This window comes from Gigantopelta aegis, chromosome 3 (assembly GCF_016097555.1).
Source record: "Gigantopelta aegis isolate Gae_Host chromosome 3, Gae_host_genome, whole genome shotgun sequence".
Taxonomy (NCBI): Eukaryota; Metazoa; Mollusca; class Gastropoda; order Neomphalida; family Peltospiridae; genus Gigantopelta; species Gigantopelta aegis.
This window is the reverse complement of record NC_054701.1, coordinates 12,812,269-12,873,216: the sequence shown is the minus strand read 5'-3', so window position 1 is coordinate 12,873,216 and position 60,948 is coordinate 12,812,269. Positions and strand designations below refer to the sequence as shown.

The 60,948-nt window shown below is 38.0% G+C and overlaps 1 protein-coding gene across 1 annotated transcript; it reads left to right on the top strand.

Annotated features, from left to right (window-relative positions):
* Positions 1–5,479: 5,479 nt before the first annotated feature.
* Positions 5,480–27,188, top strand: LOC121367536 (coadhesin-like). The gene is made up of 9 exons (XM_041491768.1): positions 5,480–5,615; positions 6,900–7,058; positions 17,183–17,275; positions 18,793–18,839; positions 23,259–23,414; positions 23,846–24,034; positions 25,098–25,289; positions 25,953–26,132; positions 26,886–27,188. The coding sequence occupies exons 2-9, from the start codon at positions 6,997–6,999 to the stop codon at positions 27,038–27,040; spliced, it is 1,074 nt and encodes a 357-aa protein (XP_041347702.1). The 5' UTR covers positions 5,480–5,615; positions 6,900–6,996; the 3' UTR covers positions 27,041–27,188.
* The last annotated feature ends 33,760 nt before the right edge of the window (positions 27,189–60,948 follow it).

Below are 60,948 nucleotides of genomic sequence, written 5' to 3'. Positions count from 1 at the left end.
GTCGAGTCTAGCAAGACTTGAGTCCACTCAGAGGACTCGAGTACCCGTACAAGGTGGAATACAATAATCAGCTATAATACAATGGACAATGTAGGACAATAATTTCAGCAGTAGTTTGTAATCAACGATATAAGTTACACAATAATTATATGATCATGCGCTAGTTTCTCGTTTTAAACCGTCCGTCCGTCCGTCCGTCCGTCACAACATTGAACGTATCAACCGGTTTCTAAATGCAATACAATGGCATGATTTGGCATGCATGTTCATCGCTGGAATTTAGATGCATAATGCTATTTTACTTTATTCCTTAATGTCATCATCATCTAGTTCAAGTGTCGTGTACTCGGATTCGGGTTGAGTTTGACCCTCGAGTACTCGACAGGCCCGTAATCTCCCCCGTGAAAATCGGAGTTCCACTGATTTTATGTTTCAATTTTTTTCTAACAAAGTCTTTACCAATTCATATCTGCCACCTACTTGGGATACATAGCCCGATAAAATCAAACCTCATACATTCGAAGAAAAAAAAAGGTCAAATATTACTTTTCGGCTTCAGCGCATTGCCATTCGAGTAAATATTTACTCGGTGGTTTTGAAGCACTTCGTAATAACGGAATCGCCCGAATTGTGACAGATTCCGCATTCCGGACCACTTGGACAGACGTCGGTAATTTTCTGGAAGTGACGTGGCAGCACGTTTATAAAACCCGTGAACATGGGCAGACTAGTCTGGTTGTATAACTTCAAAATGAACATATTATGGTAAAAAAATACAGGAAAATTAATTCAACATTTTTGTGAATTAGTACACCCCATCGTGTTCCAGAAAAAAAGATCCCCATGTCTGGGGCTTGGGGAATTCTTTTTTACAGCACTTTGAAATTAGGGCTTCAAAACCTATCTTAGATTCACCGAATTACTGGATAGGGATAACAAATTAGGTTTGCAGTCACTTGTATTCTCTTTATGGTTAATATCAAATTTAAAATCACTGTAGGGGACACCAACATGGACACTGGGCAAGTTCAAAGCAGAGTTGACAGCAACATCTGCCTTATCGTTACCCATAAGTTAATGCCAACATGGCTGGGTACCCAACAAAATATAACATCCTTATTGGCAATTGATAAAAAGACACACTTTCGTATCAGCATCCCTACCAAGGGATGCTCCAATTTCATGTACTGTAGAGCTTGGAGACACGAAAGCGAGTCTTTAAAAAATAATATATTTAGATGCACATGAATCCTTAATCTGTTCCAGGACTTTAATGATTGCCCAAATTTCAGCAGTAAAGATTGATGCTGAATCGGCCAATCTCGTGGAAATTATTGCGTCTGATGGAAAAACTGTAGCAGAAGCCACAGAATTCCCATCCCGTGATCCGTCTGTGTAAACAGGAATGTAATCACAGTACCTCTCTTGGATTTCCATGAAATGTTGTTTATAAATAACTGCATCTGTGCGATCTTTCTTTAGATGCACAAGATCGAATACAATGCTTGGTGGTTTGAGGGTGGAAAAATTAAATATGAAGGCGTTTCCAAAATGTCTGTTAAATCAGTGCTGGAAACTGATAAAATCTGCTTAATGCGAAGACCAAATGTTCGAATCGAATTCGGTTTCGCATCAAATAACTTCAAATATTTGTTATCAAACAACGCATTATGTGTAGGATGTTTTGGCATTGATTTAATCTTTGTAGCATACTACAGAGAAAGCTGTGCACGTCTAGCACCCAAACTAGGTTCGTGTGCATCGACAGGAGATGTTTTGAAAGCACCAAGACAAAGTCTAAGTCTCTGGTCGTGAATAGGATCTAGCAGTTGAAAGTACGATTTACGTGCTGACCCATACACTATGCACCCACAATCAAGTTTAAACCTAACTAAAGATCTATAAAGTCGGAGCATAACCTCTCGATCTGCTCCCCATTCAGTCTTGCCAATAACATTTAAGATATTGAGGGCCTTTAAGCCCTTCTTTTTAGCATACTGTATATGAGGAACAAAAGATAGCCTCCTGTCAAAAATAATCCCCAGATATTTGGTCTCCTCCACAACTGGAACCGGATTTTTGTCCAGAAATATCTGAGGATGTAAATGGTGACCTCTTTTCTGGTAGATATGCACACAGACGGTTTTTTACTTTGAGAATCGAAATCCATTGTCAGTTGCCCATTGTTGAAGTTTATTCAAACAAAGTGCTGCAACTGATGTTCAATGATACTCATACTGGACGACCTGTATGAAATCTGAAAATCGTCGACATATAAAGAACTATCAACGCCAAATTTAAACACTGGGTGATGCTGTTAATTTTCACGGAAAATAAAGTTTCTGACAAGATGCTACCTTGAGGCACACCCATCTTTTGGGAGTTCGAATCGGATAACGTAGATCCCACTCGTACCTCGAAAGACCTATTCTGTAAGAAATATGAGATAAAGTCAGGCATACGGCCTCTTAGGCCCATGCCATGGAGGTCTTTCAAACTCCCATATTCCACGTGGTATCATAAGCTTTCTCGAGGTAAAAAGAAGACCGATACCAAATGCTGGTTATGGATGAAAGCATCCCTACAAAACGTTTCAAATCTACGTCTAGACCTGAACCCACATTGCACGTTAGTAAGCAATTTGTGGGACTCAATATACCAGACAAGTCTATGGTCAATCATTCGTTCCATGGTTTTATAAATGCAACTTTTTAAAGCAATAGGGCGATAACGGGTAGGATTTGTTGGATCCTTACCAGGCTTAGGAATAGGAATGACAATGGATTTTCTTCAATCAGAAGGAAAGTCACCATAAATCCAGATTTTGTTAAAGATATTTAATAGAACCATTAAGGATGATTCAGATAAGTATTTTAAGAGTTGATAATGTATTTCATCTGGTCCTACTGAAGTATCATGAGCTCTACGTAGAGCGTTCTGCAACTCCTCCAAAGAGAAGTGCCTGTTGTATACTTTAGAATTTTCAGATGAAAAGTTAATAGGTTGCTTTTCAGCTTTATTTCTGACAGATGTAAAAGCATCTGTACTGAAAGAAGAAGACGAGTTATGAGAGAAATGTTCTGCCAATGCATTAGCAATGTCAAGATGAGACGTTACATCCGTGTCACTGACAGACAAATGGCGAAATGTATTATTGGATTCTTTTCTCTTGATTGTATGTATCCTATTCCAGACAGTTTTCACAGATGTTTGTGAACTCAACTTGGAGACATAATGTCTCCAGGATGATTTCTTACTCTGTCTGATAGCTTTACGAACCTTTGCCCGAGCAATGCGATACATATTCAGGTTATCCCCGGTAGGTTCGTGTTTGAACCTCTTGAGGGTCCTGTTTCGCTCTTTGTTTGATTGCATCTTTGCATGTCTCATTGAACCATGGTTTTTTGAAACGCTTCGGTGCTGCTGAAGTCTTAGAAATAGTTTAAATAAATAGTCGAAGACTGTTGAAAGTTTTAGTGGGTACCATTGATTTGCTATTGGCCCAAAACGTTTAACAGTGCAATCAATGTCTGGTACTTGTAAAATCGAGTTGACATCAGAGTCAACACCTTGCAATTTTCGTTTTTTAACAGCCAAGAAAATAAAAATATACTTATTGTCCTTGGAATGTCTTAAGCTTCCTATAATTTGACAACTCTCTCCCAGATTGAGCAGTCTTTGCTATAACTGTCACCAGTTTAGTCAAGTGCTATACCAAAATGATGATGTCGTCTCACACCCACTTCATGTTTAAAACAAGATAGTTGGATCAAGCATAGATGACATCATTTATTGAGTGAAAAGTGGAAGGCCCCACTACTTTATACCTTGTTCCTGCAATATGGCATTTATAAACAGATGTGTTCATTGTATCATCTTTCCAGTGATGTCGAACAATACCAATAATTTGCTGGTTCTTGACATGACCCTAGGTGTATTTTCGTATTTAAATACATGACCATTCACTTTCATATGATTCGGAAGCACACCAATGCAGCAAATGGAAAATGTATGTACATTTCCCACTGAAAGTACTGCTCTGGAGGCTCTCGTCAATTCCAATCTGAGATAGTCTAACGATAACTGAATGGAATAGCCAAATAAATTTTCATTGCTTTGTTTTATCCTGTTATGATTCTGGGTTGATGATTGTGCAAATTTGTACAAACATTTGATCAGATCTCTTAATGTTGCAGCTCTTATATTACTCCTGACATATGCTAGTCCACTTGGAGATCAAATGCGCATTGTAAACGGCAATGAGCTTCTTTAATGCATAAGGTGGGAATGCAACACTTGATGGAAAATCTTCAAGCAGTATTCATTTAACTTTAAACAGTACTTTGGCCAGTGTACTTTATATTTCATGAAAATCCTCAGTTTTCAACTAAGGATCACGAGCGTGAGTGATGCAGTCAGATCAGTTTCTAGTCATTATCAAAGAAGTGAACTTGTCTAGCTATCTGAACAAGGATCAGAAAGCATTCTTTGCTAACATCACATTTAAAGTTACTTTCATTGTTGTGGTCATCCATCATTTGAAACATAAAGAGATGCTGATATACTATCAGTACATAAGGTGCACTAGATTGTCAGTAATCTTGCAAACTCTTCATTAACTGAAAATGGCATGCGCATCTTGGTATTGTTTCTGCATTACTGGGAATATGATAAAAGGAACATATGTGTCAAATGCTATACTTATGTCAATGCGTACGTACCTTCAGTGGCATATAGATATGATAACAGGTCGAGAGCTTGTAATTATAAGTCGAACTCTTGAGGTAATATGCCCACATTTCAAGATAGTAAGTTAAGCACTCGACAAAACAAGGCCAGATTTTGAGATATTGGCCTACTACCGTATTACTTATTATTATATATTTTTTTTTTTTTAGATTGTATAAGAAGAACGTTTGAGACCTTAGTTCATCTTAAATGACTGGTGTTTAGCATAATGATAGTTATTTAAACACTGTATGGCCGAACGTTGATTCATTTCTATGGCAAGGGGATTAAATACTAATCGTAACTATTTTGCACTAAGTTTATATACGCAGTCCTCGGCTGTTATGGCCGTGGTTCAAAGAGCCGAGCTCCAATTCAATTAGATTGTCGCTCAAGCAATAGGCGAACTTGTTGCCAGTTGTTGGCCTATTTCAAAACTGAAAAGCGTGGGAAAAGTGCAGTAATAAACTCTGGATTGTGTACTAGCATAAATAGGTTTTACACTAACTCTGAATAAAACCCTATCAAAGCTGATTAGCAAAGAGAAAAAATTACTATGACAACAGACCTTGTTTTCTATATATAAATACAAAAAGAAATTGTGTAGGGACATAAAAGTGACGATTTCTGAAGAATGACCCATATGTTTGGTGGTGTGGAAAGTTTTTCTATCAGCACCTGGAGGGCGTGAAACCGAAATTTCAATTTATACCCTTTTGAAAATAAATATGAATGGGTAATTTGTTCCACCTGCTACCGGTATAAGAACATGGATTATCTTTACCCCGCCTACTCTAATGTGACATACAATTACACGCGCGAGCACATTTTCTCTTCCTGTTGGTGCACACCCAGAAATAGTCACTTGAAAACAGGTTCGCTGAAAGGTAAGATTTTAGTTGTACTCGCTACTAGTTTAGCATTAGTAAGGGCGTGTTATGCAATACCACATTATTTCTGTTGCTTTCAAATAGTTGAATACATAAAAGAAGTGGAAACAAAACTTTCAAAAGTGTTTAATAATATTACTATTTGGAAAGTTTAAGGAAATACTTGTTTGCCTATTTCAACATTAAAAAACGTGGGGAAAAGTGCAGTAATAAACTCTGGATTGTGTACTAGCATAAATAGATTTTATGGTTATACTATCATGGGTTTTTTATGGTTATACTATCATGGTTTTTTTATGGTTATACTATCATGGTTTTTTTATGGTTATACTATCATGAGTTTTTTATGGTTATACTATCATGGGTTTTTTTATGGTTATACTATCATGGGTTTTTTTATGGTTATACTATCATGGGTTTTTTATGGTTATACTATCATGGGGTTTTTATGGTTATACTATCATGGGTTTTTTATGGTTATACTATCATGGGTTTTTTTATGGTTATACTATCATGGGTTTTTTTATGGTTATACTATCATGGGTTTTTTATGGTTATACTATCATGGGGTTTTTTATGGTTATACTATCATGGGTTTTTTTTATGGTTATACTATCATGGGTTTTTTTATGGTTATACTATCATGGGTTTTTTATGGTTATACTATCATGGGTTTTTTATGGTTATACTATCATGGGTTTTTTATGGTTATACTATCATGGGTTTTTTCCGTCTTGAAACGGAAGTTCAGCATTAAAGGGACATACCCTAGTTTCAACCCGTGAAAATTAACACTAAGTTTAGTTAATCTACAAAGCTGTAACACATTTGGATAAAGTTACAACTGAGTGAAACATGAGTCTGTGACTTTGAAATGGACTAACACTCGACTCCATAACTGTTACTTCTCAGACGCACGTGCGTTTTTTAAAATATGAGAAATGCATTTTGTGATATTAAAAACACCAGGATGACCCAAAACACTTCGTAATTAACCTGAATCATTTCGTATACCATCGGCATATTTTCAAATTCTTTTCATATCACTGGCATGATCCTGCAAGTAATGTTTTGATTGGTCAAATAAAAGGTCAACTGGACATGAGCACCAACTGAGTAGGTTCGGTTCTTTGACCCAAGCTCCCTAAGCTTGCGAAAAGTGAAAATAATTGCACTCGGGACATCAATTTGACAGCTGGTAACTCGTTTATTATTCTCTTTATATGTAATATATAATATAAAGACTTTAAATGTCATGTCTTATGTTTTGCTACCATACAGAAACATCTAATGGTAGACAGTTGGATGCCCGCCAGAAAAAGATACACCTTGTTTTCGTCAGACATTTAGAAGATAAGCCAGATCCCAGTAGAACAAGATGGGTTGTCTTTCGCTGTCACTCGTAGTCTTCTGTCTTGCTATTGCGACCGTCCTCTCCACGTAAGTTAGCCCGTTCAAAGGAGGATGAATGTTTTGTTTAATTCTAACATGTTACATTGTCATTATTAATTTGTGGTGGGTAAAATTGCAAATTGTTTTCGTTTGTTTGTTTTGTTTTGTTTGTTTTTATGTTGTTGTTTCTTTTGTTTTGTTTAGTTAAAATAGTAACGTTTTGCTTACATTAAACTGAATAGTGTTTTCTTTGCATATGCTTGAAAACAAAAACAAAACCCAACAAATTTCATATATAATCCTTCATTTAAAAGACACAACGTTTAATTGTTCCAATTTAAAACACATTTCTCTCTCTATTGTGAATGCCAGTTCTTTCTACTGTCAATTCCTAAGTTATTTTCACAACAAAAGCATCATCCAACAGTGTGTGTCAAAACAATAGTCCTTTTGATCTTCATATCGGCAGACATCGACGTTTGATCTATATTTAAGAAACGATTGTAAAACCGAATTCAAGAGAAATTAGTGTATGTGTACATATAATTTTAGTTAAAATAAAGGCTTTTGGGCGTTTTGGATTATTAAAACTTTGACGTGACTAAAAGTATACAAGTGAGATTATGACAGTTCAGTTGTATAACTGTGACTTATATATTTAGAGGGTCCAATAGACCTGCTCCACCTATTTTTGGTCTAGTAATGTTTTTATGGCTCAACTATCACAACATTATGAGGTTCCGAATTTAAACAAGCTAGATAGGCTTATTCTCTTTGGATATAATCCAATATAATTTTTATACGCATAGAAATAAATTTTACATGGTTTATATTGCTTGTTAGTGGTTAATAATACACATTTATAGTTGTTCACTCCATACACTGTTTGATAATGACTGGTGAGTCGTGGGAACAATGTTAGTTCAGTGTTAAAGAGTTCGTATGCTGAAGGGTGGAGGAAGGGGAAAATTGTACCATAGGCGTATGGGCTTTTGCCCGAATTAAACGAAAATGCCCGAATCTGCATAACAGCATTTATTCATATTAGTATTACTACCAAACAGCTATATAGGGTTGCAAACGAACCACTACGCATTTTTACATAGATTACAACTTCTATCTTCGTTAGTTTACAGCATCAGAGAAATTTGTAAGCGTGATACTTAAAAGCGAGTGGTGTTTCCCTCCTTACAGTGGTCGTTTTAACGTTGTTATGGTAAGCTACGTGTCCTTTAACATGGCTTCATATCAGTTCCATTGGATTCAGTTCCCAATGTCGTGGAGGCAGTCTTGTTAAGCCTAGGTGTCCATGACATGCGACAATATCATAAGTAATAAATTTCGGTGCACACAACTTTACTTTTCAAAAGATCATAAATAATTATTACTGCTTTCGTCATATTACTCTCAAAAGGTATTGTATCAGCTCGTACTACGGCTGTGTATACTCTTTATTAGTGTTACGGGTAAAGCAGGTGTTTGATCAGTTATTTTGGTTTGATCGCTAGTTTTATGACCCACTGGCGTAACTAGGATCTAATACTGGAGAGGACCACACAGGCTCTCGGTGTGTCTGTTAGGTTCCACTTTTACAGAGGTCGTGAAAAACACTTCAAACTTAATTCCTTGTACTGCGAATACTTTATTTGAATTGCATGAAACGAACGCCATGTTGTAGTTGCTATTAAGACGCTAATAGAACAGAACAGAACTGAACAAGGCTTTATTTGATATCAGATAACATAAAATGATACGTGAGCAAATAACTGCTATTGCATGGCACTGAAATATAATAAATAGATAAATAGATTAGCATGGTGATTTAAATGTTTGTAAAACACAGTTCAAAAATGTGCAGATATTATTTACTGACTTCGCATTTAAAAACAGCTCACAATATTTAACACTATTTGGTCTTGAAAACTATTATTTTGGAATATACATGCGTTTGCTTTGGAGAATTTTAAAAATATGTTATTATATAGTTTATTGCATTAAGTATTACAACACGTTTATAGCAAAGCATAATTACACCTCAACAATGAGTTGGCTGTGGAATTAAACAACATAATGCAAAGAGCACGCATTAAACAATAGTAATAATAATTTTAAAATAATAATAAAAATTTAATAATAATAATAAAATATATTTTCAATACAAAACAATAGAATGCAATAGAATACATAACAATACAATACAAAATCAGTGAAGAAATACATAGTAGACTAGAACTGGCAATGATGGGGTGTAAGAACAGGTAAGACATTTATATAGCAATCGATTGGCGTTTAAGCAAGACAAAATGTATAAACTTAGCTAGATTTATTTTAATTCTCTGATTACTGGAAGACAAAATTTGGTGAATGTTTTTTTGCATATTTTGCCATCTATTTGTCAATGGCGCATCCTTTAATCACGACCGGCCTCGGTGGCGTCGTGGTTAGGCCATCGATCAACTGGCTGGTAGGTACTGGGTTTGGATCCCAGTCGAGGCATGGGATTTTTAATCCAGATACCGACTCCAAACACTGAGTGAGTGCTCCGCAAGGCTCAATGGGTAGGTGTAAACCACTTGCACCGACCAGTGATCCATAACTGGTTCAACAAAGGCCATGGTTTGTGCTATCCTGCCTGTGGGAAGCGCAAATAAAATATCCCTTGCTGCTAATCGGAAAGAGTAGCCCATGAAGTGGCGACAGCGCGTTTCCTCTCAAAATCTGTGTGGTCCTTAACCATATGTCTGACGCCATATAACCGTAAATAAAATGTGTTGAGTGCGTCGTTAAATAAAACATTTCTTTCTTTCTTTCCTTTAATCACGATACATTGTACATACCAATACAAGATGGTATTCATTTTCAATAACTTGCATATTACAAAATTTACAAATCCGATATTCAGAAGGCTTTTGGTTATATCTGCCAGTTTCACACAAAATACTATAAGAACCTAACCTCAGTCTACAAAAAGCAATCCGTAATGTTGATGGTGAACTGAATGATAAATAATTTTCATACATAAAAAATGACACTGAAATAGATAGTGATATTCATCACCAACATCATCATCATCGTCATCGTCATCGTCATCATCATCATCATCATCATATAAACAACATTTACTTTCACTTCTATATATATTTTCTTATCTTCCAACTTCGACTGGTAGATTTATTGTTTTATTTAAAAGTAATAAATTAGGTTCCAAATTAAAGTGACAGACCCTATAGTGGGGTTGCGTAATCCCATTTTTTGACGAAATCGTTACCGAGTTGAAGAAAGCACCAAATTTGATACACATGACCCCTAGGGCCTACTGATCAGATTCAGAAGAGGTACCATGAAATCGGACGTTCGGATGACATTCAAAATCAAGGTCAAGATCAAGGTCACGATACTGAAAATATCGAATATATTATGTATTTATCTTTCTGGTTTACTATAATCGTTTATTTCAACTTAATTTCTTTACTATTCAGCGTAAGTTATAGTTAGATTACATGAATGACCTTCATCATATGGGTCAAGGTCAGTATAAAGGAATGTAATAGAGTTTGCACCTGCATGTAATAGTCCAGGAGCCAAGTTTAAAAAGATGCCTAAACATTATTTGTGCAACACCCTCTAAACAGTTGGCTTGTCATTTCTGGCTGTATTTTTAAGTTCACAGAAGTTTTAAATGTGAAATAAATGCGTCTTGTTGTGCAACTAGTACATGAAGTGCTTACCCAGTCTGTAAACAAGGACATTTCTACTGAAATGTTTTCACAAATTACAGCAAATTTGTTCTTCATAAAGGTAAGTAAACATTTTGATATAATGAAATAAATAATTCTTCATTCACATATTTAATAGACAGGTATTAAATGTTGAAAAAAACACACAATATTACAGAAAAGAATAATTTATTTAAAATTCCCTGCACTCAAACCTTTTCCCAATATACTACTTTCTCAACAGTACATACTGGTTACTATAGACGCCAGATATATTGTGGTAAATACAATCCCATATTCGAATTGAAACAGACACACTTATGTGGTTAAATAAATTGTTGTACAAAAAATAAATGGTATTTACACAAAAGGTGTTCTTTTCTCTGTCCAATTTACATAGAATAAGAATGCTACCACCGTTTATAGTACATTATTAATGTTGAGTTTTTTCTTCATCTTTTTCAAATTAAGAAGAAATGGATTAGGAAAAGTGCATTATTTGTGGTAAGGCTGACGGATACCTCAGATGCCCAGTGGACAGCATATTTAAGAATGAGCTGCAAGTGTACAATGACTCTCTCGGTAATGTTGAACAATTTAAAGCAATTGATGAAATGCCAGTGGCATGTTTGCTTTAAGGGTGATGCAAACTCGCTTGTAGCCAATAATACCAAGTGGCATAAAACATGTCATCTAAAGTTTGCAACTTCAAAGCTAGAGAGAGTTAGTGAACATAAAGCAAGAAAACGCAAACAAGAGGAACAGAGTGGACGAGTATTGAAGCGTAGGCAGTCTGGTGATTCTGTCCAGAAAGAATGCATATTTTGCTTTGAAATGTATGGCAAATTACATGAATGCTCAACTATGAGTTTCGACAAAAACCTGAGGCAGATGGCAATTGAAATACAGGACACAACCCTACTTGCCAGACTTGCAGGAGGGCACCTAGTTGCCATTGAAGCAGAATACCATAAAGGTTGCCTTACATGTTATACAAACAGATATCGAACACTACAGCAGCAAGAACATAATGCTGAAACATCTGGTGATAGGCTGTTAGAAGCCCGTACCTTTGCTGAACTTGTGTCTTATACTGAAAGTTGTGTAGAGGAAGAAAACCATCTTTTCAAACTCTCAGAGCTTCACAGCCTCTATGTTCAACGTCTCACAAATAATCAGTCCAACCAGATTGAAACTTTAGCTCTCAGGGTACTTCCAGCATAAATGTCAACTTCAAACAGATGGACGAAACACATTGCTCGTATTCAACGAAGGGCCACAAAAGCTCCTCAAAGGAGCTATTGATTCGCGAGACTACAATGCCGAGGCAATTACAATAGCAAATATCGCTTATGTACTTCGCCGTGATGCTTTTGATCATGAATTATTTGAATTTAAGGACAATTTCCTCAAGGTTGCCAGAGTGAGTCTGTGCCAACTAGTCTAAAAATCTTGGTATCCATGTCTCAGGCGTGTTTGACAATTGCTCAGCTGATTCTCTTCAATATGAGGAAATATGCATCAGAGGGACTCAGTTGTGGACTCGTTTCATGGCACTGGCATAAGCATGTTTCAGTTTGCTACTGTGAAGAGCTTAGGCGAATCACGGGATTCCATAACCATTGACCGGAGGACCAAATCAACATACACTTTGCCTGAAAGTTACACAACCGTCCCTGCTGTGGCCATCCAGACTCACAACCTGGCTGTACCTCCTACAAATCTCAAAGAAGTAGATGGAAAACGTGAAGAAGCTAAAGCCATCAAAAAGGCTTGGATTTTAAAAGCTTTTAAACTCCTAGAAAAAGAAAAACTTGACAGAGGTGATTGAACTGCCTGGGCTGTATATCATGGTTCTAATCAGCCAGAATAGTCTGATCCACCAGCTGTGAGCGCATTACTTCCATTGTTTTATGAGAAAGCTGCATCAGTTGCCATGATAAAGTATGGCATGGATATCCAAAGAGATATCACTGTCTACTTAAATCGAGGACAGATACCTGTGTCAACATTTGACCAACCTTTCTTTACACTTGCCAAATACGTCCAGTGGAAATGGCCAGATCTATATGGAAAGCAGATGCACATAGTAATGCTCGGAGGGTTTCACATGGAAATGTCACTTTGAAACACAATCGGTGACTTCTTTCTACAAGCATCTGGTTGGACAACAGCACTCAGTGAAGCTAGTGTTGCAACCTCTGGCATTGCCGATTTATTTCTGAAAGTATCTCACCTTACCAGGACAAGACACGCCCATCAGGTGACAGCAGTATCTTTGGCGAAGCTTCAGAATAACGCATGGCTGGAGATGATCAAACAAGACCAGACAGCAGTATGAGATATGAAACATGGCGACAATCCATGATAAATAAGAGTCCGAATTCCAATATTCGGACATTATTCAAGATCCTGGTCATGATATTAATTAGATCACAACGCATTGGTGGCTTTGACCTATATGTTGAAACACTAGAGGCTCTAGCTCCTTGGCATTTGCATTAGATCATCAAAATTATGCACGATGGATATCGATACACATGCGAGATATGAAAGCATTACCACACAAGGTTGAAGAGGACTTTAAACGTTTCTGGGTTATTCAAAAGACACAGCGCAAATATTTCTGCATACCAACAGATCAGGCACACGAACAGAACAATATGATTGTGAAAACACCTGGTGGAGCTATTGGACTCATGGAGAGAATCCGATGGCCTTTCGATAGTGGATGATTGCCAGGCCAGAGCAAGCGAGGTTGCTGAGTGAGTTCGAGAGTCAATTCATCGACGATGACGTACTGGCAGTTGATCACCATGAGCAAGGGCACACAACTCAAGAAACCTTCAAAGCACAGGTGATACGTTTCTGTGAGGCCATGGAACAAATGGACAATCCGGGTTTTTTTTATGAATGTCCTGAACTATCAACTCTGGACACTCGCAACTGTGCAAATGCTGATGTCGTAGCAACAGTGAGAAGAACTATTGAAAAAGGCAGTACAAGAAGTATGACAAGGATGTCATCATTGACGGAGTAGTGTTAATCCATGAACCAATCAAGAAGAACTCTCTGCCCCTTTTTACGCGTCCTCAGGCATTAGAATCTACAAAAGCAAAGCACACGATGGCCAGTCTTAAAGTGACTACACTCTCTTTGGTAAGCTTTATATTGCAAGCATGTTCTGAGATGTTGATCCCGAGGAATATTTCTCGCATGAGAAACACCCATGACCACCATCTTTATCAGACCATCGGAAACTTCAGCTGCCAACAAAAAAGTCAGATCTACTGACATTTCTTCACACAGAATCACAGACTGAAACTCCAGAGTCCTTCGATGCCAAGGTATTTGATGGTGCTGTCATAGTCCATCTCCTTCCAGCTTGTCAGGTCTCAACATTTGATGAGTACTGTTAGAAGATTTTAATGGTGCTTTCTTCACGTCGGTATCGATGTTTTGATTAAGCAACCCCACTACTAGTTTTTAAACACGGCAAAGTTTCACTATTTGACCCGTTTTTACAACTGAAATAAACCATTACTTACATTTTCTTGTTTAGATTATCCATTTTCATACATTCGAAGTGTTTTTGTCACTCTCTTGTTTCTAATACCACGAAATGGTGTTGTTTTTTTTGTTTTGTTTTTTTGTGTTTTTTTTTTCTTATCTTGTTTTTTTTGTTTTTGAAAACGCACGAAGTCACAGTAATGGAGACGAGTTTAATGTCCATTTTCACGGGTTAAAACTGGGGCCTGCGACTATAAATGCTATCTTTAAACATTCTGTAATCTGTACAAGATGAGCGAGTTATCGGAATGGGGATATATATACATACATACACACATACATACATATATATACATACATACATACATACATATACATATACATATACATATACATATACATATATATATATATATATATATATATATATATATATATATATATATATATATATATATATATACTGACACACAATGAAAACGCAAAACAGATATTTTTCAATATAAAATATATTTATTGGACTTAAAATAACAATTTATGAGAGTAAGCTATTGATTGGTACTTTTGTCTGGGTTTTAATCCTGGTTTTGTTCTCGTTACACATACAATTGCAAAAACACACAAAATGGTGTGAAATGCGTTCACTACATGCTCAATCATGCTGTATGCAATGCACGTGAAATGCCAGTATGTGGACACAAAAGTCTCGTAACGGTGTCATATTCATCACCAGATTAAGAATGCCACGACTCAGAGAAGAACAAAGGGAGCGAGCGTTGGGCATTGTTCAAGGGGGGACTTCGCAAAGCCAAGTTGCTAGGACCTTCAGAGTCCATCTATCAACTATTGGACGACTTGTTGAACGTCATCAACAGACCGGGAGTGTCCGTGATCGACCTCGACCTGGTCAACGTCCCGTTACGACCCCATGCCAAGATCGGCAGATTCGACGACACCACCTCCGTGACCGGTTCAGAACTGAGACGATGACAGCAATAGGACGTCATGGAAGGCCTATCCATCCGATGGCGGTCATCCGTCGACTCAGAACGGCTGGACTCAGATGCAGACGCCCGTACAACGGTAACATCATGACACCGCGACATCGTGCTGCGAGACTACAATTTGCTCTCCAGAATGGTAATCATCCACCAGCCTTTTACCGGATCATTGTTTTCTCAGATGAGTCCCGTTTCTCTGTCTCCTTTTCCGATGGAAGAGTACGTGTGTACAGGAGACTCCATAAACGGTACGCTGAAGGATGTGTGAGGGAACTTGATCGGTTTGGCGGCGGTTGTCTGATGGTATGGGGGGTAATCAACTGTGATTTCAGGAGTGATCTCATCATGGTCCACGATGCCCTTACAGCCCAGCGTTATGTTGACGTTATTCTAAGACCAGTTCTCCAGCCATTTTTGCGCTGTCACCGAAGACCAGGAGGTCCCCTTCTGTTTCAACAAGACAATGCCCGTCCACATACTGCACGAATTACCCAGGCATTCCTGCAACAAGCCGGTATCACCATTTATGAACTGACCCGCCGTTTCACCGGATTTGAACCCAATTGAACACCTGTGGGATGAGTTAGGACGTCGTGTACGTCACCGCCAGCCACCACCGCGTAATGTCGCTGAGCTTGCACAGGCGTTGCAGGAGGAGTGGAGGAACATTCCTGTGGCTTATTTTAGATGTTTGTGTCAATCCTTTCCCTGTCGTCTTCACGCATGCTCACGGGCCAATGATGGACACACCATATACTGACCTTGATATGGGGGGTTTGAACTTTTCGATTACGAATGCAACTCGATTACTGATGATAACTGGCCATGTTTTCATGTGAATGTATCTCATGAATACCAGTCATTAATATCATATTACATTATCCATCAATTCATTAATAGTTTGTCGTTATTTGCAATGAAATGTTTTTGCGTTTTCATTGTGTTTCAGTATCTATCTATCTATCTATCTATCTATCTATATCTATATATATATATATATATATATATATATATATATATATATATATATATATATATATATATATATATATATATATATATATATATATATATAAACATTCCCACATAGCTCAAAAAAAGAAGAAGAAAGAAGCGAAGGCACTAAATTCGTGACAGGGGGGTACGCGGGACCAACCCAGAAACGTTTTGAACTATCTTTGCGCCTTTTCTGCTGTTTTTGCAGGAGTTTAGACGAATGATTATATATAAAATTTGTTTGGGTTTAGACGAAGGATTATACATAACATTTGTTTGCGTTTGGGTTTGTAAAGAATAGCAATACTAATTAGGAATTAAAACTAACATTATTAGCAAAAACAATTTTCTTCTGTAACATAGGTCTTCAAGAATGTTAATTTAAAAACCGGAGACCAAGTGTTGTTCAGTCTGAGTTTCGGTCACGGCAGTTAGACCGTTACTATATACGCCGTTTGTAATATAGTGCCTTACACACCCGTTGATGAGAACATCGTTTGTTATTTTTGGTAAAACACATGAATAACACACATACGTGTGATAACAATTTGAAGATATTCGATTGGTTGCTCCAAGGTGATGACCAGGTCGCCACTGTCATACGATCCAATGAAAAAACCCACAGCTGAAATCGATTTCTCTGTGACCTATAAGTTAACTACAAATGTTAGCGTCGTAAATACGTTTTAGTTGAAAAAGATGTTTAAATTTATTTTTGAATATGTGTACGAAATATAACACTACATTCGTGTCCGTTAGATACAATTTATCTTGCAACCCGTTGTTAAGAAATGTATCCCCCTCGCATTCGCTGGTTAGATACGTTTTAAAACAACCCGTAAAATAAACGGTATCTAACAGCCACTCGTGTAGTAGTGTCTGTATAATACATGTATTTATATGATTATATTTTAAACTGTTTGCTTGTCTGGTTTTTTTGTTTTGACAGGTGTCCCAGCACCTACATCTACCGTCGCGCCAACAGATGCACGGGATTTCGCAACCAGCGATGTGGCATGTTCGGCTGGGGTAGATGTCGCAGGTAGAGGCATTTTATAGATATTGTCTGCCCCTCATATATATAAAGTTAAAGTTTGTTTTGTTTAACGACATCATTAGAGCACATTGATTTGCTAATCATCGGTTATTGGATGTCAAACATTTGGTGATTTTGATATAAAATCTTAGGAAACAAGCTACATTTGTCCATTAATTGCAAGGTTGTTTTATATGCACCATCCTACAGACAGGATATGACATGCCGCGGCCTTTGCTTTACCATCAGGTTACGTCCCACCCCTCCCTGATACAATGTAACATAACATCAGTTGTCTCAGTGAACTATTTTGTCGTTCCAGCTAGTGATTCACAACTGGTGTAACAAAAGCCGTGGTATGTTCTATCCTGCCTTTGAGAGGATGTATATAAAAGATCCCTTGCTGCTAATCGAAAACAGTAGCCCATGGAGTGGCGGCGGCGAGTTTTATCTCTCATTATCTGTGTGGTCCGTAACCATATATCTGACTCTATATAGCCCAATTAAAATGAGTAAACGTCCTACCTGGGATGGTGCTTATAAAAGATCCTCTGCTGTTTATTGACCAAAAGTGTGGGTTTTTTAGGTCTCACTAGACAGATCACTTCCGGTGAGAGTTCATTCATCACGGTCCACTATAGTTCCTAATTGTGACACATGTTATGGTTCACATATTCACTTCTAGGAAATGGTGAAGAATTAAAACAATATGTATGTTTAATGGTGAGCCTTCTGGCTGTATTTTGTCCATGTTATTTTCTAATATTGTGCATCGACCTTTTGGGACATGAGTGTATAGCGCAAGAGACAGCCGGAGTGAATCGGTTAATGAACCACCTGTTCGGGCCGGTACTACAGCCAGATACGGTCATATAGCAAACAACTGAGACGGAAATGTTCCCAATTTTTTAGTGAAAATAAATGCTTATATCATGTATGTTAGTGCCAATGAGAACCTGTTCTCTTGGCAATCTTCGTTTGAAGTTGGGCAATTTAACATGGGTTTCAATGGCAGATGACATTTGTGTAGTGAGACCTTAAAGAAACCAGTTCTCGAAATAACAATATGCTTGTATGTTAGATACAGATTAGCGATGGATTAAATGTGTCGAGGTGTAGTTAAACAATACACCCCCTCCTCTGTATCTCTCTCTATCTTTCTATCTCTCTATGTATATATATATATATATATATATATATATATATATATATATATATATATCGCCATCTCTATCTCCATCTCTTTCTCTCTCTTTATCCATCTCTCTCCATCTATATCTCCATCTCTCCCTCCATATATATATATATATATATATATATATATATATATATATATATATATATCGCTCTCTCTCTCTTTCTCTCTCTCTCTCTCTCTCTCTCTCTCTCTCTCTCTCTCTCTCTCTCTCTCTCTCTCTCTCTCTCTCTCTCTCTCTCGCTGTATTTTTCTATCAATACCTTTACAAGAAACAGCACCCGTTGGACCTTCCTACAAAAGTAGATACTTTTTTTATGATCTGCAGGTCGTACACCTACATATGCCACATAAGCGAACAACGCACCTGCCCAGGTAAGACCCCGAATTAGCTGTACATAAGTAGTTTGTTTGTTTATATTTAAACATATTTAATCTATTAGGTTTGTAAAAGAGTAGATCCTAAATTTTAAGTCATACCTGGAGAAGAGAAAATGTTTATGTTCATGATCAGTCTTGGTGTTGTGAACTGACAAACATTCAAGAACTCAGAACCAGATATTTCTAAGAGGTAGTTAAAAAATGCCGGTTTCAATTGGATGCATTCCTGTAATCGTTTGTGCCAAAAGGGAACCGATAAATTGACATGTAACTCGTTAATGAATAAAATAAAAACAAAAATCTTATAAAACATATTATTAAATTTTAAACACAAACAAACTCAAATATTAAAAAAAAAAACCCATAACATTTCATTGTAAATAAATAGTTTCTTTACAAATTATCATCAACTTGTAAAGGGTAAATCTCCTTTTATGATACAGGTATGACGGCAATTGATGGAACAGCCAAGGCAAAACATTCGCAGTTCTACCTTTAGTGTGTGTACTACATTATCGATTGCTTCAGTAACAATGCAGATAAAGCTGCATAAATTGGCTGTTCTAGAATTTAGCTTTCACCCGTGTATTAAAAATGAAATTTTATCTATATAGTTTAATTGTAATTTAATATGAACCTGTTTTTGCAATGTTATGAGAGTCAGTATGGATTTAAAATTTAATAATATGCTGTTATATGAGTTTTAGCGTAATTTAGTTTATATACTGAACAGCATTGAAAACGCACCACCAGTGATGATAACAAATGCGAATGGGGCGTATATCAGCATTACAAATATCAATGAATAAGTACCGCACTGCCTTATAGACCATGCATGGCGACGAATAATTTACAAAAACGATTGCCTGAACACTCCATGAAACACAACACCAAAACACAACATATTGCATGCATAGCATGAAAAACGTAAATTGAATGTGCAAATCATGCTGATTGGGGCTATAAAAGATGGTCTCTCAAAAGCCACTTTCATTTATGAAGTAGTCTTTGAGGTAACGTTAAACAAATAATGGCAGGTTTGACAGCTGAGGAACGTGAACGTGCCTCGGGCATGCTTCAAGTCGGCATTTCGAGTAGAGTCATCGCACAGCGATTTTAGATGCCACCATTCAAAAATCACAAGACTCCACAATATCACAATACCAGCAGATAGGAACCACCAGGGACCGTCCACGTCCAGGCCAACGATGTGTTACGACACAACGAGAAGATCGCCATATTGTTCGCCTCCATATTTGTGATCGAACACTGCCAGCTGACAGGATTGCACCAACTATTCAAGGTCGACGAGGGGTTACCAGCGTAGACACTGTGCGTCGCTGGGCTGCGTGCTCAATGACCATATGTTCGACCTATCTTGACTGATCGACATCAAAATGAGTGCAACGGTTTGGCAGGAAGGTATCGTCATTGGAGGTCACAACGTTGGCATGGAGTGCTATTCTCTGACGAATCCCGTTTCCATTTAACGAATGCTGATGGTCGGCTGCGGGTGTGGCGTAGGCGTGGAGAACGTTACCACAATGACTGCCTTGTCCAGACGGATCGATGGGGTAGAGGGAGTGTCATGGTGTGGGGCGGGATCAGTTATCATCACATAACAGCACTCCATGTTTGCCGTGGCAGAATGAATGCCATTTACTATCGGGGTAACGTCTTGCAAAATCTTTCATCTGCATCGGGATATGCACACCTTTCAGCAAGACAACGCCCGAGCACACATAACGCGTGTTACAACATAGTATCTAGCTGTCACGGGGATTCTATAATACCCGTAACTGAATAAAACACGATTATCAAAATATCTCTCCTAACTGTATATCTATTAGATCTCTCTGTAACAGGCGGTATATACCCGCTTTGGCTCGTCTCTAGGTATGATCAGAGATACGATCTTATATAAAGTATATATTATTATAGCACGTTTAGTTCACTAGAAAACACAACAAAAACACAATACACTTTGGAATCTGTATTAACCTACGCTGACAAATGTACAGCCGCAGTAGTTAATTAATAACAACAATAATAACAACCCAGAACTGATCACTTAATTAGTTAATCTCTAGGTGTTTAGATTACACAATATGCTAATCACTTCACCGTGACACAACACCCACACGTGTGATAATTGAGAAACGCTTCTAGGAGAAGTTAATTAATAAAGGAATTACCACTCTATTCCTAACTGGTTAATTTTTAATTAACCCTTACTACTCGTTCAGTAACGTGTGATAATTGAGGAACGCTTCCAGGGGAAATTAATTAATAAAGGAATTACAGCTCTATTCCTAACGGGTTAATTTTTAATTAACCCTTAACTACTCATTCAGTAACCTTGTAACACAAAATTAATACTGGTACCTATCACAATAAAGACAATAACCTACAGTTTACCTAGGTCTTCTAGGATGACTGGCTAAGCTTTATATTACCAAATACTCATATAATGTTAGAACAAAAAGTCTACGATTTACTTCGTCAGATGACCGAAGACACTGTCTAAAGAATATTGGTATAATACAGTATTAAAATATTTAAGGTCACATCAATCACATCAAGGTTATACAACAGAGCAGAAATAAACATATTTACCAAAGTCCAACGGACTACGTTCCCTGGGAGCCGTCCTTTTTCGTTCTGTTCATAACTCTAAAACACTAGCTATTTATTATAAATCAGAATATCGCCTGGGGGTACAAGGCGGTCCTCCCCCTATCATCTGATATTCCACCTCTCCCAGAGTCGGTATATGTCTCTCTGATCGTCAGTCTGGCTGTCGCCAACCGCGAGCAATCTCCTGGCCATAAACAGCACTACCGGAGATATTACGTAACTACTAGCCACATGGCCTCCACACCTGCTCTGGGTGTGTATTAGAATGCCCGATCGCGCGAAGGCATTACGTAACAAATTGCCCATCTGGGCTTAAGTGCAATGAAACTGCACACGCCCTTCTAAAACAATTAATATCGCCACAGGCGAAAACAAATTAGGAGCATGTACCGTCACACTAGCGAACAATAATGACCCTTTGCTTGAATGGTCAGCACTGTCCTTTGATTTTTCGCAAATAGAGCATCTTTGGGATTACCTTGGTCAACGCATCTCACGTCGTCCACAAATGAATAACCTTAGAGAACTGGAGAACACACTACAGCACGAGTGGAATGAATGAATGAATGAATGAATGAATGTATAACCACACCCCAGCACAAAAATACACATCGGCTATTGGATGTCACAAATGGTAAGTATATGAAAATATTATTTATATATATTTATGTAAAACCACAGTGTAAGGAGCTGTAGGTGAAAAGTATAATACAATATATAAAATCAATGTAGGCAGGAGTGGAATGCTATCCCCCAGAATACTATTCGCAGACTTATCGGGTCGATGAGAAGACGTTGCATGGCTAGTGTTGCTGCAGATGGTGGTCATACGCGCTATTGACTTTTCATTGTGACCCCACGTGTCTTTCATATGTAGACGAATTAAAACTAACCAATGAGAGTGCATCCTTTTATGTTTGCTGACTTTATCAGGCATCCATCTATTGCTGTTCACAACAAAAACACTTATTGCTCGAAATCCAAACATTTCTTGGTGGTGCGTTTACAATGCTGTTCAGTATATATATATATGTGTGTGTGTGTGTGTGTGTGTGTGTGTGTGTGTGTGTGTGTGTGTGTGTGTGTGTGTCAGATCATTGGTTCCGTTTTGAGCAACGAACTATACAAGGTAGTTACGAGAACCAAGTAATATCAAACATCAGGCGGATGCCAAACAGTCACATAAAAAATTAAAGTTAAAGTGTGTTTAGTTTAACTACAACTCTAGAGCATATTAATTTATTAATCATCGGCTATTGAATGTTAAACATTTCGTAATTTGGCATGTAGTCCTAGAGAGGAAACCTGCTACATTTTTCCTTTTTAGTAGCAAGGGGTCTTTTATATGCACCACCCCACAGACAGAATAACACATACCACGGTCTTTGATACACCAGTCGTGGTGCACTGGTGTGTTCTAGTGGCGTCGTTAAACAAAACAAACTAACTTTGGTGCACTGGTTGGGACGTGGAATTGACCAATGGGCCCACAGACGGGGGTCTTTAGGGCGGTGAATATAAAAGATCCATTGCTACTAATGGAAAATGTAGTCGGATTCTACTCTAAAGTTATATGTCAAAATTATCAAATGTTTTCAGATTTAACAGTCTATAATTAAATAAATCACTGTGCTCGAGTTGTGTTGTTAAAACAAACTTTAACTTTTATCAAACAAGAATATACGAATGAATATGCTATGCAAGATATTACAAAAGGTTTCAACAATTTGATGTAAGAGGAGTGTGTACCTTTAATACAACACATTTTGTTGCCAGCGCCATCTGTGTCGTACGGAGGGTGGGGATCGTGCACCTCCCCGTGTGGCGGCGGTCTACAGTACAGGACAAAGTATATGCGCTGCAGCTCGTCGTGTGGCGGGGCCAGGACAACGACGCGAGAATCACGGAGATGTAACACTGGCTGTTGCCCAGGTAACGAATTAATGTTTTTTTTCTTTTGCAAACGACACTTCATAAATTAAAATATGGCAATTGTTTCAAAATCTCAGATGGATTTTCTTTAAACATATTTCTATATTTTAACTACTGTTAAATACTGAAATGGAATGGAGCTCACCGTGTTTGCTAAAACAAAAGAATAATAGTTATTTTACTAGAATATCCCAGTTAAAGGTACAATGTCCACAGTTTTCACTTTAAGTGTGGGTAATGTTCATTCGTGGATGTTTCATCAATCAACTAAGATGTAACAGCCAGTGTTGTCCAAGTATGATATCAGGGTGTCTGACTGTGTTGTCCAGGTAATATATCAGGGTGTATGGTATCAGTTTACTATAGCACAAGGTGTTGTTAAAGGTAAGTTAGTTAAACAAATGTTGTCATTCATTATTTGCAATTTGCAGTCAATGGCGGATGGAGTGCAACCACTTATGGTAGCTGGGGAGAATGCAGCACCTCGTGCGGGGGTGGGGTTCAGACACGAACTCTGAATCGAGGCTGTAACAACCCGACACCATCGTGTAATGGCCGGTCGTGCTCTGGGCTGGCGAGTTGGCAAGAAGATAGAGCCTGCAACCCGAATCCTTGTCCAGGTAAAACGAACAGGCTTCTTGACATCTTGGTGAGGAAGTCATGCCATTTGTCTCTTGAAAATAATCTCTGGGCTCAGCTATGCGATAAAAATATTTTTCGTAGACTAAACTGCATCTCAGATTTGTTCGTTGATACACAGTCCATTGGTGTAGATCCAGTAGGAAAGGAATATATGTTTAGCGACATCTCAGTACCTTTTTAAATACATCGATTGTGTGTGTAACATATTCAATATTATTCATCCACGTTTGGTATTTTTTAATACATATTATAATATAGTAAACTGTTACAACAACAAAAATATTAAAATTCAGTTTCCTGGACGACGCATATTGGAAGAGTTTGTTGCTTGACTTGCAGTGGACGGTGGCTGGAGGGAGTATGATGACTGGACGGAATGGACGACATGTTCGGTGTCGTGCGCTGGGGGAACCCAGTTCAGGTCTCGGTCTAGAACCTGCACTAACCCTACACCAGCCTATGGCGGCGCCGACTGTTACCTGTTGGGTCATTGAGTGTGAATGAGGTGGCATTTTACAAGGGTTGGGTTGCCCGCCCCCCCCCCCCCCCCCCCCCCCCCCCGCGCCCATCTCCATGACTCAGATGTCAATGTGTACGCCCGATTTGTCCAATTTGTGTTGGCTGTGTAGAAGTATGTAAATACTCAAACTATGTTTTCAGTTGATGGCGGCTGGACTGACTATACTCGCTGGGATGACTGGTCCACCTACTCGGAGTCGTGTGGAGGCGAATCACAGGGCAGAGAGAGAGAGAGAGAGAGAGAGAGAGAGAGAGAGAGAGAGAGAGAGAGAGAGAGAGAGAGAGAGAGAGAGAGAGAGAGAGAGAGAGAGAGAGAGAGAGGGGGGGGGGGGTCAGGCAGGCAGGTAGGCAGGCAGTGAAGAAGTTAGTCAGGTCTATAAACATACAGACTGAAAGAGTGACAGACAGACAAACTGACAGACAGATAAACAGACAGACTCGTAAGGCAATGTTACCATGTGCTACCTTGACTGAAAAATACTCTCATTGTGTCTTGTTTACATGAAGACGTTGTCGTTGTAGTTGACGGCGGTTGGACGGAGTTCACGGAGTGGACGGACTATGACGAATGCTCCGTGCTGTGCGGCAACGGGACCAAGAAACAACACAGAGAACGGGACTGCACCAACCCCACTCCCCAGTACGGAGGGGCGGAGTGCGAGGGAGCGGACAGCGAGCATCAGTTCGTCACATGTAATGAAGAGGCGTGCGGAGGTAAGTAGTGTTGTACTTAGTACTCGCCCACTGGAGGCTTTAACGTACACATTCAGAACAAGGTGTTGTAGCGCATGCCTTTCATGGGCGCAGGTGTCGGCCCAAACCGGCTCCTCCGTCCAGGACAAAAAAAGGGTTGGAGTGGATGCGAGCAAAACACGGTGGTATATATGTAGTATCACATAGCGACATCCCACAATTAGCGGTTCAATTTAAGCAAATTGATTGGCTGGTCCACGATGACGAGCCAGACGTATACGTCATAGAGCGATTAGTTTCGGTAGTTTTCATTGGTCGGTGTTCCCACTAAAGTGTAATGACGTATACAAGTTAGCCGTACGAGCGTAAATGCGCCATGAATAAGCTGTAGTCGGAAAAGACGTTCATATTTGTTTTAAATCTAATTTTTGATCATCGTTGTGTTTCCAATACAACGAAATGTATTTTTCATATTTTTAAAAACGCACATACCTCTCAGAAATAACAGTTATGGGCATAGCATACTTTGTAAGGGTATTTGTCCGCTTCAACGACACAAACTCTTGTTTTACACCACTGCAACCTTATACCCAGATGTGTGATAGGTTTGTAGACTATTTAGACTTAGAGTTCACTTTCAGAGGTTAGACTTTAACCAATCATTCTGTTTCCTTCTTTGTCCAGACCGTTGCCTCAAGGACACCATCACCTACCTGAGCCACCCAAATAACGAACAGCGATTCTACCAGTGTGACAATGGGCGGGCCGTCCTCCACAGCTGTCCTACTGACACGAGGTGGTCGCAGGACTCAACTACCTGTGTCACCGAACAACAGACGACAGCAGCAACTACAGCAGCTCCAGGTACTAAACAGGGGTGACACAATTTTGTCTATGGAAAGGGATGCACTTGATAAAATGCGCCTGTAGTATCCAGATGTACACACATTATATATGTGACTATCTTTCAGAGACATAGCGGAACATGATATCTCATCCTCCAATGTGAAAGATCTGACGTAAGTTATGTCAACCGCTTGTCGCTAACGTACGATAGACTGATTTTTACGCTATACAGTAAACTGAATGACCACTTAGGAAACCAATGAAATAGTTCGTGAATGTTAGCAAAACGTTTGCTGGCTGAATTTGGGACTGGCCTGGTGCTTATAAAACGTTTAGAGTCTAGACTGATGACTCTAATAGAGTCTGTGACTTTAATGTCATGACAACGCCATACAACTTGCATGCATGTGACGTCATTATGCATTTAGTCTGGACTCTCAAACTTGTATAAGCACGGATCGTGACCCATCTAAAATGGCTCTTGAAGGTTCCACTAAATATCTAAAATGTTATAAATAAAAAAACGAATATTATAGTAATTATTAAACAACAACAACAATAAAATAAACTAGAGAAAATTATTGTGTTTTTAATAACTATAAACTAAAACGACATCTCCATATCCATTATCCATTTACAGTTCAGCCAAGTTCACGCTAAGCAATCCATCACCATGACTTGGTCTAGGTCCATACATGTTACCAGTGACTGGGTCCAGGGCATATTTTAACCATAAATATTTTGAAGACTTAACACAATATTTAATTTCAGAAAATTTCTGTACCGGACGAAGCACTGGTTACTATGCCAACAGCGACTGTCACAGGTACAACAGGTGTGTCAATGGCCGCCTGTACGAAATGACCTGTGCTTCCGGTCTCAAATGGAGCCAATCGGCATCGACCTGTGTTCGTGGAGACTGTTAACTACATGACTAGTTTTGATAAACAAACTATTTAATCACGACCTTAAATATGTTGGAAGAACTTCAAAATAGACTTGCAAACACAAAAATTACTTCTTAAATTACTGCATTAAATATGTGTTCTGACAAATAAAAGTCTACAAATATTATTCAATGATGTTTTATATCTTCTGTGATATAATTTTATGTTCTTGAATTCTTTGTTATTTTACTCTGATCATCCTATATCCTGGAGGTCGATTTAAAGGACTGTTCGCCCAAGGCTAATCAAGGGTGCAGAAAGTACTCGCCCGCTCGTCAAATGCGAGTAAATATTCTGATGGACGAGTAAAAAAATGCAACTATCAGTCCGACGGGCGATCTGTCTTTTTCTGACTGACTGTAAATTTATTTTATGTATGTATTTATTTATTATTATTATTATTTTAACAATGAATCCGCGACTCCGCATCAGCCATGCCAAAATTCTAAACCATTCAAACAAACTGTTCAGATACACAATTCATGTACCGCATTGACGAATTCGGAGTTCAAGCGTAACTTTCTAAAAACGGGTTATAGTGAAAACGGAACCATACCAAAACGGCCCCAAACGAAAACGGAACCAAACTGGACAAAATTGAACAAAAATCTATGGCTATATGACTTAAACGGAACCAGACATTTTAAAATGTCTGGCTGAAACGGCATTACAAGTTGTGAACAATGATATCTTCAATGAAACAACAGCTGTATTAATCATTTATTACTTTGTAACACCGTTTTTCCTAATACACTGAAATGCAATTATATCTATACCAGTCCATCCCATCCTCCAACACAAACGTTTTTTTGTAAATAATTTCAGTTTCGTTTGACATAAGAAGGAAACTAAAAGTGTTTTGGTAATAGCAAAAATATACTATTTTTGTGTGCAATTTAGAAAACAATCGGCTCAGAAATAAATAGGTTAATCTTAATGAACTACGAAATAAATAACGTAGTAAAAAATGAAATTTTATGGTATGAAAAAGGCGATCCCTGGGACGCACTGTAATTTTTTTTTAAAGAGAAAAAGGTACCATTTTCCCCTATACATTTAGGTGTCATTATAACTAAATCTGTTCCGTTTTGGCCAACGAAAATGGTTCCGTTTTGATAGTGGTTCCGATTTAGGTTCATTCCCCAGAAACAGAGCCGGTCAAAGGTCAATAGTTCCTAAAAAGTATTTGTTCAAAGCATGTTGTCAATGTGTTTATAATAGAGTCTTCTGTTAAATACTTGCATGATGTCACTTGAGTTTTGAAATTTACATGAAAGAAATGTGAAAAAGTTTGTCTTTACCAGAATATTTCAAAATTTACTGATTTGTTAATCAAGGTTTGTGTTTGATTTCGTTCGTTTGCCACGTTATGTTGATCACAAACCAAATATCTTTAATAATGTTTTTAAAATGTCATGTATATATTCCAAAATATATAAATATACAGTATATATATGAAAAAACAAATCACAGTAGAAGTGGATCAAAGGCCTAGAAATTAGAAATTACGGGTATCCTATCTGTGGGATGGTGTAAGGCTACTAGAAATTCTGGCGGGCTAATACATTTTATTTGGATCTGATTCGGCGGGCTAAAAATATTTCATTGCTACTAATGGCTGGTATGCAATGTAGCGGGTGTTAATATCAAAATATACATGTTATATATAATGAATAAAACAAAAGGTACAGTAGACGTGGATGAACCTCCGTAGAAATTAGAAATTACGGGTAATTTGTCAGTCTGTAGGCTGGCGGACTACTAGAAATTCTGGCGGGCTAATAAGTATTTTATTTGGATCTGATTCGGCGGGCTAGTGAAAATATTTTATCATTTCTGCACCTCTGCTAATGGACTGGTAATGCATACTTCAATTCGATATATAATTAGCAAGCATTATTGCGACTACTATATCAACAAGTATACCCTCTCTGTTATATTTAAAAGATTAATCGAAAAGAGTAATGGTGGCGACAGCGGGTTATTAATATCTATAACCATGGTCGCAGCCATTTGTACCGTAAATAAAATGTGTTGAGTGCGTCGTCAAATACAACATTTCTTTCTTTTCATTATGTTCTATTAATGTAATATATTTAGTTAAATAGTTCATTATATTATCAAGTCATTTATGTTGTTTTACAAGTCAGGTTGCTGAAAGCGAAGCGCTTTGTCGTGAATCACTACGTTTGTTTACACTGTACATACTGGTAGGACTTGGCGTCACTTCCGCCCCAAGCTAGAGTACCGGACGCAACGAAAACAAAAGAAAATGGCTGCCCCAAGTGAGCAGGAATAATTACGAATTTTCATTTCTTAAAGTGTCAGTATGTGTTGGCGGTTCTGGTATGCATCTTTCCAAGAGTTTGGTTCCCCTTTAATGTGTGACGTAAATTGTCATAGATTGGTTTGAAGTTGAAATTAAATCTTAGTCTTAGAAATGACATTTTTGCCTACTAGACTGAAGTAGCTAGGTTTTTCACGGGGCTAAATTAATCTGTCGGACCCTAGGGCTAGACGATTTCTAAATACGTTGTTATAGGGCTGATTTTAAGTAGAGATCAACTAAATTATTCGCGAAGTTACCAATTAATGTTGTATTTTTTATTTTTATAACAAAATAACTGTTAATGGATTGCAATTTTGATCTTTATGGTGAAGATGTTGCATTGAAACTTTGAAACTTTATTGCATTACACTCAGGCCGTCAAACAACAGCATAATAGGAATGATTGTATTTTACAACGACAAGATAACAACGGGATCTTTTCGTATAATATATATATATATACTCTTCAAAAAAAGTAGGGGAACCTGAAATATTAATGTTATACGTTTTGACCACAGACATTTGTTTATCAACACACCGAAACGCATTCCATAGTTTGCACATGCATCACGCAGTTTCCCGTACACGTGCGTGGAGTGTCATTCTCGATTTTGACAATTTCCCGGAAGGTCCAGTATAATCACTGTGGAACATTATTTCTGTCAATCTTTTTCATTCTCTTGATCATACAGTTGTTACTGTTTTGTTTTTAGTCATTTTTATTGTTTGAATTTGCGATTTACTGATAACAAAAGGTCAGCTTTCAAATTTCACTTCTGACCCCAATCGTCTTTCAAGAACTTTGGTGGTCATAAAACCTACTGTAATACTGAACTACCGGTTGTAATGTTTGCCCAATTAATTCACTATTATCATATAACCATTCCCCACAGCTAATATACCTTATAATTTTGGCAATTGTAAATTCTTATTAGAGTTCCCATACTTTTTTTGAAGAGTATATATATATATATATATATATATATATATATATATATATATGTGCGGCCAAAGTCGAAGTAATAAAAATTGCCGTCGCTATATGGAAAATGTAACGGAAAACAGTTAGGGTACGAAGGCGAGGGAGGGGGCACTATGGCCATTGAGGTTGGACCAAGGCAGAAGAGGAGGACGTACAAACATTAAATATGCCTACGTTTCCTTTGCAATCCATGACAAAAAAAGAAGCTACATAGCCGCATCGATTTTGGAACTTTTGTTTTTGGCCTAACCATCAGCTATTGGATGCCATATATTTGGTAATTCTGACATATTGTTTTAAGAAGAAACCCGCTACATTTTCCCATTAGCAGCAAGGTATTTTATACGCACTTTATCACAAACAGGACATCCATGGCATTTGATATACCAGTCGCGGAGCACTGGTTGGACGGAAATGATTCCGTGGAATGTAGAGAACGTTTTATGCGTATTTTCAAAGTGGACAGCACGTAATGATGAGCTAATATACCAGTCGTGGATCACTGTGTGGGATGGGAAATAACAGTAATGTGGGACTGTCCTGAGATGGGATGGGTTGTGGATCACTGGTTAGAATGGGAAATAACACAGTAGTATGGCATTTTGTAGAGATGGGATTGGCTGTGGATCACTGGTTGGAATGGGAAATAATACAGTAGTATGGAATTTTCTAAAGATGGGATGGGTTGTGGATCACTGGTTGGAATTGGAAATAACACGGTACTATGGTATTTTCTAGAGATGGGATGGGTTGTGGATCACTGGTTGGAATGGGAAATAACACAGTAGTATGGTATTTTCTAGAGATGGGATGGGTTGTGGTTCACTGGTTGGAATGGGAAATAACACAGTAGCATTGCATTTTGTAGAGATGGGATGGGTTGTGGTTCTGGTTGGAATGGGAAATAACACAGTAGTATGTTATTTTCAAGAGATGGGATTGGTTGTGGTTCACTGGTTGGAGTGGGAAATAACGCAGTAGTACGACATTTCTTGAGATGGGATGGGTTATGGCTCACTGGTTGGAATGGGAAACAACACAGTAGTACGACACTTTCTTGAGATGGGATGGGTTGTGGATCACTGGTTGGAATGGGAAAGAACACAGTAGTACGACACTTTCTTGAGCTGGGATGAGTTGTAGGATCGATCGCCTTCAGTGCAGACTCGTTGAAGGTTTTCTTTTATCGTTCTAACCAGTGCTCCACGACTGGCATGTGACAAACTGTCTGTGGATCCTTCGCTCCAAATATTCACGTGACGGAAGCTGGTATTTTTTGTTTTGTTTTGCTGTCTATTGTGGCGGGATCTAGTTCGGTTGTCTGGAGTGTTTGGGTCGCAGGGTCGAATACTCACAGTGGACCCATTTTCTGACTGGATTTTGTCCGTTCCCAACCAGTGCTTAACGCCTGGTACATCAAATGTCCAGCCAGAGTACTCTGCGTTCGACAGCTAGACGGATATTTGGACAGTTTTAATTGCTCTCTTACAGGAGAGAACGATCATAATTGTTTAGCTTTCGAATGGCAGAGTACTGGGGCATATAACAGATCATTTGCAGGTTTCGTCTAAGAGTATACGTTAAAACTATCAAATGTTCAACACACAGTAGCCGATGATTAATAAAAAACTAGAGTACATTGATATATTATTCATCGGCTAATGGATATCAACATTTGGTAATTTTTACATAGTCTTAGAGAGGAAACAAGATACATTTCCCAATTAGTAGCAAGGGATCTTTTATACGCACCATCCCACAGACAGGATATCACATACCACGGCCTTTGATATATCAGTCGTGGTGCACTGGCTGGAACCAGAAATAGCCCAATGGGCCCCCCGACGGGGATCGATCCTAAACCGACCGCGCATCAAGCGAGCGTTGTACCACTGGGCTACGTCCCCCCCCCCCCTCCCTCCCCGATGACTAAATAGAGATTATTATACGAGCTTGTGTGTCGTACTGATTTTGCGAAACGAGTGTCAGGATTTTTGTATTGCCCGAGCGAGAGTGAGGGTAATACATGAATCCTGACACGAGTGTAATAATTTCTTTATTATCCATATTATTATTGTTGTTGTCTTTATGAATAACACCGGCCTCGGTGGCGTCGTGGTAGGTCATCGGTCTACAGGCTGGTAGGTACTGGGTTCGGATCCCAGTCGAGGAATGGGATTTTTTAATCCAGATACCGACTCCAAACTCTGATCGTGTGCTCCGCAAGGGCTCAATGGGTAAGTGTAAACCACTTGCACCGACCAGTGATCCATAACTGGTTCAACAAAGGCCATGGTTTGTGCTATCCTGCCTGTGGGAAGCGCAAATAAAAGATCCCTTGCTGCTAATCGGAAGAGTAGCCCATGTAGTGGCGACAGCGGGTTTCCTCTCAAAATCTGTGTAGTCATTAACCATATGTCTGACGCCATGTAACCGTAAATAAAATGTGTTGAGTGCGTCGTTAAGTAAAACATTTCTTTCTTTCTTTATGAATAACAAGACCCAACTCAAAATGTTTCAGCCACAACGAAATGACGTCATATTTCAAATGCACAATCTGAGCTAGGACTGGAGAAGTAACATGATGGTATAATTACAAACTTTCCGAATTTATACGATTTACTGTATTCCGATTGGCTGACGTCACTAAAAAACCAATCGTTATCCTTCCATAAACCTCATAAAAATACGTCATCACGGAAGACCAAGATCGATTGGAACTATTTTTAGCTGGATGGGCGAGAAGCCCAATGACCCAGTTCGGTGATCGTTTTAAAAATAGAACAAGGAAGTGACCTGTTTTCTCGATTAAAAAAATAAGGGAAACTGGATGAGATAAATCATGTTATAAATAAATAAAAATTACAATATATTTTTTATTTGTTTTTATTCTGTTAAAAAAAACCCCAAACATCCAATAGTATGTATACATGTATTCCTACGCTTATTTACAGAACATGGCTGACGGTAAGAACGAAATAAATTATTTTTGAGTGTTTTAAGGTACACTTCTTGTACTGTTTGTAATTATAAGAATTGTTTCTAATTTTTTAGGAATTTATCGATGTATAAAAGTCACAAATGTAGTACAAAATCGCTTCGCTACGCTACGCGATTTTATACCATTTGTGACTTTTATACATCGATAAATTCCTAAAAAATTAGAAACAATTCTTATATGACATCGCTTCCCAAAATTACGTCATTACACTTGTTATTACACGTGTGCTTCGTATGATTATTATTAACTCGGTTATGTTGAACCACATGGATAATAAATATATATGCTCTAGTAGTGTCGTTAAAAAAAATACAAACATTTTTGTTTCATTATCCAGGTTTTTGACATCTACTAGTCATTGATCTCAGTTTTGTTCAGCTATTTATCATCGTTCAGGCGTACACCACGTCAAAAACAGAACAAAACGAAATAAAAACAAAAGAAAAAAACAGTTTTTAACGTAGCGCATGGAGTTGAGGTAGTGGATGTCCTTTCTTATCTATGTTTGGTTATTAACCACATTTCTAAACGTTATATGAAATTTAAAGTTTGTTTTCTTTAGAGACACAACTATACGACATTGAGTGATTAATCATTGGCTATTGGTTGTCTTAAAAGAAAATCTTCTACATTTGTCCCTCAGCAGCAAGGGATCTTTTATATGCACCTCTCCACAGACATGATAGCACATGCCACGGCTTTCATACCGTCGTGTAGCACTGGTTGTGGCGGGAAAATTCAACGGGACGAATCAAGTTACCATAAGCTTTTATCATTTTTAGAAAGATAAATATTTCCTCTTTAATATGTTATAGACCACACCATTATTTGTTTTTTTGTTTTTTTAATTTCCTCGAAAAAACCGACGCCCCTATGCAAAACGGGGATCGATCCTAGACCGACGGAGCATCAGGCGAGCACTTTACCACTGAGCTACGTCCCGCCCACAGTCCTTATAAGGACTCGTATATAACGGCCGTAAATGGTTTTCATGTTCGGACGGTAAGATCTGTTACAGGTGTTGGCCCTTGTTCTGGTCTTTCCTTTGCTTGATAGTATCCGTCAATCTAATTGAAATTAGCTCCACTATTACATGAGGATCTAACAGCAGCCAGTTGGAGCTCATGTCCACCAATCAAAACCTTACTTGCAGAATCATGCCAGTGATTTAAAAATAATTTGAAAACATTCCGAATTATCCTGAGGGTATACGACATGTTTCGTGTGAATTACGAATGCCTTAAAACATGTTTTATTTTATAAAATAAATAATTTGTAATGTAAAACTGAAGACTGATTTAGTTTTTAGTTTTTTCAATAAATAAATAATTTGTAATGTAAAATTGAAGACTGATAACCCATCCCGTACGTATTGGTATGGTTCGCTGTACTGCGGCCACTAAAATAGACTCGTCCGATATTTTTAGAATCTGTATGCTCCCAAATAACGTTATAAAAGGCGAAGTGTGATTGGTCAATATTTAAATTATTATTTACAGACGAAATGTTACCTGGACATTGGAGACTACGCAGTGTTGTTAACAATCCGATTAAAATTAGTTCTACTGGTCTAAATAAGGCATTCGTAATTCACATGAAACATATCGTATACCTCAGGATAATTCGGAATATTTCCAAATTATTTTCAAATCACTGGCATGATTCTGCAAGTAAGTTTTGATTGGTGGAAAATGAGCTCCAACTGGATGCTGTTAGATTCACATGTAATAGTGGAGCTAATTTTAATTAGATTGAGTATCCGTCCTCTTCCATCTTGTGGCGGGACGTAGCCCAGTGGAAAAGCGCTCGCCTGATGCGATCCCCGTCGGTCGACCCATTGGGTTATTTCTCGTTCCAGCCAGTGCACCACGACTGGTATATCAAAGGCCGTGGTATGTCCTGTCCTGTCTGTGAAAAGTGCATATAAAAGATCACTTGCTGCATTATGAAAAATGTAGTGGGTTTTCATTTTCATGTTGCCAGCTGATATTTCCATTACTTATCCGTTAAATGTCAAGATATTTCCATTACAGTACGACGTTATGACAGGTTGGTTCAAAGTCTGTGTTAAATGAAACGGAAAAAACATATCTGTAACAGTTACTTTTATGTAATATTCTATGGCACCAAGATAAACGGAATCCCATCCCACAATTATTTAAACAAAATACCATAAAACAATGCATCTATTAATTTTGAGTTTTTAATGTATTGATCATTTTATATACATTTGACTGCTTAAAACACTGCAGACTAATCATATATCAATCTCGTTATAAAGAAAACATTGGAATAGACACTAATATCGTGAATGTATTCCAGTCAAGATATTACATTTCCTATTTCAGTATAATATTTCATAGAACCAAGTTAAACGGTATCTCAATCCAACGAAACAGAAATGTATGTATTTATAAACAGCAATGTCATCTAAAAGTTGAAATAATAATTGTTTTGTAGAATTTCGTTACAGTTTGTTGGTTATATTGGCAGCCATATTGAATTTATTATATATATATATATATATATATATATATATATATATATATATATATATATATATATATATATATATATATATATATATATATACATATATATACATTGAACTAAAACACTTCAAAGGTAACAATATCATTTCTTAGACATATAAAACATAGGAATAACTATTAATATTATGAATATAATGTGGCCTTCTTGAATTTGTAAGGATAAATAATAGAAATATCAGCTGGTAACATATCTTTTCTTTAAATCAGCATCTTCAAATTATGTAAGATCAATTGAGTTGCCAAATTGCCCTGGGAAGTTCGTTTTTAGAAATTATGGACTAATCTAATATTGATGACATCAGTGGTCACACTACCCTAACTTTAAAGTTTATAACTTTAATTATATTTTTCTGCATGTTTAATGTTATTCCTGACTAAATTCTGAACAAACACCGTTAATGTCATTATTTTTGCAATTTGTGACGGGTATATATATATATATATATATATATATATATATATACATATATACATATATATATATATATATATATATATATATATATATATATATATATATATATACTCTTCAAAAGAAGAAACGCAAAACCACATTGTCGTAACATTTGGAGAATTGATTTAATTATTGAATGGTAAGTCCGATAATTACCAAATGTTGCAGGATTGTTCACAATTCACTCTAGTCCATTGTGAGTAAGTGATAGGACACACCACCAAGGTCAAAGTCATCTGGAGTCGATACCGGGTGTGGCCTCCGCGTGTGTTGACAACTGCCTGGCACCGCCTGCCCATTGAAGCAACCAGAGTACGGATGACGTCCCGGGGGATGGTGGCCCACTCGGCCTGCAAGGCTGCTGCCAGCTCGGGCAGGGTCTGGGGCTGTGGTTGTCGCTGTCGGAGGCGTCGGTCCAACTCGTCCCATAGATGCTCAATTGGCTTCAAATCCGGTGATATCGATGGCCAAGGAAGGACATTAATGTTGTTGTTCTGTAGGAAAGCCGTTGTGAGACGTGCTGTGTGAGGCCTGGCGTTGTCATGTTGGAACACTGCGTTGGCGTTGGCCATAACTGGAACGATGTGTGGCCGGAGGATCTGGTCAATGTAGCCCTGTGCATTCAGGTTGCCCTGCACGTGGACCAGGTCAGTTCTGCCAGTGTGTGAGATGGCTGCCCACACCATGACACTACCCCCGCCGAATCTGTCCACTTCCTGCACGCAGTTTGCCGCATAACGTTCACCACGACGCCTATACACGCGACATCTTCCATCATGACGTCGGAGCAGAAATCGGGACTCGTCACTGAACCACACCTGTCTCCATCGCAGTTGAGGCCATTGTCGATGAATCTGGCACCACTGCAGTCGGAGTCGACGGTGTTGTGGTGTTAAGATGACACCTCGAACTGCACGTCTGGCACGAATTCCTACCTCACGTAGGCGGTTCCGTACGGTCTGGTCGGATATCCTGCGCAAACCTGGTATTGCTGCGGCTGTGGAGGTGGCAGTAGTCAATCGTTCCCGAAGGTGGCGTACCCGGATGTAGCGGTCCTGCCCGGGGGTAGTGACCCGTGGTCGACCGGATCTAGGGAGGTCACGTGTTGATCCATGTTGCTGGTAACGGTCCCACAGTCTGGAGATGGTGCTTGGGGACACATGGAATGCCCTGGCAACGGCCGTTCTGGATTCGCCTGCGTCTAGTCGGCCGATGGCATTGTTTCTCTGCGGTTCACTGAGACGTGGCATGTCCTGGATTGTCAACTGTCGGCCAGATACAGAGGCCAGGCAAGCGAACACCCTGCACTTTTATACTGTCGGTGTTCATGTTGCACGTGCAGACAACGCACGTGCAGTGGTGACATGGTTTGCACGTGGCTGTGTTTTTGCGAATATTCACATTTTGAAACTTTATTTTACAGTAGCTGCGTTTTATCGAATGTAACCGTGGGAATGTGTTTGGGACATGCAATGACCGTATATTCATTCACAAAGCATGAACCGGTAGGAAACATAAAATCGGAGTTATAACCCATTTGTACCCTTTTGCGTTTCTTTTTTTGAAGAGTATATATATATATATATATTGGCATAGATTGCCTGGACTACATAATCTACATTTTCTTTCAACTTTCCTATATCGTCCTGTTTCTATTTTTAGTCTGTGAGCACAAATCCTTAATCTTATAATTGCCTGTCTAAAATTTGCTGTTTTAATATATATTAGGGACATTCCTGAGTTTCTTGGGATTTTTAAGATGTTATCGACTAACAGATACTTTTTAAAGATTGTAATTATATATCAAATATATTTTTCTGCATAAAATATTAGTGGCTGTATATTAAACGTGTTTCTGCTCGTTCTAATATTCGTACTAGGTTAAATTTCATTTTATTTCCTAAAATATTGTTTTTTTCGTACGTACGAAATTATTTGAAGACAACTTCCAGTTTGGGCTTCTTAGAAATATTAATACGATCAAAAACACATTGATTATACAGACACTGATATTCTAAATGTAACAGGGTGCTCGGTACACGAAATGACAACAACTGGTTATGAAGCTTTGCACAGTTTATTGCAGATCACGGAGACGAAACCCATCTCAAACCCGTGAGGTTTAAGATGTTCCGTTCAACCATATCCACCGTCACTTATAGACTACTGTAAACCTTTACATAAATTCTTATATTAAGATGCAGGACACCAAAATATCAGGAGTCCAAAAGAAACCACCATCCAGTATAACTCAATAAATGCAGAATCGCTACCTTCTAACATCAGCTGATCATGTCATGGTCAGCAGCCCAATCAAAACTAAAAACACTGTCTTCACAGACAGCACATGAAAATAGTCCTCACAAGAAACAAAGAGATGTCACAGGTATTCACTGCCCACACAGGTAAAACATGCAATTTGAAATTGACAACACAAGCCAAGTACAGAAAGAAATATACTGAAGAAAAGAAGTTATGGGACATGAAATACAAAACTAAGTTTACCATGTTATAATTACAGAAAGTACATGTCTGCCACACATTTCCCCCCACAGTGAATGATGTCCCTATCATTGCAATATATAATTATGTATTAATTAAAACACTCAAAATTGCATCGCTCACTTTGCATTTATCAGTTAAAATATTTGTTTTCATGAGATGAGTTAAAACATTCTACCTTTTGTTGCGACTCTGGTAAAGCTACTTGAGACATAATAAAATCTCCCGAGGACATCCAAGATGGCTTTTTGGATATCCGTGTCGTACGTCTGGGTGGTACTGGTGGTGTTCTTGATAACACACGAGGAGGAGCCGTAGGTGGTGTACTGGCTTGTACTGCTGAAATGTCATTTCCAACAACCTTTACTCCAGTCTCTTCATCTTGCGCACCAGAGAGATCCATCGATGCCTCATCATCACTAATCCCATCTGACTGTTCTGATATTTCTTCAAGCCCACCATCACCCTCTTCACTAACCTCATCTGTACTCAACATGGGGTCGTCACCAACAAATACAGATACCTCTGTTTCCTCCATGGATTCACTAACAGCATCGTTTGGAACACTGTCATCGACAGTTAAAGGTGAAGGCTGCTTGTCAATATACATGAAGATATCTTCCTCCTCCTCAGTTGACTCATCCTCATCAGAATCTCTGACAGAAACTGATGAAGGGATCATCACCGTTCGCTTTCTCGGTTTCACTAATGGAACCGATGGGACTACTGGTACTGTTTCTGGAACAGCTCCAATAGGAAGAAGGAAATTTCGATCCAAGGTACGTTTCTTGCCAATTCCATCCTCTCTAGCAATAACAAAAACTGGTATATCAGAATTTGGCTGCTCTATGATGACATGAACCTCTTCTTCCCATTTATCCGAAAGCTTGTGTTTACCGTCAAACGCCAATCTCTTAACCAGTACTCTATCACCTGTCTGTAATGTAGCTCCTCTAACTTTCTGGTCATACACCTTCTTTTGTCTTTCTTTCGCCGATTGTGCTGAAGTAGAGGCCAGTTCATAAGATTTCTTCAATCTATCGCGAAGAGATTCAACATAAGATGTTAAATTATGTCTTGGAGTGCTACCTGAAAGACCAAATGCTACATCAATGGGCAGACGTGGTTCTCTGCCAAACATTAAAAAGAAAGGTGTTTGTTGTGTAGAATCATGACGAGTGCTATTGTAAGCGTGGACTAATGGTGCAACATGATATTTCCAATCCTTCTTCTGGTCAGCATCAAGTGTTCCAAGCATATCCAAAAGTGTGCGATTAAATCTCTCTGTCATACCATTCCCCATGGGATGGTAGGGAGTAGTCCTGGATTTCTGTATTCCTGCTATCTCACAAAGATCCTTCATCAACTTACTTTCAAAATTCGCTCCTTGGTCACTATGGATCCTCTTTGGAAAACCATAGTGTACCACGAAATTATGAAAGAAAACGTCAGCTGTTGTCCTGGCAGTTTGGTTACGAGTTGGAAAAGCTTGCGCGTAACGTGTAAAATGGTCTGTTAGAACCAAAATGTTTTGGTATCCACCTTTGGATGTCTCTAACGTGAGATAATCCATACAGACTAGTTCTAGTGGTTGACTTGTGGTAATGTTAACCAAGGGAGCTCTGATATTAGTTGGAACTTTCCGCCTGACACAACGATCACAACCCTTTATCCACTCATCCACTGCCTTAGTCATTCCTGGCCAAAAGAATCTATCTCTTACCAAAGATAAGGTTTTATCTCTACCTAGATGTCCAGAATCATTATGTAAAATCTGTAGTACCTTTGATACAAAAGACAGTGGCAAAACCAACTGTTCACAAAAATGTTCATCTACCTTTACCTCATGATACAAGACCCCATTCTTCAATTTTAAAGTATGAAAAATCTTGAACATGGAATGGTTAGTATGAGTTGGTTTCAAGGTTTTCCATCTAGGTTTCCTCCCCTCTCTCACTATCTGTATCCAAGGACGTAATTCCTGATCCACCGACTGAGCGTGCCGCCAATCTCTCATAGTAAAACCATCAATATGAAAACTGGAAATGTCAACCTGTGTTGAATCAAGCACATCAGCTGAACAACAAAGAGTCTCAACAAAAGGTTGAACATTTTGAAGGTTACAAATAGCTTTGACACACTCATTTGTCACCTGTTTTCTGATCTCTGTCTGTATTTCAGCTTTCAACTCTGGATATCGTGATAATGCATCTGCATCAGCATTACTCTTTCCGGGTCTGTAGATAATATCAAAATTATATGCTGCTATCGCCGCAAGACATCTATGTCCTGTTGCATCAAGTTTTGCCGATGTCAAAATGTACGTGAGAGGATTGTTATCAGTGTATACAGTGAAAGTATGACCATATAAATAGTCGTGGAACTTCTCACTTACTGCCCACTTCAAAGCAAGAAATTCTAGCTTGTGCACAGCATAATTCTTTTCAGATTTACTTAATGCACGGCTAGCATAACTGATGACTCGTTTAGACCCACCTTGGACTTGATATAATACGGCACCTAGACTTTCTCCACTGGCGTCTGTATGCAACTCGAAAGGCAAGCTATAATCAGCATATGCCAAAATCGGTGGCGTCGTCAAATGGTGCTTCAACTCTTTAAATGCTTGGTCCTGAGATGGTCCCCATTCCCATATCTTGGAACTACTGGTTTTCTTTCTGGTATGTTTCGACAACTTTGGTGATGGCATGAGTTCTGTTAGTGGCTTGGCAATCTTGGAGAAATTCTTGATAAATTTTCTATAATATGCGACAAATCCCAAAAACTGACGGACTTCTTCAGCAGTGGATGGAGTTGGCCAATTAATAACCTTCTCAATCTCTTCTCAATCTTTTCTGGATCTGCCTCTATGCCCTTCTCACTAACTATGTGTCCAACATACTTCACCTTATTCCTAAAGAAATCACATTTCTGTGGTGCCAACTTCATCTTACATTGTCGAATGCAAGCAAACACTTGTTCTAACCTTTCTAGATGTTGTTCATATGATGATGAGAATATGATCAAATCATCCAGATAGATCAAACAAATATTTAGATGAAGATCACCCAAACACTGTTCCATTAATCTCTGGAAAGTTGCAGGAGCATTCGTTAAACCAAAAGGTAAACGGTTAAACTCGTAGAAACCTAATGGACCCACTGTAAATGCAGTTCTTTCTTTGTGATCTTCTTCAGCTTCCACCTGATGATAGCCACTTTTTAAATCTAAAACTGAAAAATAAGAAGAACCAGACAATAAATCTAGAATCCCATCTATGCGGGGCAAAGCATAAGAATCTTTCTTGGTCTTCTGATTTAACTGGCGGAAATCAACACACATACGTAGTTTTCCATTTCTCTTTCTGCATAAAACAATATTCGACGACCATGGGCTGTGTGATTTCCTAATCACTCCACTTGTCAATAACTGCTTTAAATGTGTCTTCACTTCATCGAACATTGATGGTGGAATGCGACGATGGCGTTGTTTGAATGGGATCTCATCAATCAATTCAATCTTATGTTTCACTAAATCAACAAGACCAATATCCTCATCATTCTTTGAGAAAATATCTCGATACTTGTTGATGAGTTCAACACCTTTTTCAAACTGTTCTGGATCCAGATCAGTAGAGGACAAATCAATACTTCTAAGTATGGAATCTGCCCCCTGTACAGTTTCTACTAAAGATGCATCTTCAACTGTTACGGGTTGAATCTCGCAAATAACAGCACTAGGGGACACAACAACAGTTCTAGTAGTAACATTTGATAAACAAACTTGTATATCCACAGTATCCCGATACTTGTACGAAATCAACCCAGGGACAATGTCAATATCATCTGGTATTGCTGCATCTTTGGTTTGCTGTAACATGGCACAACTAGCAGGATAATCTACCTCCTTATCCAAATAAGCTTTAACAACAACTTCTGAATTAGCTGGAATAATAATATTCTCTCGCTCTGCACTCTTCACCACAGCTAGTCGCCATTTCTGTCTTGACAAATATCTATCTCTCAATACCATGACTCGAAATGCTAAGTACCATGGTACATGCATATCGACATTCTGCAAAAATCTTTCACCATGCTTTTTCTTGCAATCCTGTAAAAAATATGTAAGTATATTAGTACCTAAGATAATAGGAATCTTGTCAGCATACCGACTGTGCGGAACTACTAACATCAAACAGTGTTTTGAGTCTACTCCGGAAACACCTTTCATAGAAATATCAACACCAACATACCCTAAATAAGGCAAAGACAAACCATCAGCACATTCAATATCCAGAATATGTGCTAATGGTTGAATAGAAACTTCTGGAAAATGCTTCTTGCAAAATGACTCACTAACAGTTGATACTGTAGACCCTGTATCCAATAAAGCATGACAAACAACACCTTCAACAACAATTTCTACTTCATTAGATGAACCCAACAAACCACTTGGGACATCTATTGTATCATGAGATCTTTTGTTACAAACACCTACGGACGACCTCTTCCCATAGGCCGATTCAAGTTTAAACCACGTCGTCTATGATCTAAACGAATTCGACATCCAACAGCAATGTGTCCAAGCTGACCACATCGATAACAAGTTGGTACGTAATCTTCACTTTCCCGACTGTTACCTCTACCTTGTCCTCTTGGAGTATAATCTTGGTTGGGCATAGTTCGACCAGCAGATGCAGGGGATGTCCTGGAGTTTGGCATGAAAGGTTGACGATTATCCCTAAACGATGTTTGATGCTGTGCAGCTAAACAAGACTGTTCCTGCTTTCTCTTCAGATCTGACACTTCGGAAGAAAGCGATCTGATCATATCTTTGATCTGTTGCAATTCAGATGTCTCTGTACTTACTGAAGCTTGTTTTACAGTCTGTGGTGTTTTTGATCTTGGCTTTCCAGATTGTTGCATATGATCATTTTCCATGACCCTCAAGACAACTCTCAATTCATCAAAATCTCCAATGCTATCATACTTGTGACCAGAAATATCACGAAGTTCTTTTCGTAGTCCCCTCCAGAAAACGGATCGAAGCATCTCATTAGTATCTGAATGATGAACATCTCCTTGTCTGACAGCTTTTGTAAGAAGATCCTCAATTCTACACCCCCAAGAAGAAACATCTTCATTTTCTTCTTGTCTGGCACCGTAGAACTGAGCTAGAAGACTTTCCGATGGTTCGACTGTACCATAAACACTTTGAAACTTTCTCAAAATAACTAAGATCAGCATCAGCACCTAACCTCATAGCTATTCTGGCAGCCTCACCCTTAACTGATCGCCTAACAGCTTGACTAATTGCAGACTTAGAATATATGCCCTCTTGTAACAAACAAGAAACTTCATATTCCCATTGATCATAAAGCGTGTCCCCTTTACCTGCAGAAGATACATCTCCTGAAAATAAAGACAAAGAGGAACTTGAGGAAAACCTAAAGTAGAAAAATTGCCATTCCCCTCAAACTTAGGTCTAACCAATCCCTCCTCTTTACAATATGATGCCATCCAGCGTCTAAACGAATCAGGTGTATTCACCTTTGGGCGAACACCTAACCGTTTAAATGTCTCTGCTAAATCTTCCTTTTCTTGTTCAGTTAATTCTCCAGCCATGATTCTGTGTACACAAATACAAAGTGTGCAAGTGCAAAGTGCAAACAATAAATACATTTTTTAAATCGGTAGATATCTGAAAAAAAACAAATTACAATATTAATCAAATGAAAGTATTATAACAAATTATTTACAGTGTGCACACTTATGTTTTCTTTTCAGGAATCTTGTTCAAATGGAAACAGTCTGCATTATTAATCAGCATACTTGAATTCAACAACACCAACGCATAACTTATGGTTACACGTCAATAGGAAAAAACTACAAATTGCAATTGTAGATTCAATACACTTTCCTATATAAAATCACACTAAACTATTAGTCAAGTTTAACGTTTCATCCAAGCTACATACACACTAAAGCAATACCATGACGAAAAAATAACAAAACAGCAAGACAAAACACAAAAAAACAACAAATCAACTCAACAACTTAAACCCACTTTCCAACTTCAAACCCATAAAATTTAAATTCAAATTTTATAGTAATTTAACACTATTTTTATTTTAAAACTACATATAAAAAAAAAAACAAACAAAAACAAACAAACAATACAACAAAATCCACTAATGTTTAACTACATGTATAATGCATAATAACGCGAAAATATCGAGAATCAAAACAATACCATAACTTGTCACATAAATAATCAGGAACTCACTATTCAATAAACACTCTTTAAAAAAACAAACACAAACAAAAAAACTATAATAACTCACCAATATACAACAGGAAAACACAAACCAAAAACAAAATGATACGAGTAGATATATATAAGTATACAAATACATGTATGTCAGTGAGACGAAACCCATCTCAATACCCGTGAGGTTTTTAAGATGTTCCGTTCAACCATATCCACTTTCGTCACTTATAGACTACTGTAATGTCCCTACCTTTACATAAATTCTTATATTACAGATGCAGGACACGGAGACAAAATATCAGGTTTAGCCCAAATCACTTATAGAAAAACCTTTACATAAATTCACCATATCCCCAGTCCAGTATAACTCAATAAATGCAGAATCGCTACCTTCTAACATCAGCTGATCATGTCATGGTCAGCAGCCCAATCAAAACTAAAAACACTGTCTTCACAGACAGCACATGAAAATAGTCCTCACAAGAAACAAAGAGATGTCACAGGTATTCACTGCCCACACAGGTAAAACATGCAATTTGAAATTGACCACACAAGCCAAGTACAGAAAGAAATATACTGAAGAAAAGAAGTTATGGGACATGAAATACAAAACTTAAGTTTACCATGTTATAATTACAGAAAGTACATGTCTGCCACATAAACAAGAAAATATAATTAATATGTAAGTTTAATCGTAGAAGTATTTTATTAGTCGGAAACATCTTACAATGCAGCAAACTCAGGAATGTCCCTTTAATGTGTTTGTACAGTTAAAGTTTTTCCCGATTCTTTCAGTTTCACTGTATCGGTACTCGGTTGACTTTTTTTGTTACGGCGTATTTGCTTGCTTGCACGAGCTGCGGTAGATTTTTAGACAATATTGTTCATGTTTATACGGTAACTTTCATATTTAATTATTCAAACCACTCAGATATTAATGTTAACCTACCGTACATATATACACGTGTTTAAGTTAGTGCATAGCGATGTATAGCCTAGTTTAAAGTACTATTTAATACAGTGTCTTGCAATAGTGCATGCTAAAAAAAGATCCATAGAAACATATCTCAGGACTACCTATGTTCACTGTAACTTTCATACAAACAATCTGTTGTCAAAACATTGCTTTAAAATATCAGAAAATGCATGTTTATCTTTTCTAAATCAAAACAGAAATGATACGGAGGTTTGACAATTTCTATTTATAGGTTACGGCGTTTTTCCAACGGTGTTACGGCGTGTTTACCGAATTCGTTTGATTATGGAATTGTCATTCATTGATGAATCGGCTGTTATCATTAATGAAACTGATATATCAATAAACATTTCTTTGCCAGATGCCAAAGAAAACAATATCACACATTCTGACAACTGTACTGATATTAATGTTGACATTAACATACTGTGATAAGTCACTTTATTTCGGTCATTTGAATAACCATATTGGAAACAAGCCTTACAATTGCCCAAAATGCTCAAAATATTTTGCATATGTCTCAAGTATGCGAAAACACAAAGGACCATGTATCGGTGATAACCCTGAAAAATATGCATGCAAAAAATGCAGATCAAAATGTCACAGATGGACGAGAGATTGACTATCAGTAAGACATATTGTCCAAGAAACAAGTCAAACAACAAAACATTTCAACAAATTTATATACAAAATATAAATATACAAAATGACGATTTCACTCCAAACACATCACTACCCCAACCTTAAATTAAACCCCCCAAAATACTGTATTCTGGTGTTCATGGTAAGCCAGTCTGAGCCAACTAGCTTCTAGTCAATGTTCAAACCTTAGTTAAATAATCATTTTGAACCAGTTCAATTTTGTATCAGTATACACTCATCTGAAATTCACTGTCATTGCGAATACTATCAGTATCTTGATGACGACCAGACACTAGCACATCTTGGATGGTTGGCTGTTGACATCTCTTGCAGACATCCTAACAACAGTCCGCCACCACGCTAGTCTGTAGACATCTCTTGCAGATGGTTCTCCTACAGTCCCGCTGGTCACATCTGTGTCATCCCTCACACCCAGTTATAGCTAACATAGCTATCATAGCTCTCGTAGCTCACATACTTCTCATGGTTCTGGCTCACGCTCAAACCCAAAGGTTCTCGTAGTTCTGGCTCACGCTCAAACCCAAAAAGATGAAACAAAAATGTCTACAAATAGGCTCACTTAATATAATTATGGCAATAAAATACCACCTCATTATCAAGCCCGTCTGACACTTATAAAAACTATTGTAACACAATAAACCAAATTAACCTTAACCCCTTGTTTTGTACCATATTTACTCCTGGTGCACAACAACACAAATTACGCTTAACCCTCTAATACGGTCAGTTACACAACCGAAAACATACACTATACACACACCCAAGTACCCTATAACAAAGTAAAACTACCTAAGTTATAGCACCTGATTATGCACTAATATACAACACCACTTACATGTATATCTAAATACAAACAAATAAACAACCCCATAAATAATCACCACAAACAAATTACAATTAACTAAATTGCCCTGTATTTGAGTCTTGGGGAAAAATATAGTCAAACTATCTGTCCAAAAGACTAAACCACATACCTCCTAAGAGCCATTTCCCAGTCAACTTGCCTGCTGGAAACCTTCTTGGCAAATGCACTGATGAACAGACAGGTGACGTTTACCTTTCCCACAGCCTGCATGCTTTTTACCTGCAGCTTCCTTTCCCACAGATGAAACTCAATATACTGCTCATAAAAAGTTATGACAACGTTTTCACAATTTACCCAGTATGCTCAGGCTCTACCAGATATGACAAAATATTGGGCATTTATTATATAAACCCCCTCTAACATCATAAAATACATAAAACTAATCTTTTCTGTGACACAAAACTCAAAACATCAGCGTCCCTGCAAGATCACATGGTTGGCAAGCACGGTGATATGAAAAATGTGTGGATGTGGTAAAACATTCAAATGGCGTCCATCGTTTGCACAACACAGGAAGATGTGTAAAAATGGCCAAATGCAACTTGTTGTTTAAAACTTTATGTGGCAAAAATATAAGTACGAGTACACCCGAAACTTCTGTTTAACTTTAACTTTAGCTTTAACTTAATTATTTGACGTTTTAAGTTTTATTTAAGAACACTGTTAATTTTCAACTGGTAAGTACTCAACATTTGAAACACCCATACTTCTTGATCCAGGTTATTGTTCACAATTCAGTTGATTTTATTGGGTAATGCTAATTACTCATTTGCAGGATGCATTTACGTTTAATAATTAGTTCTCTTTTGTTATGTACTGTAAAAATATCACAATACTCAAATAGCTTATTTTGATTTTCGTTACACCAAACCAGTCAATATCATCATCACAGGCAATCTAACACATTACGTTCAGAAATATGGAATATTTAGTATGACGATTTTGTTTTCAATTCAGTTGAATTGTTAATTTGACTCCTCTTTGTCATTATGATACTGTATTGGCTGTTCCTCCTCGGATATTAATAATTGAATAAGTGCATGATTATTTAACTATTTTAAAATGTTTTTGTTTTGATCAGATAAAACATAGTTGATAAACAATGAAATATAGTTTTGTTATTTCTAAAATTCAGAAGTGCATTCAATTTATATGTCGGATAATCCCATCCGAATATGGGCCAGGATCTTGGAGCTATCTATTTGGTGGAATTGGCGAACTGGTCTTGCAAATTGGTCGACAGTAGGCACAGCTGCTTTCTTTTGCTTTGTCGTTCAATCAAATCAAAACTGATTTCTGTAAGATATATACACACACAAGTATGAATATATATTTGTATGTATATCATTGATGAGTGGATAACGCCCGAGTTTGCTTTTACATGTAACGTTATCACTTGAAGGTTTGTATGTAGTTTTTCGAATGGTTCTGATTCCAGTATATCAAACTATTTGCGTTGGTCATGTTGTTTTATTTTGCAGTGCAGTTCAGTATCCCAAACCTCAGAATTGTAAAGGATGATAGGTTTAATGAGGGCATCGGATAGCTTCTTATAAATACGTGTTGGTGGGTTTACTTCACTAAAAGCCATGTGCAGTTTAAAAAGAGCTTTAGAACTTCTTTTTTTAAAGAGTTCCGTTTTTGTTTGAGTAAAATTTCCTATAGAATTTAGGCTGCATCCTGGATATGTGTAGCTATTTGTTTGGCATTTTTCGTCTTGATTTAAGAAAACCTTTAGATTTGTTGGGATTTTGCCTTTTTGTATTATCATAAAGTTTGATTTTGATGGATTTATTGTCAAATGTCATAATTCACAAAAGTTACCGAGAGTATTTAGACTCTCTTGAAGTCCTACTGCAGTTTCTGACACTAATAATAGGTCGTCAGCTCATAACAAGTATGATAATGGTTGGTTTTGTAGCGTAACTGCTGCACAGTTGTCTGGTGAAAAGGTAATAATGTCAATATCGACCAATCACACTTCGCTTTTTATAACGTTATTTGGGTGCATACAAATTCCAGAACTCCAGGTGTTTAATTTATTGTTTAAAGAACTAAATCAATCTTCAATTTTTACATTACAAATTATTTATTTTATAAAATAAAACATGTTTTCATGCATTGGCGAGATCGGTCTGGTGAGCTACAAGTTTGTTTTTGTTTTTTGTTTAACGCAGGGGACAATATTTCGAAATCTGAGGGAAACGGAAGTCGGTTCACGTGGTTTTTACCTAGGTAACCAATTGTTCGGTTACGTGAATTATATTTGCGTAACCCGTGGGTTACCTGATCGGTTACCTCAAAATTACGTTGAAATTATATTTTAAATACATAGTTTTTAGCTGAAACATAAAGTTAAAACAAATACAAAAGAAAACATTTTACCACAAAAAAATGTCTTTAAAGGGACATTCCCGAGTTTGCTGCATTGTAAGATATTTCCGACTAATAAAATATTTCTACGATTAAACTTGCATATTAAATATATTTTCTTGTTTAGAATATCAGTGTCTGTATATTCAATGTGTTTCTGGTCGTCTTAATATTTGTAAGAAGCCCAAACTGGATTTTGTCTTCAAATAATTTCGTACGTACGAAAAAACAATATTTTAGCAAATAAGATGAAATTTAACCTAGTACAAATATTAGAACGATCATAAACACGTTTAATATACAACTACTAATGTTTATAGCAGAAATATATATTTGATATGTAATTACAATCGTTAAAAAGTCTCTGTTAGTCGATAACATCTTAAAAAGTGCAGCAAACTCGGGAATGTCCCTTTTAATGCTTGCTAAAGTTAACAATATTATAAAATAACTGAATATCAGCCCCAGTACTGAAACAAAATACAGGGGCGTAGCCAGACATTTTCTTAGCATTACGCACGCCAAAGTCGTGCCCGAGCGGAGATATCCGTGGGGGAGGGCCTCCCCCTGTGAAAAGTTTGAAACTCAGGACGCCTGTAGATGCAATCTGAGCCTTTTTTTTTTTTTTAAATCTTTTTTTCGAGTCAATTTTAAGAGGATATTTTAAAGAACAATTACAGACAGCCACGACCTATTCCCGGATTTAGTTTTTGCATTACGCACATGCGTACTCTGCGTAATGGGCGCTACGCATTTGAAATATATACATAATCATTTGGAGGGATACCTTTTTGCGTTTTGCGGTGGCTATGCTACTTTCACTTTATCGATGGCACTTCTATACTACAGTGACGTTCCATATGTTTGTTTTCTTAAAGCTCATTATGTGATGTTAGTATTTTTCAATTTTTGTGACACTTCTGGATTCCTGTTTACGTTAAAACTGTTTTTAACATATGTAAAATTATAGGCAACCCAATATTATGTCTACATATATTCCTTTAGAAATAAAATAGCAGCAGATAATTTAGCCGTCCCCAGCGGTCTGAGCGCATTTCTTTAAAACTTTTGGCTCGACTATATACTGAACATTTACTTTAGACTGGTTGCAAATTACAACTGTTGAAATATAACGTTGTTTACTGATTTGCTGCGCATCAAGTATCTAAAATTCAGCCTAAAACATTTGTCGAAATACTAGTAGTATGTCTGCGTGAATAAACGTCCTGTAATCGTGAAGTTTGCAAGTTTTAATTTCTGAACGTTTACAGGTCATGACGTAACCAGTTTGCGGTTCGCGTAAATTTAACTTTGCGCATTCCCAGTCTGGAGCTCGACGCGGTAGGACGTGTTTGTTTCGCTTGTGCACACTGCACGTGCTTTCGTGTGCTCGACTTGGGGATCCTTCATTTCGTTGTTTTTGTCAGCGAAATGAAGTTTTCTACTGGGATGTATGCGGCCATTGGAACTGATTGAACGCTGGAACGCTTCTCGTTTCGACAGTCTGTACCACCAGGTTGGATTCTTTTTTAGCGAGATTCCTTGCCTCCACGTCATTTCTCCGACTGAGTATGTCGACTTGTTTTTTTCGTGACTCGTATGACGGCCATTCTGCAGAACGTCACGGTTGTTCGCGTTTAGTCTCTAAATGTCCGAGCCTGTCCTAGCAGCACAGGAAGATTGACCGTCCCACTATAAGAAGAAATAGGAAGCGGGGTCGGCCCCTACTACTCTTTTTTAGACTTTACTTTGCTTTATAGTGATACCATCTCGTATCCTCCGGAGTCGGGCCCGTCCGCACCACTATACCAACCCATGACGACTGGACTATACCCTAGTCTGATACTCTCTCTCGTTCTAATGACTGTCAATCTAGGGGTTTTCTTGACGGGATGCGACCCATCTCGTCCCTATAAGCTGTGCACCCAAACGGCCTTAACGAGGCCACTCACGTGGACATATCGATCGGACTTTAAACTTTTAGATCTGCGTGTCGAAATTACTTTAAAAAAAAAAAAAATATTAGATAGTCCAATCCTCTCTTCTTTCTCTCATTTAATTTTGGACTGTCCTTCTAAAATGCTCTAAATTATATATATATATATATATATATATATATATATATATATATATATATATATATATATATATATATATATATATATTCGGCCGTGCAGTCAATTCTTTTTACTTTTGGCTTGTAACATTTTCTTTTTAAATTTATTCTATTAACTTTTTTACTAATTGCTATTTTCAAAATTCTGCCCATTTTCAATTCTAACCTCACCCCACCGCATTCCATCCCGAGTCAGGCCACCGATCGTATCGGAGGTCGGACTCGGGATGGGCGTGTTCGAAACCCTAGTGGTATATGGGCACGTTAAACTAGTTATCATCATCATCATCATCATCATCATCATCATTAACTTTGCGTAACCGACACGCGAACAGAACGGCGGTTCGCGTGAAATATTGTGCCCTGTTAACGACACCATTAGAGCACATTGATTAATTAATCATCAACTAATGGATGCAAACGTAGTAATTCTGACACGTAGTCATCAGAGGAAACCCGCTAACATTTTTTCTAATGCAGAAAGTGATCTTTTACATATGCATTTTCTCACTGACAGAAAAGCACACGCCATGGTCTTTAACCACTTGTTGTGCAATGGTTAGGTGAGTGCGAATGCGAATAATTTTTACATGCTCATATACCACTAGAGTTTCGAGCATGTCCGTCCCGGGGCCTGTCTCTGGATAGCCAGGGGCTTGTCCCGGGACAGAAAAAAATTAAGCGGACAATTTTGAAATTTACATCCAAAAATTAAATAGTAGGCCTTTAAAATTTTGATGCGCATCTCTAATATAATTAATAAAGAAAATTCTACTCATTAAATTTGGTCGCTAGATTAGATCGGGTGGTCAAAAAGAAATTAGATAAAATGGAAACGGGGGGGGGGGGGGGGGGGGGGGGGTGTAGAGTTGAAAATGGGCAGAATTTTGAAAATAGCAATTAGAAAAAAATTAATAGAATTTTAAAAAAAGAAGGAAAAAAACCCCGTTACAAGCCAAAAATAAAAAGAATTGACTGCACGGTCGAATATTTATATAATTTGGAGCATTTTGGAAGGACGGTCCAAAAATAAACAAGAGAAAGAAGAGAGGATCGGACTATTTAATAATATTAAAAAAAGAAAGTAATTTCAACATAAACTTTTGAACGAAGGTATAAAAGTTTAAAGTCCGATCTATATGTCCACGTTAGTGGCCTCGTTAAGGCCGTTAGGGTTCACAGCTTGTAGGGACCAGATGGGTTGCATCCCGTCAAGAAAACCCTAGATTGACAGTCAATAGACGCTGAAGGTGTAGTGCTGTGCTGAAATATAGATCTTGAAAAGCCGGATCCGTCTGAACGAGAGAGAGAATCAGACTAGGGTATAGTCCAGTCGTCATAGGTTGGTATAGTGGTGCGGACGGGCCCGTCTCCGGAGGATACGAGATGGTATCACAATAAAACAAAGTAAAGTCTAGAAAAGAGTAGTAGGGGCCGACCCCGCTACCTATTTCTTCTTAGAGTGGGGCGGTCAATCTTCCAGTGCTACTAGGACAGGCTCGGACGCGAACAACAGTGGTGTTCTGCAGAATGGCCGTCATACGAGTAACGAAAAAAGAAAGTCAACATAGTCAGACGGAGGAATGACGTGGAGGCAAGGAATCTCGCTAAAAAAGAATCCAACCTGGTGGTGCAGACTGTCGAAACGAGAAGCGTTCCAGCGTTCAATCAGTTCCAATGGCCGCATACATCCCAATAGAAAACTTCACTTCGCTGATAAAAACAACAAAAGTGAAGGATCCCCAAGTCGAGCCGCGAATGAATGAATGAATGAATGAATGTTTAACGACACCCCAGCACGAAAAATACATCGGCTATTGGGTGTCAAACTATGGCAATGCAAATAAATAAAGTGATCTTCAACATCAATATAAAAATTCAAGACTTAAACAAAAACAGTGTAAAGAACTGTGCAAAAACACAAATATCACAGAATTTTACGGATACTGAATTTTACTCAAAACTTCAATTTTGTGCTGTATTGGCCATTCTCAAAGAGAATGTTACACCCCTGCACCACGGTGAGGTTACAGCACACGCAGGGGTCGAGTCGCGAAAGAACGTGCAGTGTGCACGAACACGTCTTTTCGCGACGAGCTTCAGACTGGGAATGGTTAGGTGAGATACAAAGTCACTGCAAGGGCATACATACATATATATATATATATATATATATATATATATATATATATATATATATATATATATACTCTGTCAAAAAAGAAACGCATAGGCGAAATATTCATGGAATTAACTCATTAATACAAAGTGGCATAATTTCGTTATTTACGATCGTATCACAGTCACATTTGACATGCATAATTATGTGACAATGTTCTTGCTATGGACTGACGGCAGTGGGGGCGTTTTCGTCACCAAACAGCGTCGCACAAGGGCGCTGAAATCAGTACCTTGTGTGGCCACCAGCAGCAGCAATCACTGCGCGACATCTCCTTGGTATATATGCCATAGACTGAATGAGTCTCTGAATCTGGACACGTGGAATCCTAGCCCATTCATCCTGCAGTGCATGTGACCTTTGCGGAAGCGTCTGAGGCTCCGGGTCACGCTGACAAGTGTTCTACGTTGCGACCTAAATGGTCGCCAATGCGACCAAAATGTTAGCGTGGCGACCGATTATTATCAGCGTATCTGGCGACTGACTCCAAAAACCGTAACGTCTGAGTATTAAATTATTTGCCATGTGCGTTCAGAGTCCCAACAGCGAAAACCAATGGAATTTGTTGACATCATTGTGCAGTCGGAACACTTCGTTATTTACGAAGTTGTCCGATTGATCACTGTGAATTCCGTATTAATTTTCGGTACCGTTCGGAACTCATCGCGAAAACAATCCAGGTACTTGCCAAAACAATCCAGTTATTTCGATCGGTGTATTATTTTAATGCACACAACCATTTGGAATATCTCAATTGATATGGATTTCCGGATCATGTATGTAATCGGCCGACTAAAGAAGTTCCGAATACTGTATTGTACTATACATAACCGATTCACTATGGTACATTAGTGGTGGTTGCATTCGATTGAAGAACACGAGTACAAAATCAAGTAAAGGTTGCTCACTCACTGTTCAAACTATACACATTGTAATCAAACGTGCAAAATGGAGACTGATTATTAAACAATACATTATAAATGAGCATTTCAACAATTAAGTAACGCTCTTTGATGTACCATGCGATGCGTTACAAACGTTATGGGGGAGGGGTTGTTTGTCAAGATTTACTTACCAGCAATGTCTTTAAAACAATGTGATTTTTTCAAAAGCATAAACTAAATACCGGCAGCCATACATGGCCATATTTTCTATTAGGTGATTTTTTAAATCAATTATTTATTTAAAATAAATTCAAAAGAAAAACAATGCAAACCGAATAATGATGGTTAAAATGCATAACTGGCAGTGAAAAGTGGAGGGGTGACAAGGGTGTTACATAATTTTAGAAGGGATGGTGGTCTTAACGTTACAAAATGTTATGTGGAGCAGGGTAAAAAAAAAACCTGCCAGTTTCCACTATGTAATTACTGAACGGACAAAAGTGTTGCGTTTGATCTGCTAACCCATTACGCATGTTGCTAAACTCGTTCAAATCGAATGCAGCCCCAGTTAGGGGTGTGCGTTTTTTTCTTGCTGTGTAGATGTATACGTTTTTTCGGCCCAGCATGTAGAAGCATGGCAAAAACTTTCAAAGCGGCAAAATGTTAAAATATTACAATTCTTTTGGAAAACGAAAATCTAAAATTTCAAACGCTAATCAAGATGATGAGACGGGGGAAACAAGTACTGAAAAGTCAAATGAAGGCCAATCTGAGAAATCTGCAGCTGAAACCGAAACAGAGCCAGCCAAAAAAACGTAGAGAATTTAATGAAACTTGGCTTTCAGTTTACGTGGCTTCAGCATGACGATAATACTGACACAGTGCGCTATACCTATTGTAGAAAAATTAGAAAGCATGTTGCTGGCACAAATGAGGGGAGATCGGGGTTTTTTGTATACCCACCACCCACAAAATAATATTTTATTTAAACGGTAGGATAGGCCTACGTAGGGGAAAAAATAGCAGTCATATGAGGCATAAAATTATAATTACAGTCCCCCCCCACCTTCCTCATGCGATCAATTCTGAAATGGTCCTCATTTCAAATTCATGACTGAGTGAAAACTAAACAATTTCATTGTTTCAAACTATTTATTTAATCCAGCAGCATACGTCATGTATAATGTTTAGATGGTTACAACACATGCATAAATGCAAAAAGAGTAGTGTGGCTAGTAACATTTTAAGCTTGGCGAGTAAAACAAAAACAATTTTGTCCACTAGCCAAAGAAGAGTAAGTTATAAAACCAAGCGTAGGACACTGCGCTGGCGTACAAGTCTGTCCAGTTCGTCCCGTAGATGTTCAATTGGGTTGAAATCTGGCGATTTTGATGGCCATGGCAGCACATTGATGTTCTCATTCTGTAGGAAATGCATTGTTACACGTGCCGTATGCGGCCTGGCATTGTCCTGCTGAAAGAGTTCTCTCTGTCGATCCAAAATGGGACGCATGTGACGGAGACGAATTTCATCCCGGTAGCGTACAGCTGTCAGGTTGTACGAACGCAAGTTCACTTCTGCCGGTGTATGAGATGGCTCCCCACATCATGACACTCCCTCCACCGAATCTGTCAACTTGGGCGACGCAGTTGTTAGCAAAACGTTCATTGCGGCGTCTGTAAACACATTGTCGTTCATCACGTCGCTGTAGAAGGAAACGGGACTCGTCGCTGAACCATACTCGCCGCCAATTTCCCAAGTTCCACCCCTGCACATTCGTGCACCAGCAAACAGGTAAATGTCGATGTTGACGTCGCAGGACGGGGCCAACATACGGTCTCCTAGCCCGTAAACCAGCTTCTCGAAGTCGGTTCCGAATGGTTTGTGCAGACACCCTTCTCAAACCAGGTATGTGTCCAGCAGTGTTCGTTGCTGTGGCAGTTCGGTGACGCAAGTGCAGAACCCGGATGTAGCGAACTTGTGCTGCAGTTGCGAGGTTTTCCATTTCTGGGCCGGTCTTCAGCTGGTTGAAACTGCTGGTACCTGTCCCAGAGACGTGAAATGGTGCTCTGGTGGACGTTCGTGTGGCGTGCGACTGCTGACTGCGATTCACCTAACTGGAGGCGGCCTATTGCAATGTTTCGATTCGGCAGGTTGAGTCTTGGCATCTTGTAACTCGTCTACGTCGAAATGGAAATGAGGCATCATTGCGAGCATTGCAGCTTTAAATACCCATCACTACCCCCAATCTTTTCCGCAAGTTGCACGTGCATTCGCCAAAATCTGACCATTTCACGCAGATTTCCTGCAATTGTCGCATAACATTCCACAACGTGCGTTAAATTTGTTTTAGGGTGCATTTGGATATGCTGTCTGATCCCAGGAACATTAACAAACATAGTCATTCAGCAACATTGTACATTAGAAACGATATTTTGTCAAATCAAACGCCTATCACCTATGCGTATCTTTTTTGAAACAGTATATATATATATATATATATATATATATATATATATATATATATATATATATATATTGTAATGGCCCCACCAAAGGTGTGGATTACAATTAAATTACAACTAATTATGGTAGTAATATTTATAGGCATTGTTCCGTTGTTTAGTGCATCCATCAAAAATACGTTTAGGCTACAGTGTGACATGTATTTGTACATCGTTCGTAGTAATTATTAATGGTTTATTTTACTAATTGACAAGGTACCTATATAGTATAAATTATTCTTACTTACAGATTGATTTCGCTAAGTTTCTAACTTATAGTTCTTTATTACTTCGGCATAAACGCCGGCGTTCATTTAAGATTTACTTCCTTGTTTTGACAGCGACCGCCATGTTTACTAGCTGACCTTTAGTTTAGGGACGGGTCAAGGCAGCGTTAAGCAAAATGGTTATAAATAGAATTTATGAACTTCGACCAGCAGTAGACTTAATCGAACGATACAATGACATAAAATAGCATTTAGATTTAATATTGGTGATGAATTAGGAAATCTGTGTAATTTATCACTTACTTTTATCGTTGAGACTGTATTGCTGTCAACTGTAGAAATGTAAATATTTCCGTTACGTTGTTTTGAACAATCACTTGTGCTTAATACAAACTATTAGGCAACACGGATAGCAAAATGTATTATAGTTTGAATGTTAACCCCTTTTTTCGCTGCACCTGCAGTTCTTAATTTAAAAATAAATTATTTTAAAATATTGACGTTTTGACATGGTCCGGACCAGAATCAAATGTTAACATTGTGCAGTGGAGTTGAAATGATACATTTTTCAAATGTTAAAAAAACTTAGTAAACAGGAAGGCAGCCGATGAACTAAACATATTTTAAGATCCCTTGTATAAAAATACAACTATTTCAGCTCGACTGCCTCCTGGAATATTGCATTTACTATTTATAATTTATTATTTTCATTCGTTTTATACTTACAGTTAATGTATTATCGACTGGTGGCAGTGCTGATTGCGGCATCAGATCTTATTAAATTGGGTGGTAGTTGGTGAGATAAAAAAATACTGTTAGATTCCTGATATATAACTACCATTTTTCCCGTTCAACTGCCTTCTGAGATATTGCATTTTGCTATTGTAATTCCTGATTTTCTTGTGTAAAAGTAGATCCCATTTTGAGCTCGATCGCCATCTGCGTTTTTCTTAAATTATCATTGGTCAGATGACGTCACGTGGTATAGTAAATTTAGTATAAAAGCAAGTGACGTCAGATTGTTAACACTGGTTTCAGCTGTGACAAAGTCAGTTGTCTAAATTTAGACAACAACAAGAACAACAAATTAATGAAATAAAGTTCCCAATTTCTTCAATATTTAAAGGTACATAATAGAAACAAATATAATTTATTATTTTTAAAGATAAGAGTAATTACAAATTATTGTTATTATTCTTTACAAAAGAAAAGCCCATTTATTTAAACGATCCAAGATAAATTAATCTTGATATTAATTTAATCTGCTGTGGCTCACTTATCAAAGAGGGATCTACTTCAATAGAATAAGAAGTGGTTTTTGGGGTGGGTTTTTTTTTTTTTTTTATCATGACAATACAGGCGATATTTGAATAAAATACGTTTCTTCTATTATTTACAAATACTGCATTGTTGATTTATTGAAACACTTTATATAATGAGAAGAAGAATTCGCTACGGCCGTCACATGGGCGTAACATAGGGTGGGGGGGGGGTCGATGGGTTCGACCGACCCCACCCCCCACCCCCCGAAATCGCTTTTTTTACAATTTAATATATCTGACATTGATATCTGACATTATTATATTTACTCAACATAGAAATATATGCCCAATATCTCTGCAATCTATTTTGGAACCCCCCTTTTCAAAATCCTCTATTTTTGAACCCCCCTTTTCAAAATCCTATGTACGCCCATGCGTCACAATATATATATATATATATATATATATATATATATATATATATATATATATATATATATATATATATATATATATATATATATATATATGTATACAGGAGCGTAGGCTAGGGGGTTCGGAGGATTCGGACGAACCCCCCCCCCCCCCCACACACACACACACACACACACACACACCCGCTGAAGCAAAACATACAGGTTTAAACATATGGAGTTTCTGGTGGTGCAAAAACAAAATAGAAAAAGGTCCACTTGGATCATATTTGGACCCCCCCCCCCCATGTCCAGATCACGCTACGCCCCTGGTATGTATGTATGTATACAGGGCCGCAGCTAGGATTTTTTTTTTTTTTTTTTTTGGGGGGGTGGGGGGGCAACTGAGTAGTTTATTGTCTAAAACCCTTGTTTCTATAATGCTTTCCGATTTTTTTTTTCGGGGGGCGGGGGCAACTGCCCCCCTTGCACCCATGCTAGCTACGGCCCTAATATATATATATATATATGTGTGTGTGTGTGTGTTGTGTGTGTGTGTGTGTGTGTGTGTGTGTGTGTGTGTCTGGAGCGCTTATCATTTTCACATTCATCATCAAGTATGTCTTTATCTTATGCAGTTATCTTTCAGGATGGGTGCGGACGCGGTTTAGCTAAGTCGGTTGAGTGCTCGCCTGAGGTGCTTGCGTCGCAAGATCGAACCACCTTGGCGGATCCATTCAACTGATTGGGATTTTTCTCGTTCCAACCAGTGCACGACAACTGGTCAATGGCCGTGGTATGTATTTTCCTGTCTGTGAGAAAGATTAGATCCCTTGCTACTAAAGGAAAAATTAACTCTCGTCAACATGTATATCTTTTTCTTTTCCAATTCTCTTTTTGGCTGTACAGTACTGATGCATAAGTTGAACATAATCAGTCAAATGCTTGAGATAATATAAGTCGAGCACTCGAGATAATAAGTCGAACAATCGAGATAATAAGTCAAGCGCTCAAAATAATAAGTCAAGTGCTCAAAATAATAAGTCAAACGCTCAAGTTAGTAAGTCGAACACTTGAGATAATCAGTAAGGCGCCCAAGATAATAAGTTGAGTGTGCATTCAGCATGCACAGAAAAAACAAAGTCGATCGATGTTTACTTGTGGTTTAAAAGTACTTTGATGACGTCACATTATGAAAATGTAGATATGAAAATGCACGTTTCTGCGCGCATATAATGTCAATGGAAAGTGGGTCTTATGTTGAGATCTCGAATTATTATATTGGTGTTGAGGGCTGAACCTATTATCTTCAGCTCTAAAATGTTGTTGTCGAAT

Coding starts and splice junctions, on each gene's coding strand:
- LOC121367536 (XM_041491768.1), top strand. CDS start 6,997: ATGGGTTGTCTTTCGCTGTCACTCGTAGTCTTCTGTCTTGCTATTGCG. Junction 7,059..17,182: donor ATTGCGACCGTCCTCTCCAC/GTAAGTTAGCCC, acceptor TTGTTTTGACAG/GTGTCCCAGCACCTACATCT. Junction 18,840..23,258: donor CGAACAACGCACCTGCCCAG/GTAAGACCCCGA, acceptor TTTTGTTGCCAG/CGCCATCTGTGTCGTACGGA.